The sequence below is a fragment of the Aotus nancymaae genome, unplaced genomic scaffold (assembly GCF_030222135.1).
Source record: "Aotus nancymaae isolate 86718 unplaced genomic scaffold, 86718_ANA_hifiasm-v0.15.2.pri h1tg000012l, whole genome shotgun sequence".
In the NCBI taxonomy this organism is placed as follows: Eukaryota; Metazoa; Chordata; class Mammalia; order Primates; family Aotidae; genus Aotus; species Aotus nancymaae.
Window position 1 is genome coordinate 50376671 of NW_026988423.1, and position 67113 is coordinate 50443783.

The 67113-nt window shown below is 53.9% G+C and overlaps 5 protein-coding genes across 7 annotated transcripts; 4 read left to right on the top strand and 1 right to left on the bottom strand.

The window, feature by feature from the left end:
- Positions 1–5756: 5756 nt before the first annotated feature.
- FIS1 (fission, mitochondrial 1) lies at positions 5757–11278 on the top strand. The gene is made up of 5 exons (XM_012448998.3): positions 5757–5891; positions 6726–6858; positions 9992–10068; positions 10634–10739; positions 10980–11278. The coding sequence occupies exons 1-5, from the start codon at positions 5847–5849 to the stop codon at positions 11075–11077; spliced, it is 459 nt and encodes a 152-aa protein (XP_012304421.1). The 5' UTR covers positions 5757–5846; the 3' UTR covers positions 11078–11278.
- Positions 11279–11369: 91 nt separating this feature from the next.
- Positions 11370–19002, top strand: CLDN15 (claudin 15). Its single transcript, XM_012448996.2, has 4 exons — positions 11370–13479; positions 16790–16954; positions 18446–18527; positions 18632–19002. The coding sequence occupies exons 1-4, from the start codon at positions 13263–13265 to the stop codon at positions 18900–18902; spliced, it is 735 nt and encodes a 244-aa protein (XP_012304419.1). The 5' UTR covers positions 11370–13262; the 3' UTR covers positions 18903–19002.
- A 5881-nt stretch (positions 19003–24883) lies between these two features.
- On the bottom strand, positions 24884–32284 carry ZNHIT1 (zinc finger HIT-type containing 1). Its single transcript, XM_012448995.2, has 5 exons — positions 31781–32284; positions 26260–26430; positions 25479–25558; positions 25192–25361; positions 24884–25101 (listed from the first exon to the last, which is right to left on the bottom strand). The coding sequence occupies exons 1-5, from the start codon at positions 31800–31802 to the stop codon at positions 25080–25082; spliced, it is 465 nt and encodes a 154-aa protein (XP_012304418.1). The 5' UTR covers positions 31803–32284; the 3' UTR covers positions 24884–25079.
- A 128-nt stretch (positions 32285–32412) lies between these two features.
- Positions 32413–44511, top strand: PLOD3 (procollagen-lysine,2-oxoglutarate 5-dioxygenase 3). Of its 3 annotated transcripts, XM_064375708.1 has the most exons (19): positions 32413–32828; positions 33211–33302; positions 33474–33610; positions 33694–33857; positions 34000–34112; positions 34842–34905; positions 36154–36251; positions 36408–36509; positions 36695–36820; positions 36961–37082; positions 37388–37492; positions 37621–37746; positions 39593–39734; positions 39834–39947; positions 40108–40176; positions 41429–41533; positions 42674–42820; positions 43502–43627; positions 44059–44511. In XM_064375708.1, exons 1-19 carry the CDS (start codon positions 32720–32722, stop codon positions 44212–44214), a joined length of 2217 nt encoding a protein of 738 aa, XP_064231778.1. In that variant the 5' UTR covers positions 32413–32719; the 3' UTR covers positions 44215–44511. The 3 variants fall into 3 exon arrangements, with proteins under 3 accessions (XP_064231778.1, XP_064231780.1, XP_064231779.1); XM_064375710.1 differs by lacking the exon at positions 42674–42820 and having other exon boundaries at positions 32689–32828; XM_064375709.1 differs by lacking the exon at positions 39834–39947 and having other exon boundaries at positions 32689–32828.
- A 6524-nt stretch (positions 44512–51035) lies between these two features.
- MOGAT3 (monoacylglycerol O-acyltransferase 3) lies at positions 51036–58169 on the top strand. The gene is made up of 7 exons (XM_064375344.1): positions 51036–51323; positions 51849–51956; positions 52059–52129; positions 52966–53170; positions 53417–53591; positions 56790–56992; positions 57080–58169. Exons 1-7 carry the CDS (start codon positions 51215–51217, stop codon positions 57232–57234), a joined length of 1026 nt encoding a protein of 341 aa, XP_064231414.1. The 5' UTR covers positions 51036–51214; the 3' UTR covers positions 57235–58169.
- The last annotated feature ends 8944 nt before the right edge of the window (positions 58170–67113 follow it).

Consider the following 67113-nt stretch of genomic DNA (forward strand, 5'->3'; position numbering starts at 1 on the left):
TTTTATTTAATTAATTAATTTATTTTTTGAGATGGAGTCTCGCTCTGTCTCCCAGGCTGGAGTGCAGTAGTGCGATCTCGGCTCACTGCAACCTCTGCCTCCCAGGTTCAAATGATTCTCCTTCCTCAGCCTCCTGAGTAGCTGGGATTACAGGCGCGTGCCACTACGCCTGGCTAATTTTTCACCATATTGGTCAGGCTGGTTTCGAACTCCTGACTTTATGATCCGCCCACCTCGGCCGAACAAAGTGTTGGGATTACAGGCGTGAGCCACCGTGCCGGGCCAATCAGTTCTTTTTTAAAACTTTCAGGTTCGGGGGTACATGAACATGTTTGTTATATAGGTACACTCGTGCCAAGGGACTTTGTCATACAGATGGTTTCGTCATCCAGGTCCTAAACCTAGTACTCAGATAACTTCTGGAAAAAAAAAAATAATCTGATGAAAAATATGGACATTCTCTTTAACCTCCAGGTGGCGCGGCGCCGCGCCACGCCCCCTTCCGCGGAACCGAGTCATTTATTGGCCAGTGGGGTCCCCGCGCCCCGCCCCTGACTTCGCTCGGCCCTGCCTCCCCGCCTAGGGCGGCTACTGCGCAGACGCTTCGCGCGTTTCTCAGAGTCCTCCTGCCCACCGAGCCATCTTCCTAGAGCGGCCCCAGAAGAAGCGCTTCCCCTTCCCTCTCGCTCTCTCTCTCCGGAGCCGACGAAACTGCCACCCGGAAGTTCAGACGCCCGGAGGTTCTGAGCAACCTGTCCAGAGCTGCTACCATTACTCTTGCATTCACCCAAGAAATGATTCCTCAGTTCCTGTCCTTTGTCAGAGAGATGAAGGAGGGACAGCTTGTGTCCACCTAAAGGACGGTAGGACCGGATGATAAGCACTGTTTTCCAAGGTACAGGATACGGTGCCTCCAAGGAGCCGCAGGGGCTGGAGGCCGCATAGAGGGGGAACCGTCCCCGGGCCTCGCCGAGGCTAAAAGTAGACACACCCAGTGTCTAGTGGTTGAGGATCTTCTGATGGCCGAGCCTGGCAGGTAGAAGGAGCGCTCCGAGCAGGAGATAAGTCGCTGTCGTGAAGACATCTGCGTGTGCAGGGTGCGTGGGTGTCTGGAGATGAAGCTGGAAAGGTGAGCAGGGGCGAGCCTGGAGGGCTTCGTGTGCGTGATAAGAAATTTAAACAGGATCCTGAGTAGCTTAGGCGGCATTTTAGGGGTTTTGTTTTTGTTTTTGTTTTTTGTAAGATGGAGCTCTGTCTCCCAGGCTGGAGTGCAGAGGCGCGATCTAGGCTCACTGCAGCCTCCACCTTCCGGGTTCAAGCGATTCTCCTGTCTCAGCCTTCTTAGTAGGTGGGATTATAGGTGCTCGCCACCACGCCTGGCAAATTTTTGTATTTTTGGTTGAGACGGGGTTTCGCCATGTTGGCTAGGCTAGTCTTGAACTCCTGACCTCCAGTGATCCTCCCGCCTCGGCTTCCCAAAGTGTTGGGATTACAGGCGTGAGCCACCGCGCCCGGCCTAGGCGTTTTTTTCATCTGGACATATTAGCTTGGATTTACCCTTCGAAATACACCAGGGAACCAGGTTGGGTTGAGGAGGAAGTCTGCAGCCCATTTGGCGATGGTGACAGAATCGAGGCGGGGATAGCCTGACGTGTTTTTAGGTGAGCAGTCTTTTGTGTCTTCCATTGACGTGTAACTCTCATGAGAGCAAGGACTACCTCTTTAGCTCATTTCTCTTACTCAGCACCTAGAAAAGCGACTGGCCTGGCCCATGGTAGGTTTCTTTTTATAAGATTTTTATGTATTTATGTTTTAAGTTAGAGTCGGGGTCTCGCCATGTTGCCTAGGCTGGTCTCACACTTACGGGCTCAAGCGATCCTCCCACCTCTGCCTCCCAAATGTAGTAGGTTCTTAATAAATGTTTTGATGGGTGAATGAATGGATAGTTGATAGGACTTTCTAACTGGATAGCAGATGGAACTGGGAAGTAGAGGAGACATTACTGAAAATTGGAAGAACGCAAATACGGAATCCCGTTCAGTTGTGTTTGCTGAACCCTTCTCCTGCAAAAGGCTGAAGAGGGGAAGTCCAAAATAGGCCCCAGCTGCTGGTGTACTCAGGGGAGGGGTCTAGAGCCCAGAATCTTTTCCATAAACTTCAGTTCTAGGTCTTAGTCTCACCAACGTAAAATGTCCGCTTCCTTTCTGCCCACCCACCTGTCTGAATTTGAGAAGTAGATACTTCTTTGTTTTGCTTTGAATATTACCATCCACAGGGAAAGAATCCATATGACTGTAACTTTAAGGCTGTATATTATTTCATTATATTAATGTATTACCATTTAATAAAACCATTCCGTGGCATTTTTGTTGTTTGTTTACCTTCACAGATAATGCAGGAATGAATGAATATCTTCATGTCTTCCTTTTCTTTCATTTTTTTCCCCTTTCATTGAGTATTTTCCTAGAGGAGTAATTTTTTTTTTTTTTTTTTTAGCTCTGTCACCCAGGCTGGAGTGTGCAGTGATGCGATCTCAGCTTACTCCAGCCTCTGCCTCCCGGGTTCAAGTGATTCTCCTGCCTCAGCCTTCTGAGTAGCTGGGACTACAGACATGTTCCACCTCGCCTGGCTGATTTTTGTATTTTTAGTAGAGACAGGGTTTCACCATGTTGGCTAGGCTGGTCTTGAACTCCTGACCTCATATGATCCACCCACTTCAGCCTCCCAAAGTGCTGGGATTATAGGCGTGAGCTACTGAGTTAAAGGATTTTTATGGACGCTTGATCACATAGACATGATCAGTTATTAATTTAATCTCCAGCTCCTCTCTCTTCCCCAAAGAATGAGGGAGCAGGCTAAAAGTTCAAGCTTAGAGTCTAAGCTTCAAATCCTGGCTTGGTCTTTCTGGTGACCAGCCCTGATCCTGATGCTGTCCAGGAGTCCACTGAGAGTCACCTCATTAGAACAAAAGGTGCTCCTGTCACTCAGGAAGTTACAAGGGATTTCGGACTTTTGCGAAAGATGCTTTTATTGGCTGAACGCAGTGGCTCATGCCTGAAATCCCAGCACTTTGGGAGGCCGAGGCAGGCAGATCACTTGAGCTCAGGAGTTCCAGACCAGCCTGGGCAATATGGCAAAACCCCGTCTCTACAAAAAAAAAATGCAAAAATTGGCCCCGCTCGGTGGCTCAGGCCTGTCACAGCACTTTGAGAGGCCGAGACACGTGGATCACCTGAGGTCAGGAGTTCCAGACCACCTAATATAGAGAAACCCTGTCTACTAAAAATACAAAATTACTCCAGCATGGTGGTGCATGCCTGTAATCCCAGCTACTCGGGAGGCTAAGGCAAGAGAATCAATTGAACTCAGGAAGCGGAGGTTGCAGTGAGCTGAGATCACGCCATTGCACTCCAGCCTGGGCAACAAGAGCGAAACTCCATCTCAGGAAAAAAAAAAAAAATCAGCCAGGTGTGGTGGTACGTGCCTGTGGTCCCAGCTACTTTGGAGGCCAAAGTGGGAGGTCGAGGCGCAGTGAGCCAAGATCATGCCACTGCACTCAAACCTGGGGTCAGAGTGAGCCTCTGTCTCAAAAAAAAAAGAAAAAAAAGATGCTCTTATTACTCCCATCACTCAGGAAATTAAGGATTTTAGGGCCTTTGTATTGGGAATCAGGACAGAGATCAAGTATATATTTCTTATTATGTCACAGTGCTTTTATTTGTTTAGTTTTTTCCATTTTCCGCATGAAAATGTAAACTCCATAACAGCTTACATTGTGCCAGGCTACTATTTGTAGGCAACTAATTGGGTACCTACTATGTGCTGGGCCATAGTAGGTACCTTAAAGTTAGTTGCCTACAAATAGTAGCCTGGCACATACTAGGAGCTCAATTAGTATTTCTCGAATGAATTAAATTATGAGTAAATGAATGAGCCAGATAAGCAATGACAGAAGGGTCAGATGTTCCAAACAGAGAGGACTGCCTGTGCAGCAGAGCTGTGGCCACTGGAGGTTTGAGAGCTGACGGAAGGCCTGTAGGACTGGTGTACATACCCAGAGAGGTAGTGAAAGATGAGGAAGAGAATTAACCATGACTAGACCCTAACAGACCTTGAAGGCTTATTTGCTCTCAGGGCAGTAAGAAGGCATGAAAGGGTTTAATGTAAATTGAGAATTGCATCTTTTTTTTTTTTTTTGAGATGAAGTTTCTCTTTGTCACCCGGGATGGAGTGCAGTGGCATGATCTTGGCTCACTGTAACCTCCGCCTCCCAGGTTCAAGCCATTCTTCTGCCTCAGCCTCCCGAGTAGCTGGGATCACAGGCACCCGCCACCATGCCCAGCTAATTTTTTGTATTTTTAGTAGAGATGGGGTTTCATCATGTTGGCCAGGCTAGTCTCGAACTCCTGACCTCAGGTGATCCACCTGCCTCGGCCTCCCAAAGTGCTGAGATTACAGGTGTGAGCCACCGCACCCGGCCCTAGTATCCATCTTTTTATCCTCTGTGCCCACCCCAAGGCCCAGCCACAATTAGGTGCTCTATACATCTCTGAATGGACGTGAGGTTTTCTCCTTCAGGTTTATGCTAATGGGCATCAAGGAGCCAGTTCCCCAACCTGGGGATCCTCTCAAGGCTTACAGAGCTCACTGTATCAGTCATTGCAACCATCCAGGCCAAATAGGGAAGAATAACTTTTGCCTTTCTAACTCACGATACTATCATGAGAAGAAAAATATTAGAGGCTTGGCCGGGCACAGTGACTCACGCCTGTAATCCCAGCACTTTGGGAGGTCGAGGAAGGCGGATCATCTGAGGTAAAGTTTGAGACCAGCCTAGCTGACATGGTGAAACCCCATCTCTATTAAAAATACAAAAAATAGCCAGGTGTGGTGACGGGTGCCTGTAATCCCAGTTACTCTGGAGCCTGAGGCAAAAGAACTTCTTGAACCCAGAAGGTGGAGGTTGCAATGAGCCAAGATCGTGCCACTGCACTCCAGCCTGGGTGGCAGAGTGAGACTACATCTCAAAAAAAAAAAGGATTTGAAAGTTTCTACCGACCCAGTCCCCTCTCTGCACAGAAACAAGCCAGAGGTGTCCGAACCTTTCTCCTCCGACAAGGTCTCTGTCGCCCAAGCTGGAGTGAGTGCAGTGACGTGATAACTCACTGCAGCCTTGAACTCCTGGGCTCAAGCGATCCACCTGCCTCCGCCGCCTCAGTAGCTGGGAGTACAGGTGCAGGCCACCACGCCGGTTAAATTTTTAAAAAAATTTGTAGAGATGGGGTCTCTCTATGTTTCCCAGGCTGGTCTTGAACTCCTGGCCTCTAGCGATCTTCCCTCCGCGGCCTCTCAAGGTGTTGAGGTTACAGGCGAGAGCCACGTGCCTGGCCCCAGGTTCTAGTTAAGATTTTGTTGCAGGCAGTAAAAAGTCACATGGCTTCCCAGGTCCTATATTTCTGCTGGGTGTCAGCTTGGCACCTAATGTGATGTGATCTCCGGCCAGCTTTCCACCCTCCTCTGTTTGCTGTTTTCACCCTGGGGGCTAACCGCTAAGACATAGCATCCAGCTTCCCAAGGGAAGCCTCCATTGGGGAAGGCACCGGCTGGGGTACCGGGGAACACCCACTTGGGAAAGGTCTCCCTGAGCGCATTTTGCGGGCCGGAGATACCGGCTGAGCCTGCGCACTAGCGCCCCACCCGCGCCGCTGAGCCGGAGGAAGGGGCGGGGCGTCGCCAAGTCGGGCCCGCATCCGCCGGACGCCGGAAGTGGCTCTCCGCCCCTGCCACTGGACCATGGAGACTCTGGCACAGTAGATTGTGGTGTGAGGCTCGAGGGGGCAGTGGCCATGGAGGCCGTACTGAACGAGCTGGTGTCTGTGGAGGACCTGCTGGTGAGGCCTGGCCCGGACAGAGGGAAAGGGAGGGTCGGAGGTCGGGTCCTGAGGAGAGTCAGGTAGCTGGCCGAACCCTCCTCCCGGCATCAGCTTGGCCGAGGGAACCCGAACTACTACTCCCGGCAGCCTCCGCAGCGCCTGTCTCCTGCCCGAAGGGCCCGCTATGCTGCAGAGGCTCCTGGGGGTTGTAGTGTCCTGAGCTCCCACACCACAGACTGCGGGCCTGGAGCTCCAAGTGGTTAGACTGCCGGGCTGTGGGATCCTGCTGTGAAGTCAGGGCGCTCCTCCAGCGGTGGTAGAATACAGTGACCATCATAAGGTGTCACGTATTATTGCGTCCCGCACGGTGCTAAGGCATCGCATTCCAGATCTCAGTCTTTCTTTGTAGCTCTAGGAGGTAGGCACCACTTCTATTCCTGGACATTAAAAGGTCCAGGCCCGGCAGAGTGGGGCAAGATGGGGCCAGCAGCCTCAGAAGAGGACCGCGTGGGCTGTTGTTGAGCAGTTCTGACAGGGTGTTTACTGTTCGACCGTCGAGTCAGCTGCTCCGGGAGCGGTGCCTGGAGCTGCCACCAGGTGGCATCTCCGCTCGGTACCGCCGCGGGGGAGGGGAGACCAGGGGGCCTGTGTCCCAAGAGCTGGCCCGCAGGCCTGGAGGAGCCGAAAGCCTGGGTCCAGGGCCCGGAGATAGCAGAAGCTGGGGTGCCAGATACCGAGACCGGCGAGGGAAAGGGGGCAGGGCCAGGGAGATGGGGTGTGACCGACACCATGTCCAGATAGAGAATGGTTGACGCCCTTCGTTTCTAAATGATTCCTTTCCTCCTCTGGCAGAAGTTTGAAAGGAAATTTCAGTCTGAGAAGGCAGCAGGCTCGGTGTCCAAGAGCACGCAGTTTGAGTACGCCTGGTGCCTGGTGCGGAGCAAGTACAATGATGACATTCTTAAAGGCATCGCGCTGCTCGAGGGTGAGGCACTGGGCGACCTAACTCCCCTTCCCGCTGCCTTCGGGGCTGCTGTACGACGTGGGCCCCTCTAGTCCAGGAACCTCGCAGTTGTCTCCGGTAGATTTACTGCAGCAAGGGCTATACTTAGCCTGACTTCTCCCACTAAACTTTTGGCTACTTACCACCCACCATTGTTTTGCCAGACAGTCATAGCCTGCTAGTTCCCCTAAGACTATGTTGATCTGGGAAAGTGCCTTGAGGTCATGCAGCTAATCAATTAATGGCTGAATTGGGACTAGAAGCTCCAGTTTTGAGACACCCAAGCCTATGCCGCCCGTCCCCCCAACACCACCACCTTGTTGCTTAGTTAGCAGCTATGAGAATCTTTTGTAGCATGGAAGAGGTACAGAGGACTGTCCTACAAATTTTTGAGCAGACAGTGTTTTTTGTCTTTTGTTTTTGTTTCAGACAGAGTCTTGCTTTGTCTCCCAGGCTGGAGTGCAGTGGTGCCATCCCAGCTCATTGCAACCTCCGCCTCCCGGTTCAAGCAGGCCCGCCACCACACCCGGCTAATTTTTGTATTTTTAGTAGACAAGAGTTTCACCATGTTGGCCAGGCTGGTCTCAGACTCCTGACCTCAGGTGATCCGCCCACCCCAGTCTCCCAAAGTGCTGGGATCACGGCCTGAGCCACTGCATGCGGCCAGATTGTGCTTTTTGGATTGGAACCCTATTTCCCATTGGTTTTGGGTGGGTCACCATTTGTCAGAGGCCACAATACTTAACCACTTAATTTCTCTGTAACCCCTTTCTTTTGTTCAAGTAACAATTTATAAGCACACAGTATACAACCATCCCTCTGTATCCATGGGGGATTGGTTCTAGGAACTCCACTCCCACAGATACCAATAGCCACCCAAGTTTGTGGTGTTACATGTAACTTATACATCTTCTCCCATATACTTTAAATTATCTGTAGATTACTTATAATACCAAATACAATGTAAATGCTGTGTAAATAGTATACTGTATTGTTTAGGGAATAATGGCAAGAAAAAAGGTCTGTTCATGTTCAGTACAGATGCAACTATCTTTTTTTTCTGAGTATTTTTGATCCATGGTTCGTTGAATCCATGAATACAGAATGCTGATGTGCTAGCAAAGGATGCCTATTGAAAATCTATGAAGATAAGACTATTTCTTAAAAGATACAAATAATTTCACTGTGTGTTTGTCTACTTTCACAATTCAGATTTTCAGGTTTATTCTGCAGCAGGGTGTAGCTGTAGAAGAAACGGCCCCTCCAAGTGTTGCCACTCTAGTTGAGGAGACAATACAGACACTTAGGAAGATTTATAAACGCCTGCAAAACTATTTGGCAACAAATTCTAGTGCATAGAGTACAGTTATCCTCTGGGAAGTCTCTGAATTAAGAAGGTCAGGTGGGGCCAGGTGGCTCAAGCCTGTAATCCCAGCAGTTTGGGAGGCCAAGGTGGCGGATCATGAGGTCAGGGGTTTGAGACCAGTCTGGCCAACATGGTGAAACCCTGTCTCTATTAAAAATACAAAAATTAACTGGGTGTGGTGGCTTGCGCCTGTAATCCCAGCTACTCAGGAGGCTGAGGCAGGAGAATCGCTTGAACCCAGGAGGGGGAGGTTGCAGTAAGCAGAGATCATGCCACTGCACTCTGCTCTGGGCAACAGAGCAAGACTCCGTCTAAAAAAAAAAAGGAAAAAGAAAAAAAGAAAGTCAAGTGGGGCCAGGCTCTGTGGCTCATGCCTGTAATCTTAGCACTTTGGGAGGCCAAGACCAGAGGATGGCTTGAGGCCAGGAATTAGAGACCAGCCTGGGCAACACAGGGAAATCTTGTCTGATTTTTTTTTTTTTTTTTTTGAGATGGAGTCTTGCTCTGTAGCCAGGCTGGAGTGCAGTGGCGCAATCTTGGCTCAGTGCAACATCCGCCTCCTGGTTCAAGCGATTCTCCTGTCTCAGCCTCCCAAGTAACTGGGACTACAGGTGCCTGCCACCATGTCCAGTTAATGTCTGATTATTTTTCATTTCATTAAAAATTTTTTTGCTACAAATAAAGACAAGGCCTCACTATGTTACCCAGCCTGGTCTCAAACTCCTGAGCTCAAGTGATCCACCTGCCTTGGGCTCCCAAAGTACTGGGATTACAGGCGTGAGCCACCACAACTGGCCTGTCTCTATAACAAAAAGTTTTTAATTAGCCAGGTGTGGTGGTGTGCGCTTATAGTCCCAGCTACTCAGGAGGCAGAGGCAAGAGGACCACTGAGCCCAGGAGTTGAGGCTGCAGTGAGGCATGGATGTGCTACTGTGCTCCAGCCTGAGTGACAGGGCGAGACCCTATCTCGAAAGAGGGGAAGGAAAGAAAGAAGAAGGAAAGAGAGGAAGAGAGGAAAGGAAGGAAGGAAGGAAGGAAAAGTCAGGTGGGGTCTTCAGGGAAGGCTAATTGAAGGTGAGTTTTGAGCTGATTTTTTTAAGGGGGGGGTCCTAACATTTTTTAAAACAATAATTGGACAGCAGGCATTATAGTTAAAACCACAGTAGCAGCACTTTAGGAAGGCGAGGCAGGCAGATCACCTGAGGTCAGGAGATTGAGACCAGCCTGGCCAAGATGGTGAAACCCCATCTCTATTGAAAATACAGAAATTAGCTGAGTGTGGTGGTAGGTGCCTGTAATTCCAGCTACTCGGGAGGCTCAGGCAGGAAAATTGCTTGAATCCGGGAGGCAGAGGTTGCAGTGAGCCGAGATCACACCACTGCACTCCAGCCTGGGCAACAAGAGCGAAACTCCTTCTCAAAAAAACAAAAAACAAAAAAAAAGGCACTGCAGATGCCAAAACTTGAGTTGTGCTGCCTTTGGCTTCTCCAAGGCCCCGACTTCCTCAGTTCAGTTGGATGGACCGGTCAGCTGTAATACTGATAAAGGGATGGTGTTGGGGCAGCAGGGGTTCACCCTGCCCCAGAGCTCCGGCTAGAGGTGCCGGGAGTGACTGGAGCTGAAAGGGAGGCTCAGGACAGTGACCCTCCCAAGACCGCAGAGGCATTCAGAGAGTGGAAGGGGCCTGTGGGACGCAGCATTAGGAAATGGGAGAAGCGGTTCTCACCGTCTTCCCTGCCCCTTTCCCAGAGCTGCTGCCCAAAGGAAGCAAAGAAGAACAGCGGGATTACGTCTTCTACCTGGCGGTGGGAAACTACCGGCTCAAGGTGAGGCGGGGCCCTCCTTCCCTTCACCCTCCTCTGGGGGCTGCAGTACCTCCTTACTGCTATCCTCCAGGGCCAGGGAGGCTGAAGGGATGCAGAGGTGTGGAGCGGTGTCAGATCAGGACTCCGAGGGAAGATCAGAGTGCTGAGGGTGTGGGAGAAAGGTGACGTCAAGAGGTTGGGTGCAGGCCCAAGCCTTGCAGTGTTATCTCCCTCAGAGTTGGGGTGGTTTAGTTTGTGGACTCTACTCCGTGGGGTGAGGCTGGAGGGAGGGGAGGGGTGGAGGTTGAGGGAGGAGCCCCCAGGGCTGAAGAAGGGAAGGTCCTTCAGGTGGGCAGGAGTTGTGGGATACTGAGCTGTAGCTGGCCCAGTGGCTCACACCTGTAATCCCGGCTACTTGGGAGGCTGAGGCAGGAGGATTGCCTGAGCCTGGGAGTTTGAGGCTGCAGTGAGCTGTGATTGCGATGCTGCACTCCAGCTTGGCCAACAGAGTGAGACCTCATCTCTTATTTAAAAAAAAAAAAAAAACTTGGGGGTGTGTCTAATGAGTGCGTTTCCCCGAGCATAGGAGTATGAGAAGGCTTTAAAGTACGTCCGAGGGCTGCTGCAGACAGAGCCCGAGAACAACCAGGCCAAGGAACTGGAGCGGCTCATTGACAAGGCCATGAAGAAAGGTGACAGCCTCGGCTCCTTCATTCGGCCCTCTCCTCTCCACGTGTGGTCGCTTTGGTTTCTCTGTAAATGAACCCCTCCAGGCAGCCCCTCCTCAGCCCCACCCCTTTCCGTTCTGAGAGTCCCTTGCCCTGCGACTCCAGGTAGGGGTGCACAACTGTTGAGGAGCAGGGCTGGCGGAAGGGGACAGTCAGGGTCCCTGCACGGGCGGGGCTCCTGACAGTGTCCCTTTCCTTCCCCAGATGGACTGGTGGGCATGGCCATCGTGGGTGGCATGGCCCTGGGCGTGGCGGGCCTGGCTGGACTCATCGGACTAGCTGTGTCCAAGTCCAAATCCTGAAGGACGCGTGGGAGCCCGTGGAGAACGCTCCAGGAGGGCCTGTCTGTCCTTGCTGTCCCTTGCCTGTTCTCCCCCTGCACCCCTGTGTCTGTCCTCTGTGGCCTTCAGCTAACTTCTGCTCCCCTGAGACCCCTCGTCTTTCAGCCCCAAATCATGCGCTTTGGGATGAGTGTAAATAAAACGGGGCTGTGGCTTGGGAAACTGTGTCTGTGTTGAGAGAAGGGGTGGGTTCCGAACGCTGGACGCAGGGGACAGAGGCGCCACTCGTGGTCCTTTCCTGCCCCTGCCCTCCAGGTTGGCACGGGCTTTGTCCACTGAGCAGCCCAGAGCCCACACCCTTCCTCCCTTCCCTGAAGCCATGTCCTTGAGAGTGCCGGGCAGCTTGAAGACACAGGGCTTTTCCATGGTCCCAGAGTCCTGGGAGAAGGCAGTGACCTGAGCAGGAGTGGGCAGAGCTGTGGGGCCGGGCCGGGCTTCAAGCTGGCCTTCTCCTCTGACCCACTCAGCTGCCCCTCTGGGGTTTTCCACAGCAGGCCCCCCTTGGCATCCTCCTCTACCCCGCCCTTCCCTTCCTTTGTCTTCCTGTGGCCTCCTCTTCCTCCTACCACCTCCTCCTCCAGGGAGGGGGGCCCTGTGGGGGAAGGAAACCTGCCTCTGGCACAGAGTAGGCATGGGTCCCAGGAGAGGTCAGAGCCCAGGGCACTCCAGCTCTTGCCTGTGGGCTGGAAGGTCAGGACCCAGCCCCACCTGGCCAGCCTCCCCACCTGGTGCCAGGCTCCGCATGGGCCTGTTTTGCTTCACTGCATACCTCTCGTTCCACAAGCCAGGCCAGCCTGGCCAGGGGTAGGGAGGAGACAAGCTTAAGGGAGGCTGGGAGAGGCTGGATGAGCCCAGTGGGGCCAGGTAGGTGCTCTGCACTGGCTCCAGATGGGGACCCAGAGGCTGCTAATCCATCATCATTTGCGGATCGAGCCGGTGACAGTTGCTGATAACTGAGAACAGGTTGCAGAGCTCAGCCACAGGGTCACGCTCCAGGCCACTGGCAGCAGGACCAGGCTCGATGCTGAGTCAAAGATCAACTTAGGAGGAAATTGGAGTTTTGGGCGAGAGCAACTCCCTGGTGGCCTCACTCAGGCCTACAGTGCTCACACCCAGGACAGTCCCCACTGCCGAGCAGGCAGCACTGTGGCGGGGGGGTGGGGGTTGGGGGGGCTTGAATCCCTGGTCCCAGTGAGGTCTTTGTGTTTCCTCGGCTGGTCTTGAACTCCTGAGTTCAAGCAGTCCTCTCAGCCCAGCCTCCCAAAGTGCTGGGATTACAGGCGAGAGCCACTGCACCCGGCCCCTGGACCCACTTTGCCCCACTTCTCCCCACTGCCCATGCAGTGAGCAGTTGGGCCTGTCACTGACGGAGCAGAGGCAAGCTCAGGGGACTGAGACCCCTGGCTGAGTAGCCTTGGTGAATGAATTGGGGGCTAAGTTCCAGTCCAGGCTGGATGGAGCCCAGGGCTGTGTGTCTCCCAGCCTCCTGTCCCCTTATCCACATTCGTCTTCCTTAGAGACTCGAATGCCCCAACGCCTAGGTCTGCGAGTGTCAGATTGTTCTCACGGTCCCTCCATCCTTCTCCGCTGAAGGCTGCTCTTCATTCTGTCTCTGTCCCTTGTTGCTCTCACGTCTGTCTCTGTCATCTTTTCACTCCTTGTCCCTCTTACTCCGTTCTCTGGCCCCCAATGAAAGCTGAGTCAGAGACACTTCCCCTCAGTTCCCAACGCCTCCCTTGGGGGGCCCCTCCTTGGCCGTGTCTGTCTGTGGCTCCAGGGTAAGTCTGCCCCCCCACCCTCATGGGGCGGGGAGACGGGGCAGCCCAGAGGCTGGGGGGAGGGAGTGGACTTTTGGCCCGTTTCGGTTATTCCCTCTATCTAGTCAACAGCTGCCTCGCGCAGGCTTAGCTCATTCCTCTGACCTGCCAGGAAGCGGAGAGACCCAGAGAGCAGGAGGGAGGCAGAAACCTGGAGGCAGAAAGTGGAGACGGACTTGAGCCAGAGGAAGAGGGAGGCAGAGGCCGAGGCCAATTCCACCCCAGCCTGCCCGGACACCTCTTCTTAGCCGCAGCCCCTGCCAGTTCCCTAGGGGTTCCGCCCCTCCCCCTCTCTGGGGCACCAGCCCCCCGGGGCCCTGCATCCCACCATGTCGATGGCTGTGGAAACCTTTGGCTTCTTCATGGCCGCTGTGGGGCTGCTGATGCTGGGGGTGACTCTGCCAAACAGCTACTGGCGAGTGTCCACCGTGCACGGGAGCGTCATCACCACCAACACCATCTTCGAGAACCTCTGGTTTAGCTGTGCCACGGATTCCATGGGCGTCTACAACTGCTGGGAGTTCCCGTCCTTGCTGGCCCTCTCTGGTATGGGGTGGGGAGCGCTCCGGGGAGAGAGGGCAGTGGGGAAGCAGCAGAGACCCCAGGGGAGGGTGGGTGCTGCCATGAGGATGCAAGGAGCCCTGGATTCAACTCTGGGGGTCTGGGTTCCTGCAGTCAGGAGTGCTGGGGGCAGCCCCTGCCTGGAACTGGAGTGAAGACCTTGTCACACGTGGCCCCCTATGCTAGTGTGGCGCTTTTAGCCGTTACAGGTTCGGGCACCAGAATCAGACCGCTTTCCCAGCTCTATGCCGTGGGCAAGTGATGAAATGAGCTCCATCTCACACACCTGTGAGGTTAGGGTGAGAGTCCCAGTTCACAGGTGCCCAAGAAAGTGCAAATGTTAACGTGAGGTTAACACACATAGGCACTCATACAGTCGAGCATGTTTTGGGGGTGGGATTGCTGGGGTGGGCAGGATGGGGGGGCCCATTTTGGACTCTGGGAGGTTGATGAACTTTCAGGCTCCACAGCCTCCTCAGCCTCACTGTCGGGGACACTGGCCTCCTTGTCCAGCTGACATCTAAAGGGCCCTGGTGAAGGGAGGCGTCTTGCAAGTTGCAGGTTGGGCGTCTGCTGTGAGGGGTGGTGTGCATGCAGGTGTGTGGGGCTTCCAGGACAGGGTCTTTCTGGGGTCTTAGAGGGCTGGAGCCACAGCTCTTTGGGGCCAGGGCAGTTCTTTCTGTGGCTGCAGCACCTCCTGCTCCCTGCTCACCCCCTAGGATGAGGACGCCCCACTGTTCCCCAGGGCAGTCTCCCCTCAGTCTGATTCTATGCCAGAAACAGCCCTGGCGTCTGTGAACTGCTCGAGGTGCCGCTCCACGCCCTCCTGGGTCCTTCGGGGCCAGCCCGCTCTCCAGGCACCGCGTGGCAGGGAAGGCACTGAGGGCAACGCTGCACATGAAGCGGGGCTTAGAGAAACCGCCCCCAGTGATGTCGGAGCTGCTCTGGCAGTCAGGGGGTCTGAGTGGGTCTCCTGTGCCCCACTACACCCAGCCCCTCCTGGGAAGCACCGGCAAAGGCTTTGTGTTTTCCTCCTCCTCTCCAGGACTGACTGTGCAGGGCAGGAGCCCCCTCCCCGCCCAAGAAAAACCCTCTAAAAGCGGAGTACAAACCTGGGCCAGAAGCCCAGAGTGCTGAGTGGCCAGAAGGGACATTGGAGGTAGCCCCGACATCCACTCCTCAGATACCCCATGCTATGGGGCAGGGGCTCTGCTGTGAGCCTGCATACCCAAGAGGGTCCCCCTTGGGAACCACATGAAAGACGGTGCCTTAGTCCCCAGGGCATGGGGCAGAGGGTGGTGGGGTTCCAGGCCTTGGGGTAGGTGGTTCTATGTTATCTCCACCATGGGGAGGTGGGGGGAACCGTTACAGAAGCTGAAAGGCCTTGGCAAGGTGGAGCACCCCACCCCAAATCTCACAGGCAGGAGAGGGGAGCCGGGACTCAGACTCCACAGCGGGTGTGGTCCTGGGAGACGGACCTGACTGCATCTCCCAAAGGTGCACCCCAATCCCTGCCACACCATCCATGTGCCCTCAGGCCCTTCCAGAGTCTCTCCTTTGACTCCAGAGCTACCTGGGGACTCACAACCGGTGTCAGCCCCAGAGGGAGTGGCTGGAGGAAGAAAGTACTCCCAGAGAACTTTGCCCCTCCTGCCTACCCCCCGACTCTGCACCCTTCATCTCCTGCCAGGGGCCAGCCTTTCCCCTTCAGCACCAACGGTTATGCCCCACCCGGAAAAGGGGTGCAAGGTCCTTGGCAGTGCTTGGCAACTATCAAAGACAGAGAAGGGAGGAGAAGGGAGAAGCCAGAGAGGGAGCCAGCAGCCTCTGGCTCTGAGAAAAGGGAAACTGAGGCACTGAAAGACTGAGCTAGACTGCCAGGATCAGTCCTGGGCCCAGGTATCCCACCTTCCAGGTCAGAAACTCAGCCGGGTGTGGTGGTCCACGCCTGTAACCTGAGCTCCTCTGGAGGCTGAGGCAGGAGGATCACCTGCACCCAGGAGTTCAATCAAGGCTGCAGGGATGAGCTGTGGTGGCGCCACTACACTCCAGCCTGGGCGACAAAGCAAGACCCTGTCTCTAAAACTGCCCTAGGCTGGGTGTGGTGGCTCACGCCTGTAATCCCAACACTTTGGGAGGCCAAGGCGGGTGGATCACAAGGTCAGGAGTTTGAGACCAGCCTGGCCAACATGTTAAAACCCCATCTCTACTAAAGATACAAAAAATTAGCTGGGTGTGGTGGCATGTGCCCATAATCCCAGCTACTTGGGAGGCTGAAGTAGGAGTATCACTGGAACCCGGGAGGCAGAGGTTGCAGTGAACCGAGATCGCGCCATTGCACTCCAGCCTGGGCGACAGAGACTCTGTTTAAACAAAACAAACAAAAAAACTGCCCTAGACCCTCTGCTGTACAGCACTGCTGCCCCCTACCTGTTATTCCAGGAAGAAACCAGTGTCAAAATATCCAGCGCTGTGCTAGGCACTTGAGAATACTTGGAGTGGAATCATGCGGAAGGCAGCAGCGGTGCTTAGCTGTGGGTTCTGTAATACCCAGCAACACGAGAGCAACTCGATAGAGCCGTGGTTCTCAGTGGGGTGACTGCACAGTGATTGTCACAGCTTGTGGGGAGGGGATTGCTACTGGCACCCGGTGGATAGAGGCCAGGGAGGCTTCTGAACATCCCACAGCGCCCAGGACGGCCCCCAGAACAGAGTTACCCAGCCTAGGTGTTGGGAGTGCCCAGGAGAAAGCCTGCAACCCAGGCACAAGCAAAGTGCGCCAGGTGCATGGGAGGAGTAGAGAGCAGGGCAGGAGGGGCCCAGATGCCTAAGGAGGGAGGGGTGACTGCAGCTGGGTAGGATGCAGGAGCCCAGGGGAATGAGAGGACTTGAGGACTGTTAGGTACAAGAGCAAGCAGGTGAGGGGGGCCGAGCGCAGTGGCTCATGCCTGTAACTTTGGGAGGCCAAGATGTGCAGATCACTTGAGGTCAGGAGTTTGAGACCAGTCTGGATAACATGGTGAAACCCTGTCTCTACTAAAAATACAAAAATTAGCCAGGCATAGTGGTGCATGTCTGTATTCCCAGCTACTGGGGAGGCTGAGGCAGGAGAATCACTTGAACCCAGAAGGTGGAGGTTTCGGTGAGGTCAGAATGTGTCACTGCACTCCGTCATGAGTGACAGACTGAGACTCCACCTCAAAAAGAAAAAAAGATGTCGAGGGGCTGTTGGGCTGGCTCCATCACAGAGGGGTGAAAAGATGGGAAAGGCTGATGACTGTGCCCCCACCCCCAGGGTATATTCAGGCCTGCCGGGCGCTCATGATCACCGCCATCTTCCTGGGCTTCCTCGGCCTCTTGCTGGGCATAGTGGGCCTGCGCTGCACCAACATTGGAAGCCTGGAGCTCTCCAGGAAAGCCAAGCTGGCGGCCACCGCAGGGGCCCTCCACATCCTGGCTGGTAACTGGGGAAAGATGAAGGGGCGGGGGTCCCCCTGGGCCACAGACTCCAGGCTGCTTGTCCTCATCTCATCTCCAATTCCCACTCCTCACGCTCGCCTCCCCTAGCCTGGTGTGCGGACACCTGCTCAGCTCTCCCTCATCCATACTCCCCAAATCCCTTGGCTGCAAATCAGCCCAACCTCAGTGTTTCTTGAGCTCCCAGTAGGGGCCAGCCTCTGCCAGGTGTGGGAGGGACTTCAAAGATGAGAGTGAGTGGCTGCCTCTGGGAGCTTGCATTCTGGCTGAGGAGCAGAGTTAGGGCGCACACTACTGCACACACACACAGTGCACAACCACAGTGCCATACCACTGGGCGTGTGGCTTGTGCCTGTAATCCCAGCATTTTGGGAGACCAAGGCAGGCAGATCACAAGGTCAGGAGATCAAGACCATCCTGGCCAACATGGTGAAACCCCATCTCTACTACAATACAAAAAAAAAAAAAAAACAATTAGCCAGGTGTGGTGGCGGGCACCTGTAGTCTTAGCTACTTGGGAGGCTAAGGCAGGAGAATCGCTTGAACCTGGGAGGTGGAGGTTGCAGTGAGCTGAGATCGCACCACTGCACTCCAGCCTGGTGACAAAGCGAGACTCTGTTTCAAAAAAAAAGTTAGCCAGGCGTGGTGGTGGGCACCTATAGTCCCACCAACTCAGAGGCAGGAGAGTAACTTGAACCTGGGAGACAGAGGTTGCAGTGAGCGGAGATCATGCCACTGCACTCTAGCCTGGGCAACAGAGCAAGACTGTCAAAAAATAAAAACCCACAAACACACACACACACAAACAAAAAAAGCCAAGGCGGGAGAACTGGCTTGAGCCCAGGAGTTCCAGACCAGTCTGGGCAGCATAGTGAGACCCTGTCTCAACAAAAAAAATAGTGCCATCTGGCCGTGGCTTTTCAGTTTGTAGAACATTCCTGCACCATCACCTCACAATAAGCCTTTGAGGTAGGGTGGGTATTGCCCTGTTTTCCAGAGATGAAACAGGCCCAGAAAAGTCAGGTGGCTTGCAAGAGGACAAGCACCCAGTGAGTGGGGTGGTGCTAGCCTGGGGGTCTGCCTGGCTTCAGGAAAGGACAACCCTGGGCTCCCAGGGCACCAGCTGGGCTTTCAAGGGTGGTCGGGATTTGGATGGGGCTCTGGGTGAGGAGATGATGGAATGAAGGCCCTAGAGATGGGCATGAACTAGGCAGGTCTGGGACCGAGGACAGGCAGGAAGAGGTCGAGGTAGTGGAGATGAGCAGGGTGGGCTGGAGCCTGAAGGCTACCCTCAGAATTTGACCGCAGAAAGGAGGAAGGCTTATAAGCTGGGCGGGGAGAAATGACTGAGTTAAATTGCTGCTCTTGGACTTGGTGCCCCAACCTACTCCAGACAGCCCCTGCCTGCCTCTCCCGCAAAGCCTTCTCGCCCACTATCCCTCCCCCTGGACTGGGGTCGTCCTCCTGCCCCCAGGTATCTGCGGGATGGTGGCCATCTCCTGGTACGCCTTCAACATCACCCGGGACTTCTTCGATCCCCTGTACCCCGGAACCAAGTGAGTGAGGGAACCCACCCTCGGGGCAGTGGGTGGGACTCAGCCCTGCCCACCGCGCTGGCGCCTCACGGTGCCCCCCACCCCCGCGCTGCCCTTGTGCGCAGGTACGAGCTGGGCCCCGCCCTCTACCTGGGCTGGAGCGCCTCCCTGATCTCCATGCTGGGCGGCCTCTGCCTCTGCTCCACCTGCTGCTGCGGCTCTGATGAGGACGCCGAGCGGGGTTGGGGAGAGGGCGGCACCCCAGCTCTGACCGGGGCCCCGCCCCGCAGCGCCCGGCTGCCTTACGGGGCTCCAGTGTCCGTGAAGCCTGTCGCCACCTCGGACCAAGAAGACGACAGCAGCTTTGACAAATACGGCAAAAACGCCTACGTGTAGCAGCTCTGTCCCGTGGGCCCCAGTGTGCTTCTCCCTGCCCCGCGGAGAGGGGTCCTGGCCGGGGCCCATTCCCCTGTAGCAACTTCAGGGGCCGGCCACGCCCCGCGCCCGGAGCCACGCCCCGCCAGGCCACGCCTCCCCGGTCGGAGCCTCGCCCCGACCACGCCCCCGCCAGGCCAAGAACCGCTCTTGGGAAGTCGCATGCCCACCTGAGGCTGGATCCCTCATCTTCTGAGCCTGGGCTCTGGGCTGTGAAGGGGACGGAGGTGTCCTCGCACGTTTGTATTCTGTATAAATACTAATAAATGTATATTGTGACTGTTCACGCTTGAGGGTGTCAGAAGCGGCCGGCCCCAGACTGTCACCCTGTCCACCACTTTGGGGCTGTGTCATACAGCAAAATAGAAGAGGGGTTGCAAATGATTTCGCGAGTGGCACATAATTGCTGATAAGAGTCACCAAGGAGCAGACCTCGGAAGCCCCCGCTCCAGGAAACTGGAAATGGCAGAGGTGGCCCCTAGCCAGCCTGAGATCCCGAGCCGCTCCTTTCACTCACCTTGGCCAGTCTAGAGCAGAGCTGCGCGCCCTGGGCCTGAGCGTGGATGGATACCATGAGTTATAAGCCTTTTGAAATTCTGTTCCACATTAACTGGGACTGGCACAGGGACATTTCTCCGGGGAAGATGTAGCACTTTCCAGAAGAGTCTCTGGAGGTCCGTGGGGCGGGGGGCGGGGGGGGTCTGTGCACCTCGGTGGTGTCCAGCTCAGATACGGTGCTGGGTTGTGGGTGGGTTTGGTGTAGGCCCAGTGGGTACTGAGCTCAGAGCTGCACCCACTTAAGATGACACAGGCCGGGCTCAGTACCTCACCCCGCTAATCCCAGCACTCTGGAAGGCTGAGGGCTGGGGGGAGTTCGAGACCAGCCTGGCCAATATGGTGAAACCCCTTCCCTACTAAGAAAATACAAAAATTAGCTGACCATGGTGGTGTGCACCTGTAGTCCCAGCTACTCAGGAGGCTGAGGTGGGATGGTCACTTGAACCCAGAAGTTGGAGGCTGCAGTGAGCTGTGATTGAACCACTACACTCCAGCCTGGGTGACAGAGTGATCCCGACTCAAAAAAAAAAAAAAAAAAAAAGATAATGAGGCCACTAGGAAGAAGCGGTGTCCCGTGAAGAAGGGAATGGAGCCCTATCCCAGCACTATCCTCTGCAGCACTGACAAGTGGCCAGTCCCTCGGGGAGCCCTGGATTCTGAGTGCAGCCCCTCCCTTTCTCCTTCATCTCATTCTTTCACCCTCACCAACCCTCTCCTGGGATGAAGAGAACTGCATCCGCATTCTATCTGTGCCTCTTCCGCACCTCGGAAGTACATGTATGCTCCCACCAGGTGGGCTTCAGACACATCGAATTCATCACTTCCCCCAGAGCTCCAGTTCCCATCATCCCTGTCATCAGCATGGCCGACCTCTCTGTCTGTAGATGGACAACCTTCCCCTCCTCTCTACTCCGCCACTTCCTCTCTTCTGTTCATTGCCAAATCCTTCCAATTCTCCCTCTACGGTGTTTTTCACACCCAACCACTTCTCTCCCTTCTCCACTGCCTGGTTCTGGGGCAGGCCCTCATCCTCTCCTGCCCTCCCACTGGGAAGCGTGGCCTTCCCAATGCACTCCTGGAGGACCTCTGACCACCCTTCCTTGGCAGCTCCTGGCATTGTCAGAAGAAAGCCCCAGACAGTTATGAACTTGACACGCCGCCTGGCCCTAGCCCACCTTTCCATCTCCATTGCTCCCGTTCCTCTAGATAACTTGTGCTCCACCATTACACTGGGCTGCTTCCTAGGCCCTGGACTGGGCTCCAGCTAGAAACACTGGTGCCTTTTTGTTTTTTTATATAGGAAGTCTCACTCTGTCTCCCAGGTGGCTGGTGTGTAGCGGAGTGATCTTGGCTTACTGCAACCTCTGCCTCTTGGGTTCCAGTGATTCTCCTGCCTCACCCTCCCGAATAACTAGGATTACAGGTGTGCACCACCATACCCGGCTAATTTTTGTAGTTTTAGTAGAGACTGGGTTTCACCATGTTGGCCAGGCTGGTCTCAAACTCCTGGCCTCAAGTGATCCACCCACCTCAGCCTCCAAAGTGCCAAGATTACAGGCGTGAGCCACAGTGCCACCAAATTATGGTTTTCAATGGGGGTCTAGAGACCCTGGACTCAGCTTAATAGAGGATGTAAATGGATGGAATCAGAGAGCAACCAGAGGCCCTTGGGGTCCAGCTCTGTCCTCTCAAGGTCGTTTTGGAAGGCAGAGTGCATTACTGGGGAGAGAAATCTTACACTGAGCAGAACCAATGTGCCTCTTTTTATAACCACAAAATATGAAACAGTCAGCTAAGTTAGGAAAGAATCCAAAGAGATTGTGCTGACAGTGCAAGTTGACGGGAATCCCAGCCTAGGACATCAGGGAGAAGCACAGATGGTGTCATTCAGCCCCAAAATAGTTTTTTTTTTTTTGGAGACGGAGTCTCTATCTGTTGCCCAGGCTGGAGTGCAATGGCGCAATCTTGGTTCACTGTAACCTCCGCCTCTGGGTTCAAGCGATTCTTCTGCTTCAGCCTCCTGAGTAGCTGGGGTTACAGGTGCCTGCCACCACGCCAGGCTAAATTTTATATTTTTAGTATAGATGGGGTTTCAAGTTGGCCAGGCTGTTCTCGCACTCCTGACCTCAGGTGATCCACCCACCTCGGCCTCCCAAAGTGCTGGGATTACAGGTGTGAGCCACCACACCGGTCTCTGAAATAGTCTTTTCTATTTTCTCACTGGAGTGTACTTGTTGGCAGAGAGGATAAAAGCAAGCTTGTCCCACCTGTAGCCCATATGCGCCCTACGATGGCTTTGTATGAGGCCCAATACAAATTCATAAACTCTCTTAAAACATTATGAGATATTTTTGCAATTTCTTTTTCTTTTTTGAGCCAGGGTATCACTCTGTCACCAGGACTGGAGTGCAGTGGCGCAATCTTGGCTTACTGCAACCTCCTCCTCCCAGGCTCAAGTGATTCTGCCTCAGCCTCCAGAGTAGCTGGGATTACACACACGTGCCACCATGCCCAGCTAGTTTTTTTTAGTAGAGACGGGTTTTCACCATGTTGGCCAGGCCAGTCTTGGACTCCTGACCTGAAGTGATCTGCTCACCTTGGCCTCCTAAAGTGCTGGGATTACAGGTGTGAGCCACCATGCCCGGCCACTTTTCAATGGGAGGACAAAGAATTTCGAGCCATTATGAAAAACCACGTCACCTGGATTCCCTCTGAATCCTGACATACGCCCCTCCAAAATGAAGCTGACACCAAATCCAGTACCATGTTCCCAGCTGCAAATCTTCAGAGAAACGGAAAGCAGTTCCTCAAAAAAACACCGGGAATACTTGAGCCAGTCCCCAGGAAAGTGCCCAAAAATGAAGGCCTAAGACAGTGACCGGCCAGGTACGGTGGCTCTCACCTGTAATCCCAGCACTTTGGGAAGCTGAGGTAGATGAATCATCTGAGGTCGAAAGTTCGTAACCAGCCTGGTCAACGTAGTGAAATCCCGTCTCTACAAAAATTAGCCAGGCATGGTAGTGTGCACCTGTAATCCCAGATACTCAGAAGGCTGAGGCAGGAGAATCCCTTGAACCTGGGAGGTGGAGGCTGCAGTGAGCTGAGATGGCGCCACTGCACCCTAGCCTGGGCAACAGAGTGAGACTCCATCTCAGAAAAAAATAAATAAATAAATAAATAAATGTGCCTAATTGCTGGATCCCACTAATATCTTAATGAAGCCATCTGTTCAACAGATACTTACAAAGCACTTGCTTTGCTATGAGGTTAACAGGGTTCTGGGCATTAATATAGCAACCAAAAGGAGCTTACGAGATTACAGCTTGCAATCCATTTAGAAAAGGTGTGGGTATAAGTTCAATGAGGCTGGGCATGGGGGCTCACCCCTGTAATCCCTGCACTTTGCGAGGCTGAGGTGGGCAGATCACGAGGCCGGGAGAGAAACCTTGTCTCTACTAAAAATACAAAATCAGCCAGGCGTGGTGGCACATGCCTGTAATCCCAGCTACTCGGGAAGCTGAGGCAGGAGAATCTCTTGAACCCGGGAGGCAGAGGTTTCAGTGAGCTGAGACCTAGCCATTGCACTCCAGCCTAGGCAACAGAGCAAGACTCCGTCTCAAAAAAGAAAAAAAAGAGAAAGTTCACATGAGTCACAGCACCCAGGGCCACCCACACCAGGGCCCTCTAATCCAGGCATGTCCACCTTTTGGCTTCCCTGGGCCACACTGGAAGAACTGTCTTGGGAAACACATAAAATTCACTAACATTAACGATACCTGATCAGCTTTTAAAAAATCGCAAAAGAATCTCATAATGGCCAGGCACGGTGGCACATGACTGTAGTCCCAGCTACTCAGGAGGATGACGTGGGAGGATCACTTGAGCCCAGGAGTTCTGGGCTGTAGTGGGCTATGCCGATCGGGTGTCCGCACTAAGTTTGGCATCAATATGGTGACCTCTCGGGAGCAGGGGACCACCAGGTTGCCTAAGGAGGGGTGAACTGGCCCTGGTTGGACACGGAGCAGGTCAAAACTCCCGTGCTGATCAGTAGTGGGATCGTGCCTGCACTCCAGCCTGGGCAACATAGCAAGACCCAGTCTCTAAATAAATAAATAAATAAATAAATAATCTCATAATGGTCGGGTGCAGTGGCTCATGCCTATAATCCCAGACTTTGAGAGGCCAAGGTGGGTGGATCACCTGAGGTTGGGAGTTCAAGACCAGCCTGACCAACATGGAGAAACCCCATCTCTTCTAAAAAAATACAAAAAAAATTAGCCAGGTGTGGTGGTGGGCGCTTGTAATCAGAGCTACTCAGGAGGTTGAGGCAGGAAAATCACTTGAACCTGGGAGGCGGAGGCTGCAGTGAGCCAAAATCGCGCCACTACACTCCAGTGTGGGTGACCGAGTGGGACTCTATCTCAAAATAAATAAATAAAATTGCAAAAGAATCTCATAATGTTCTAAGAAAGTTTACAAATTTGTGTTGGGCTGCATTCAAAGTCACCTTGGGCCACGTGCGGGCCGTGAGCTGTATAAGTTTGAGCTAAACCATGAATTCCCCCATGTTTCCCAGAAACTTCTGGGCTTTCTGTATTGCTAATAACCACACACTGCAGCCCCTGGTAACAGGGGCTTCCTAAGGACAACTGCTCCCTCAGACCCGCGGCACCAAGGTCAAGGACCTGACCACTCCCCTTTGCTTAAGTATCTTAAAACGAAGACAGACCCAACTCCCTCCACAGTACCATTCTGCACCCGTTCCACAGCCCTCCTGCCATCTCTCTGTCACCCAGCCCTGGAACCTAGCTGTACTTTGAAAATATAGCAACTGGAGAAATAAAAAGGAGAAACATGGCCGGGCACAGTGGCCCATGCCTATAATCCCAGCACTTTGGGAGGCTGAGGTGGGCGGATCACCTGAGATCGGGAGTTCAAGACCAGCCTGGCAAACAAGTCAAAACTCCAACTCTACTAAAAATACAAAAAAGTGAGTTGGGCGTGGTGTCGGGCACCTGTAATCCCAGATACTCGGGATTCAAAGGAAAATCCTTTGAACCCAGGAGGGGGAGGTTACAGTGAGCTGAGACCCCACCACTGCACTCCATCCTGGGCCATAGCGTGAGACCCTGTCTGTAATAAATAAATAAAATAGTTTAAACAACTAAATCAATAAACAAAAAGACTTACAGAAGCAGCCAAGGAGGGCAGGGGCTCGGGGATGGGAGGAGAATGGGACAGAATGTCTCATGATCAGGGACACAGAGGGGTGGACAGTGGCGGGGTGAGTGGCAGACAGGAGGAAGAGAGACAGAGCCGCAAGCAGGAGAGACAGGTGACCTATCACCATCACCTCCAAACGTGCCACGACCAAACAGGCAGGCTCTGGGTAAGAGGCTTTTTATTCTAACAGCACTGGGTGGGCCCCGCCCACCTGCCAGACAGTTCCTGGAGTGAGGCTGGTCTTTCCTAGCAGGTAAGACACAGTTTTGTTGGATGAGTGGCTCCTCTCTTGGTCCAGGGAGAGCCCCCTCCATTGGGCAACGCACAGCGGCCCTTCCTCTCTGGGAATGCCCAGGCTCACACGGTCCACTTCAGACACCTGCAGAGAGGGAGCCAGGATGAGGGGAGAGAGGTCTGGGGAGGCTGTGGGGAGGAGGGAGTGGGGATGAACAGCAGGTGCCGAGCTCACCTGGTCTCCTGGTGGGTCCCCAGACAGCGCACAGTACAGTACCGGGCACCGCAGCTGACACAGGTGTAGGGGGAGGGGAAGCCGCAGACGGCACAGAAGGGGCGCTGGGGCCGCGAGGGGGGCCCCGCACAGGCTGTCAGGTAGTTGGGGCCCTCGGCCACACTCAAGTTCTGCAGAGACAAGGGGCTGGTTCTAGGACTCCTCCTCCCACCCACGCAGCAAACACCTGCAGGGGCCAGGCTCGCCCCTGCCCTTGGGGGGTCCTCCCAGGCCGACCCTCATCTCACCTGCTCCTCCAGCAGGGCCTGAAAGTTTTTTCGGAAGCGAAGTTTAAAATGATCACCTCGAGTTTTCTTCTTTTTCTTTCCTAGGGGTCAAGGGCGATCAGCTGCATAGGACTTGCCCAGAAAGACAGCAGCTTTCTCTGATTATCACTCCCTGTGCCCACGTGCCCTCCTGGTTCTTTTTTTGAGACAGAGTCTCACTCTGTCACTCAGGCTGCAGTGCAGTGGTGCAATCTCAGCTCACTGCAACCTCCACTTCCTGGGTTCAAGTGATTCTCTTGCCTTGGCCTCCCGAGTAGCTGGGATTACAGGCGTCCGCCACCACGCCCGGCTAATTTTTTTTTGTATTTTTAGTAGAAATGGGGTTTCGCCATGTTGGCCGGGCTGGTCTTGAACTCCTGACCTCAAGTGATCTGCCCACCTCAGCCTCCCAAAGTGCTGGGACTACCGTGTGAGCCACTGCACCCAGCCCTGCCTTCCTGGCTGTAAGTTGGCCCCTTGCTACCAGCCACTGATCTCCACCCCAATTCTCTAATCCCACCGACCGTCACCTCCATGCCCCTAAACCTAAGGCTTCATGTCAGAGCTCATCCAGTCTCTTTTGTTTATTTCACATACACGAGAGGAAACTGAGGCACAGAAAGAGGGTGTGGTTGCTCACAGCCACAGGAGCCAGTCACCAGCAGAGGCATCAGGAGCTCCTGGGTCCTCCCACAGCCAGAGTTGGGTGGACTCTCCCCCTTCCCCGCAGTCCTGCCCCCAGTTCCTCCTCCACCCGCCTCACCAGTGTCCGCATCATCATCGAACTGAGGCAGCCTCTTGCCGAGCTGAGGGAGTCCCGCGTGGGGGTCGTCCTGGAAGTTGTCATTCTCCAGAGCCTCCAGCTGCCGGTTGATGCGACGCTGCCGGGCGGCCCGGTCCAGCACCCGCCGCTGCCCGGGGTCCTGGGAGCGGACTGGATGGGGCAGGGCACACAAAGTTACAGGGGTTCCTGGAAAGAGGAGCGGCGCAGCCATGGCTCTGGGCAGGGCGAGGAAGGCACCCAGGGTGGGAGCCACAGCGCTCTGATCTCATCCCCATCACCAAGCCCTCGAACCCCTTGTCTCCTCCCGGGCCAGCCCCCAGCCCATGCTTCCTGTCCCACCGGCTGAGACCCTTTCAGTCTCTCCCGCCTGTTTTCTCCGCCTTCCTCCCAATCCCAGTCCCGGCCAGTGAGACTCCTCCTGGAGACGGCTCACTGCCGACAGGGGAGGCCACGGTACCCGCCCTTGGGGCTTCCAGGATATCCTGGGCCCTCAATGCACACGGCCCTCATGCTCAGCAGCTCATCTCCTACCTCAGAGGAACCAGGGGCCACCCACACTTGGACCCGCTCATCTTTCAGGCCACCCACCCGCAAATGTGGTGCCAAGCGGGCACACCCCTGCCCCGGGGCCCCCCAAGTCCCACCACTGCACCTGAGCCTTCCCCTGCAGCCCATTCCCTTCCTCTCCCATCTTCAACCCCTCCTCCTCAACTGGCACTTTCCTTTCCATAAAAACCTGGCGACACTCATGGGTCTACCACTTCACGGCTCCTCCTTCAGAGTAATCCACAAGACGTGTCGCTTCTTCACCTCCCACCCTCTCCTCGACACCCCAAATCTGACTATCCAAGGGGACCACCCGCACTCCAGGCATAGGTGCCTCCTCGGAGCCACTCCAGGGTGCCTTCCTGGCCTCCTCCTCGGACCTGAGCCCTGTCCACGCTGTGGCGGTGCTGACTACTTTCATTGAGCAGAAAGAGACCCTTTGCTTGCTTCCTTGAAAAGATTGCAGGGATTCTCCATGTCCAGTAATGCTGCTCAGGCTCCAGCTCGGCTGCTGCCCTGCCTCTACGGAGGTGGCTGGCCCTCTTCTCTGCTCAGTCTATGAACTCTTCCTGGGATTTCGAATCTAAACAAAGGGCTCTGATGATCACCTACAAGCAAATGACTCCCAGAACGATTCCCTCAACCCAGAACCCGCTTCCAGGCTCCACAACGGGCCGTGCAGCGGCACCTGTTGAGTCGGGCATGGTGGCACACACCTGTAACCTCAGCACTTTGGGAGGCCAAAGTGGGAGGATTGCTTGATGCCCGGAGTTAGAAACCAGCCTGGGCAGCATAGCCAAACCCCATTGCTACAAAAAATTTAAAAATGAGCCAGGCCTTGTTGCACATGCCTATAGTCCCAGCTACTCGGGAGGCTGCGGTGGGAGGATTACTTGAGCTGGGGAGGTTGAGGCTGCCGTGTGCAGTGAGCTGTGATCAAGCCACTGCCCTCCAGCCTGAGTGACAGAGCAAGACTCCAAAACAAACAGACAAACAACAACAACAAAAATCAAAAACAAAAAAGAAATCATCCGCTGGCCCTACTGAAACTCAAGAAGTTTTCCCATCCAAGTCTGCTTCTGCCTTCTCTCAAGGCGAATGGAACCGTCTATGCAGACATCCAAACCAGAAACCTAGAAGCTATTTTAAACCTCTTTCCGCGGCCGGGCACGGTGACTCACGCCTGTAATCCCAGCACTTTGGGAGGCTGAGGCGGGCAGATCACTTGAAGTCAGGAGTTTGAGACCAGCCTGGCCAACATGGCGAAACCCGTCTCTACTAAAAATACAAAAATTGGCAGGGTATGGTGGCGGGCACCTGTAATCCCAGCTACTTGGGAGGCTGAGGCACAAGAATCGCTTGAACCTGGGAGGCAGAGGTTGCAGCAAGCCGAGATAGTGCCACTGCACTCCAGCCTGAGAGACAGAGTGAGACCCTATCTCAAAAAACAAAAAAACACTTTCCTCATCGCCTTAGCAGCTGTTCACCAGGTTCTGGTAATTTTACATAATATATCTCTTCATTCATTAAACAAATATTAAGTACCCGTTAACCGTAATAATAACAGCAGCAGCTCTAGTAGCTATCACTTGTTGGGCACTTACTATGAGCCAGGCACCATGCTCAGCTCTTTGCATAACTTGAACCGTTTAACCCTTACAACAGCCGTATGGGACAGTATCGTTATCATCCAGTTTACCAACATTCAGAGATTAAGAAATGTGTCCAAAGTTCACACAGCTAGCAAGTGGCCAGGTCAGAATTCAAAGCACTGCACAGCATCAAAGAGCATGACCTGGCCGGGTGTGGTGGCTCACGCCTGTAATCCCAGCACTTTGGGAGGTTGAGGAGGGCAGATCAAGAGGTCAAGAGATCGAGACCATCCTGGCCACCATGGTGAAACCCTGTCTCTACTAAACAATACAAAAATTAGCTGGGCATGGTGATGCGAGCCTGTAGTCCCAGCTACTTGGGAGGCTGAGGTAGGAGAACTGCTTGAACCCAGGAGGCGGAGACTGCAGTGAGCCGAGATTGCACCACTGCACTCCAGCCTGGTGCCTGGCAACAAAACAAGACACTGTCTCAAAAGAAAAAAAAAAAAAAAAAGAGCATGACCTTCCTGGGCACGGTGGCTCACGCCTGTAATATCAGGACTTTGGGAGGCCGAGGTGGGTGGATCCCTTGAGCCCAGGAGTTCGAGGCCAGTCTGGGCAACATGGCAAAACCCTGTCTCTACAAACAAATACAAAAATTAGCCAGGCATGGTGGCACACACCTGTAGTCCCAGCTATTCGGGAGGCTGAGGCAGGAGGATGGCTTGAGCCCAGGAGCTCAAGGCTGCAGTGAGCCATGTTTGTGCCACTGCACGCCAGCCTGGGTGACACAGCAAGACCCTGTTCCAAAAAAAAAAACAAAAAAAAAAACAACCAAGGCCAGGTGCCTTGGCTCACACCTGTAATCCCAGCACTTTGGGAGGCTGAGATGGGTGGATCACCTGAGGTCAGGAGTTCAAGACCAGCCTGGCCAACATGGTGAAACCCCGTCTCTACTAAGAACACAAAAAATTAGCCAGGCGTGGTGGCGTGTGCCTGCAATCCCAGCTACTCAGGAGGCTGAGGCAGGAGAATCACTTGAATCCGGGAGGCGGAGGTTGCAGTGAGCTGAGATCGTGTCACTGCACTCCAGCCTGGGTGACTCCATCTCAAAAAAACAAGGAAAAAAAAAAAAAACCATGATCTTAATCACTGTACTACTCTGTCTCCATTCCAAATGCCAGACAGTGCTCTAGGTTCTGGGGATGCAAAAGCTGCCAGTCTAGTGGTAAACACAAATAATTAATCAAACAAACACAGTAAGTAGAACATAGGGTAGGCTGGGATACAGAGTATAAAGTGCTGCAGAGCCCAGGCCAGAAACACCCAATCTGGCTTTGGAGTAGTCAGGGCAGACTTCCCAGAAGAAGGTAAGTCTAGGTTAAGGCCTCACTGGTGAATGACCCGGCTAGGGGAGACAGCAGGGAGTTTCAGGCCTCGAGGTCAACATGAGAAAAGTCATGGCTGGGAGACTGCGATGCCTTTGAAAAACTTAAAGGGCCAAGCGCAGTGGCCCATGCCTGTAATCCTAGCATTTTGGGAGGCCGAGGCAGGAGGATCACCTGAGCTCAGGAGTTCAAGACCAGCCTGGGCAACACAGTGAGACACCTATCTCAACAAAAAATATAAAAACTAGCCCAGCATGGTGGCCCGCACTCACCTGAGGTCCCAGCTACTCAGGAGGCTGAGGTGGGAGGATCACTTGATTATGGGGAGGTTGAGGCTGCAGTGAGCTATATAGAACCACTTCATTCCAGCCTGGGTGACAGAGTAAGACTCTGTATTCAAAAAAAAAAAAAGCCTTTGCTGCTGGGTGTGGTGGCTCACAACTGTAATCCCAGCATTTTGGGAGGCCAACGTGGGTGGATCACAAGGTCAGGAGTTCAAGACCAGCCTGGCCAACATAATGAAACCCCGTCTCTACTAAAAATACAAAAATTAGCCAGGCATTAGTGGTGTGTGCCTGTAGTCCCAGCTACTCAGGAGGCTGAGGTAGGAGAATCTCTTGAACTTGGGAAATGGAGGTTGCAGTGAGCCAAGATCGCACCATTGCACTCCAGCCTCGGCTACAGAGTAAAACTTCGTCTCAAAAAAAAGGCCCAGCAGAGTGGCTCATGAGAGGTCAGGAGACCAAGACCATCCTGGCTAACATGATGAAACCCCATCTCTACTTAAAAAAATAATAATACAAAAAAATTAGCTGGGCATGGTAGTGGCATGCGCCTGTAATCCCAGCTACTCGGGAGGCTGAGGCAGGAGAATCGCTTGAACCTGGGAGGTGGAGGTTGCAGTGAGCCAAGATCACACCACTACACTGCAGCCTGGGTCATAGAGCAGACTCCATCAAAACAAAGAAAGAAAAAAAGAAAGAAAGAAGAAAAGAAAAGAAAAAGATAGGAAGGAAAGGAAAGAAAAAGAAAGAGAGAGAGAAAGAAAGAAAAAGAGAAAAAGAAAGAAATAAAGCAAGCCTTTGCTGGCTCTCCACTGCCTCCCCACAGAGTTCAAACTCCTGGGCAGTGTGTATAATGCCTTTAAAAATGTAACTTTTCCCCAGCCTTCCATCCTTTCTTATTACTCTGTAAGATCCAGACTGTGGACTTGGCATCCTAAGCGACTTGCTTTTTCTTGCTTTACTGCCTTTGCACTTGAGGTTCCCACTGAGAGAAACCCTAACTAGACTTTCAAGACTCAATTCAAGCTTTTTTGCTTTTCCTTCCAAGCTTTCACAGTCCCCTCCCTCCCAGAAGCTGGGCTAGATGCCACTCCTCCCTGTTCCGAGGCGCTGTGCTTCCCTCTGCCATAGCACATATTAGAGTGAAATGCAGTGGCAGGTCTGCGTGTCTGTCCCCATTCTAGAAAGCCAATGCTTGGACAACAGGAGTCTTTCTCCTCTTCATCCCCAGCGCCTGGCTTGGAGCAAGCATCAATAAAACGTGAATGAAGGGTGAACGCCAGGATTCGAGGGCTGGGGAAGGGATTTAAGAGGAATAGCTGGGGCCGGGAGCGGCATCCCAGCACTTTGCAAGGCCGACGCGGGAGGATCGCCTGAGGCGAGTTGGAGACCAACGTGAGCAACATAGCAAGAACCCGTTAATACAAAAAATATTAAAAATTAAAAATTAGCCAGGCGTGGTGCTTCATGCCTGCAGTTCCAGACACTAGGGAGGCTGAGGTGGGAGGATAGTTTGATCCCAGGAGTTCGAGGCTGCAATGAGCTATGACTGCACCACTGCACTCCAGCCTAGGTGACAGAGCGAGACCTTGTCTCAGAAAAAAAGGGGGGGAATGACTAAGTAAGAAAATTCTAGGGCTCGTTCGGACTTGGGAAGGAGAAGGGGGCGAACCGCCGGGGGCTCACATACCCGAAGTTTTCTTCTCCACCATTTGCACAATACGACTGCCGGAAGAAACTGCTGCGCACGCGTACTAAACCCAAGGCTTGGGTAGGGGCGTAATCACTTCCGTTGACTGGTACTTCTGCGCGTGCGCTACCGCTTTGACTCATTACGTGGCGTTCCCTTGGAGACCAGAAAGCTTTTCGCCATGTTTTATAGGGGCAAAGCCACTTCCGTCCTCAGTCTGGCCATATAAATCTTGCGTGAACCACCAAATGGGTTATTTTAAAGAGGTGGTGACGGTGGTCTTACGTGAAACCTTATTTTCCTTTGGTCCTTGTGAAGATGCTGTAATCACGAAGGCAGCCCCTGGAGCTTCTCCCCGGGGCAGAAGAGGAGGTGGGCCGGACTGTCAAAGAAAGTGGCCGGCTTCCGTGGGCAATCCGGGGTTCCTAGTGACCCTCTGCAGAAATCTCAATCCCCAGTTTCCCGGGGCCTCCGTCCCGCCGGCTCGGGCTTCCTCCCTCCCTGTCGCCGCCACCCGCTGGCTCTCCCCGTCTTCCGCCCGCACTCTCCGGGCAGGGCTGCGCCCAGAATCCGCCCCCGCGTCCCGCCGGACCCTCCGCCAGGGGTCACTGCCCCGTCCGGGTTTCAGTTCCACAAGTGTCAAGCGGCTGGCTCGGCCCAGAGTCCCGGTCTCAGGCCCGCCGGCCGGAGCCACCGCCCCTCCCCCGCCTCCGGTGCACCCGGGACAATCCTTGCCTTGTCTGCGGCGCCGGCATCTGGAGCTTTCTGTAGCCTCCGGATACGCCTTTTTTCCAGGGCGTGGCCCCACCCCGGCTGCTCCCCGCGGCGGCCGCACAGCAGCCCGGGCGCCCCCTTCCCGCCGCCCCCGTCCGGAGCTGGGATCAAGGCGCGCCGCTCAGATCCCGGGATCCTGGGTGCTGTCTGGGCCCGCTTCCCACCATGGCCTCCTCGGGCCCGGGACCCCGGCTTCTCCTGCTCCTGCTGCTGCTGCTGCCCCCAGCGGCTTCAGCCTCCGACCGGCCCCGGGGCCGCGACCCGGTCAACCCAGGTGAGATCCCGGGGAGGCCGGGCACGGCGGAGGCGACAGAGGCTGACGTGCCTGCCAGCCTGGCCCGGAGTGGGTCGGGAGCTCGAGGAGGTGTCCGGCCCGTCCCCCGCCCAGCGTGCTCTTGAGGCCGAGTAGGACCAAGCCCCTTACCCATCCCAACCCTGAACTCTGGGTTCTGACCTCCCGAGCAAAGGGACTCGGAATTCCTGGGCGCCACTCCCACCCTGCCCTTCCTGGGGTCAGAGTGGTCCTGGGTGAGGAGAGTTTAAGAGGGAGAGGGAAGAAAAAAAGGGAGGGAAGTAGAGCGAGAAGGAGGACAGCAAACACGTGGGACCTGGCGCTGGGCGGATGGGTCCCAAGCGCCAGCTCCCCCTGGTAACAGAGAAGCTGCTGGTGATCACTGTGGCCACCGCTGAGACAGAGGGGTACCTGCGTTTCCTGCGCTCTGCGGAGTTCTTCAACTACACTGTGCGGGTGAGGAGAGGGAAAGCCCCCAGCGCCCCTGGGAGGGGGTCCCAGCAGGAGGGGTAGGCTGAAGTCTGGATGCCCAGGTCCCCATGGTGAGCCTGGTCAGAAGCTGTTTCTCCTCCCCGCCACACACACAACTCCCCAACCCTCGCCTGGCATTGGGCATCTCCCCCGCAGACCCTGGGCCTGGGAGAGGAGTGGCGAGGGGGTGATGTGGCCCGAACAGTTGGTGGAGGACAGAAGGTCCGGTGGCTAAAGAAGGAAATGGAGAAATATGCTGACCGGGAGGATATGATCATCATGTTTGTGGACAGGTAACAGGGCTGGGAATAGGGAGCAAGATAAGGATGCTGAGGTTCCTAGTGGACCCCTGCTCATCCTCCCCTTCCTCGCCCAGCTATGACGTGATTCTGGCCGGCGGCCCTTCGGAGCTGCTGAAGAAGTTTGTCCAGAGTGGCAGCCGCCTGCTCTTCTCTGCGGAGAGCTTCTGCTGGCCCGAGTGGGGGCTGGCAGAGCAGTACCCTGAGGTGGGCACGGGGAAGCGCTTCCTCAACTCTGGTGGTGAGTGGCAGATTGCCCAAGACAGAGGGGCCAAGAGCGGTGGGGCACAGAGTGTTCCTGGTGCCTGAGGGCTGGAGAGAGCCTGGGGGACAGGCCATGGGACGCTGCGAGTCTCAGAGTCAACGCTTCACCTCCCCACCAGGATTCATCGGCTTTGCCACCACCATCCACCACATCGTCCGCCAGTGGAAGTACAAGGATGACGACGATGACCAGCTGTTCTACACACGGCTTTACCTGGACCCAGGACTGAGGGTGAGGAGGGCAGGAGCGTGGGCGCACCCCACAGCGCTGTGGGAGTGGAGGGGTGAAGGGGGTCGTAAAGAGAAAAATGTGTGCCTGGGCATGGTGGCTCATGCCTGCAATCCCAGCGCTTTCAGAGGCTTAGGCAGGAGGATTGCTTGAGCCCAGGAATTTAATACCAGCCTGGACAACATAGTGAAACCTCATCTCTACAAAATAAAAAAAAAAAAAATTAGCCAGGCTTCATGGTGCACATCTGTAATCCCAGCTACTTGGGAGGCTGAGGTGGAAGGATCTCTTAAGCGCAGGAGTTTGAGGTTATTTTGAGTTATGACTGCACCACTGCACTCCAGCCGGGGTGACAGAATGAGACCCTGTCTCTTAGAAAAAAATAAAAGAGAAGCCATGCATGGTGGCTCACGCCTGTAATCCTAGCACTTTGGGAGGCTAAGGCAGGTGGATCACCTGAGATTGGGAATTTGAGTCCAGCCTGACCAACATGGCGACACCACCATCTCTACTAAAAATACAAAAATTAGCTGGGCGTGGTGGCACTCGCCTGTAGTCCCAGCTACTCAGAATAATCCCTTGAACCAGGAGGCGGAGATGGCAGTAAGCCGAGATCACACCACCGCACTCCAGCCTGGGCAACAAGAGCGAGAGAAAAAAAGTGAGAAATGATGAAATGATCCTTCCCGCTTCTTCCATTGTAACCACTCCATTGCATCTCATTCCATCCAGGAGAAACTCGGCCTTAATCTCGATCATAAGTCTCGGATCTTTCAGAACCTCAACGGGGCTTTAGGTGAGGAGGAAGACAGCAGCAGGTGGGCGATGCTCAGCCTCCGCACTAGGGGTCTTGAGCTGGGCGAGGCTTCTGGAGGAGCTGAGCTGGCCTAAGCCCACCTCTCTGTGGCTTTGTCGGGTGTCTGAGTAGCTGATGGTGTGAGTTGCACTGTGCTGATGGTACTAGAAGCAGGGGAAGCCAAAGCGTGCTGGCATCTGGTGCACACATGCTGTGCCTGGGCGCTGGGCCAGGGGTTTTACTTTTGTGATTTCATTTAACAAGGGGAAGGTACCTGGTTATCCACCTCCTACAGATGAGAAAAGCAACTTGTGGAGGGGTTAGTGACTTGCCTCAGGGGATGGGGAGAAAAGAGATAGAGAGGCCGGGCGCAGTGGCTCACACCTGTAATCCCAGCACTTTGGGAAGCCAAGATTGGAGGATCATTTGAGGTCAGGAATTCGAGACCAGCGTGGCCAACATGACAAAACCCTGTCTTTACTTAAAAAAAGTACAAAAATTTGCCAGGCGTGTTGGCAGCCACCTGTGGTCCCAGCTACTCGGGAGGCTGAGGCAGGAGAATCACTGGAATCCGGGAGGCAGAAGTTGCAGTGAGCTGAGGTCGTGCCACTGTACTCCAGCCTGGTGACAGAGCAAGACTCTGTCTCAGAAAAAAAAAAAAAAGGAGGCTGGACATGGTGGCTCATGCCTGTAATCCCAGCACTTTGGGAGCCAAGGCAAGTGGATCATCACCTGAGGTCAGGAGTTCAAGACCAGTCTGGCCAACATGGCGAAACCTCTTCTCTACTAAAAATACAAAAATTAGCAGGGCATGGTGGCGCACACACCTGTAATCCCAACTATTCAGGAAGCTGAGGACGGAGAATCTCTTGAACCCAGGAGGTGGAGGTTGCAGTGAGCTGAGATGGTGCCATTGCACTCCAGCCTGGGTGACTGAGCAAGACTCCGACTCAAAAAGAAAAAAAAGAGAGAGAGAACGTGAGGAGGGACAGGGATGCTGAGGTTCCCGGTGGCCCCAGCTCAGCTCATCCTGCCCTGCCTCGCCCAGCGGCTTCGATGTGATCACACAGGTAGTAGTCAGTGGAGCTCTCTGGGCCAGCAGCCTGGTCAGAACCCGAAGGTTCCTGCCCCCACAAGCCACGGTGTCCCTTTATCCCTGAAGAATTTGGGACCCCATATTTAGAAGAAAATGTTGCTTGGTAGCTCCCAGAGAAAGGGGGTCTGAAGCCTGGCCTTTTTCTTCCCCAGATGAAGTGGTTTTAAAGTTTGATCGGAACCGTGTGCGTATCCGGAACGTGGCCTACGACACACTCCCCGTTGTGGTCCATGGAAATGGTCCTACTAAGGTGCCACCAGTGGCTTCGACCCCTGCCCTGCCCTGCCCCAACCCCCGGGCATCTCCAACCCTTCTGAGAAGCCGGCCCTCCCCAGCTCCCATAGCAGAGATGCCCACCTCCACCCCTGGAGGCCTCAGCCGCTCAGCCTCGGTCTCTCCCCAACAGCTGCAGCTCAACTACCTGGGAAACTATGTCCCCAATGGCTGGACTCCCGAGGGAGGCTGTGGCTTCTGCAACCGGGACTGGAGGACACTCCCGGGGGGGCAGGTGAGGCAGGGGTGCCGGGAGGGGAGCGAGAAGGCAGCCTGCTAAGCAGGAGGTGCAGGGACAGTGGGTTGGGTGTTGGTGGGGGCAATGTCCCTGGGTCCCCAAAGCTGGCAGGGTGGAGGGTGGGTGGGGGCGGCGGGGAAGTCCGGGCTTCCCTCTGAGCGCCTTCGTGTCGCATCTTTCAGCCTCCCCCCCGGGTGTTTCTGGCCGTGTTTGTGGAACAGCCTACCCCGTTTCTGCCCCGCTTCCTGCAGCGGCTGCTGCTCTTAGACTATCCCCACGACAGGATCACCCTTTTCCTGCACAACAACGTGAGACCCCCCGCCCCCCAGAGCCTCTCCCGAAGGACCCTTCCCCTGCCATGATCAGAACTCCCGTGCCGCCACCCCCATCCCTCAAGTGCTGCCTCCTTGACCTCTGAGACCGTCCCCCCATGTCACCCCCTCCCCAGGAGGTCTTCCATGAGGCTCACATCGCTGACTCCTGGCCGCAGCTCCAGGACCACTTTGCAACCACGAAGCTGGTGGGGCCAGAGGAGGCTCTGAGCCCAGGCGAGGCCAGGGACATGGCCATGTGAGCAGGCGCTGGGCGGGGAGGAGGGCTGGATGAGGGTGCAGGGTGTGGGTGGCTGCCGCCCGCTGCCTGGCCCTCACCTCACCTGTCACCCGTCCAGCCACTCCTGGGCTTCCCCACTTGCATCCTTGCAGCCCCCACGCTGTCAGCCCCCCTTGACCCTTGCTAGCTCACCCAGATAGCAGAGAGCCTGGGGAAAGAAGGCCAGATGCTGCCTCCCTCCTCTTCTCCTGGGGTGGGGCCAATTCCCCCATCCCCACCTGCCTCCCCACCTGCCGCTGTTTGAGCTCAGCTCTCACCTCCAGGGACATGTGTCGGCAGGACCCTGAGTGCGAGTTCTACTTCAGCCTGGACGCTGACGCTGTCCTCACCAACCCGCAGACCCTGCGCATCCTCATTGAGGAGAACAGGTGGCTTGCCCCCCTCCCTGCAGCCGGGGGGCACCCCAACAGGCCCCGGGAACCCCACTCCTGCCCTGGGCACCGGGCTCCCCAGGCCTGCTCCCTTCCGCCCAGCCCTCACCCTCGCCTGTCCGCAGGAAGGTGATCGCCCCCATGCTGTCCCGCCACGGAAAGCTGTGGTCCAACTTCTGGGGTGCCCTGAGCCCTGACGAGTACTACGCCCGCTCCGAGGACTACGTGGAGCTGGTGCAGAGAAAGCGAGTGTGAGTCCCGCCGGCCTGCAGCCCCCTCCTCTGACCCAGGGCCTGGGTAGACCCAAGCCTCCTGGTCACCAGTCAGAGGTGCCACGAGGCCAGGTGCAGTGGCTCACACCTGTGATCCCACTACTTTGGGAAGCCAAGGTATGAGGATTGCTTGAGCCTGGTGAGATCAGCCTGGTCAACATAGCAAAATCTTATCTCTACAAAAAATGTAAAGTATTAGCTGGGCATAGTGGTTCGAGCCTCTAGTCCCAGCTACTACTACAGAGGCTGAGATGGGAGGATCACTTGAGCTTAGGAGGTTGAGGCTGCAGTGACCCATGTTTGCACCACTGCACTCCAGCCTGGAAACAGAGGGAGACCCTGTCTGAAGAAAAGAAAAAACAAAGGCCAGGCGTGGTGGCTTAATCCTGTAATCCTAGCACTTTGGGAGGCTGAGGCAGGCAAAGCACTTGAGGTCAGGAATTTGAGACCAGCCTGGCCAACATGATGAAACCCCATCTGTTTTTTTTTTTTTTTTTTTTTTTTTTTTTTTGAGACGGAGTCTTGCTCTGTCACCAGGCTGGAGTGCAGTGGCATGATCTCGGCTCACTGCAACCTCCGCCTCCCAGGTTCAAGAGATTCTCCTGCCTCAGCCTTCCGAGTAGCTGGGATTACAGGCATGCACTACCATGCCCAGCTAATCTTTGTATTTTTAATAGAGATGGGGTTTCACCATGTGGGCCAGGATGGTCTCAATGCCTTGACCTCATGATCCACCCGCCTGGGCCTCCCAAAGTGCTGGGATTACAGGCGTGAGCCACTGTGCCTGGCCTTTTTTTTTGTTTTTGAGATGAAGTCTTGCTTTGTCACCCAGGCTGGAGTGTAGTGGCGTGATCTCAGCTCATTGCAACCTCCACCTCCTGGGTTCAAGCGATTCTCCTGCCTCAGCCTCCTGAGTAGCTGGGATTACAGGCGCACGCCACCACGGCCGGCTGATTTTTGTATTTTTAGTAGAGATGGGGTTTCACCATGTTGTCCAGGCTGATCTGGAACTCCTGACGTTATGATCCGCCCACCTCAGCCTCCGAAAGTGCTAAGATTACAGGCGTGAGCCACTGCTCCTAGCAGTGAAACCCCATCTCTACCAAAAATACAAAAATTAGCTGGGCTTGGTGGCGGGCGCCTGTTTACCCAGCTACTGGGGAGGCTGAGGTGGGAGAATTGTTTGAACCCGGGAGGCAGAAGTTGCAGTGAGCTAAGATCACACCACTGCACTCCAGCCTGGGTGACAAAGCGAGACTGTGTCTCAAAAAACAAAAACAAAAAACAAGAAACAAAAAAGAAGTGTTGGCCGGGCGCGGTGGCTCACGCCTGTAATCCCAACACTTTGGGAGGCCGAGGCGGGTGGATCACGAGGTCAAGAGATTGAGACCATCCTGGTCAACATGGTGAAACCCCGTCTCTACTAAAAATACAAAAATTAGCTGGGCATGGTGGCACGTGCCTGTAATCCCAGCTACTCAGGAGGCTGAGGCAGGAGAATTGCCTGAACCCAGGAGGCGGAGGTTGCGGTGAGCCAAGATCGCGCCATTGCACTCCAGCCTGGGTAACAAGAGCAAAACTCCGTCTCAAAAAAAGAAAAAGGAAAAAAAAAGAAGAAAAAAAAAAGAAGTGTCGCAGCTTGGGGCAGGGACTCACTCCTTTTTTGGAGAGGGGGTGGTTGTGACCAGCAGTGCTTGACAAGGGACATGCAGGAGTCTTATGCTCAGGGACTTCAATGCTCTGAGAGAAGAAGGGCTTCCTGGGATGAGCTGGGTAGAATTTGGGGCCTGCCCCCACCAGCTGACCGCGGTGTCGGTGCCTCCAGGGGCGTGTGGAATGTGCCGTACATCTCCCAGGCCTATGTGATCCAGGGGGAGACCCTGCGGATGGAGCTGCCCCAGAGAGAGGTGTTCTCGGGCAGCGACACGGACCCGGACATGGCCTTCTGTAAAAGCTTTCGAGACAAGGTGAGTGCGCACCCGGTCTGGCCTGGGGACCTGATGCTAGGGTGCTGGGGGCAGACCCCGGACATCGCTGGCATCACGGACACCCCCACCCCACTACAGGGCATCTTCCTCCATTTAAGCAATCAGCATGAATTTGGCCGGCTCCTGGCCACTTCCCGATATGACACAGAGCACCTGCACCCCGACCTCTGGCAGATCTTCGACAACCCCGTTGTGAGTGAGAACCCTGAGCTCAGGTTCCCCGCCCTGCGCTGAGGAAGACATCAAGCACGATGGCTGCCGCCAGCACAGGACACTGAGTGGGAAGGGGAGGCCCCCTGGGGGCTGGGAGACAGGAAGGCACAGATCTGATGTGGCCCCCATCCTCCCACAGGACTGGCAGGAGCAGTACATCCACGGGAACTACAGCCGGGCCCTGGAAGGGGAGGGAATCGTGGAGCAGGTGGGTCCGCACGGCCCCCGCCGCCCTCGTGGCCATTGCCTCTTGAGGGCCTGCACCTGGATTCAGTTGTCAGACCGAGTTCCCCAGGGGCCTGAGGGTTTTCTCTTCAGGCAAGACGAAGTCAGAGGCGGAATGCAGCATTGATCAGAGGGCCTCTCCTCTCCTGTTGTGTTGGGTATATTGGTGCTATGTATGAAATCACATCTTTAAAGAGGAATGGGGCTAGGCACAGTGGCTCACGCCTGTAATCCTATCACTTTGGGAGGCCGAGGTGGGCAGATCATGAGGTCAAGAGATCAAGACCATCCTGGCCAACATGGTGAAGCCCTGTCTCTACTAAAATTACAAAAATTAGCTGTGCGTAGTGGCACACACCTGTAGTCCCAGCTACTTGGGAGGCTGAGGCAAGAGAATCGCTTGAACCCAGGAGGCAGAGGTAGCAGTGAGCCAAGATCGTGCCACTGCACTCAAGCCTGGTGACAGAGCGAGACTCCATCTCAAAAAAAAAAAAAAAAATTAGGCCAGGAGCGGTGCTCAAGCCTATAATCCCAGCACTTCGGGAGGTTGAGGCAGGCAGATCAGTTGAGGTCAGGAGTTCCAGACTAGCCTGGCCAACATTGCAAAACCCTGTCTCTACTAAAAAAAAAAAGTAACAAAAATTAGCTAGACACAATGCTGGGCACCTGTAATCTCAGCTACTCGGGAGGCTGAGGTGGGAGAATCACTTGAATCTGGGAGGCAGAGTTTGCAGTGAGCCAAGATGGTGCCACTGCACTCCAGCATGGGTGACAGAGTGAGACCTTATCTCAAACAAGAAAAAGAAAAAAAAAGAAAAAATTAGCTTGGCATGGTGGCATGTGCCTATAGTTCCAGCTACCTGGGATGCTGAGGTGGGAGGATTGCTTGAGCCGAGAAGGTTGAGGCTATAATGAGCTACGATTATGCCACAGCACTCCAGCCGGGTAACAGAGCAACACCCTATCTTAAAAAAAAAAAAGAGGGATGCACTGTTATGGAAGTTTGGAAACCACTGTCCCAGCATGAGGGGCTCCAGGACGCTTTGCCACCTCTGCCATGCCTGATCCCAGCTCTCAGCCTTGCTGTTCCCCCCAGCCCCTACCTGGCGGGTCCTCCAGCTGTTCTCACAGAGCCTTCCCTGCTCCCTGCTGTCCCTTCCCATTCTGCCCGCTGCCTGTCCCCTTCCCCATTCTGCACCATCACTTAGGCCTGTTCTCCCCCACCCTGCCCTCAGCCATGCCCGGACGTGTACTGGTTCCCACTGCTGTCAGAACAAATGTGCGATGAGCTGGTGGAGGAGATGGAGCACTACGGCCAGTGGTCAGGTGGCCGGCATGAGGTGAGGGCCTGGGCGATGAGGCCGGAGGGCTCCCCGGAGGAGGGGGTACAGGGTCTAGTCAAGGAGCAATGAAATCAGGAAAGTGGGAGCAAAGAGGGATTCCCAGGGGGGAGGCAGACCCTTGGGTCACCACTGCATTCATTCATGTATTCAAGAAATATTTCCTGCTGGGCACAGTGGCTCATGCCTGTAATCCTAGCACTTTGGGAGGCCGAGGCAGGAGGATTGCTTGAGCCAGGGAGTTTGAGGCCAGCCTGGGGAACATAGCAAGACCCTGTCTCTACAAAGTTTTTTTGTTTTTGTTTTTTGTTTTTTTTTTGAGACAGAGTTTCGCTCTTGTTACCCAGGCTGGAGTGCAATGGCGCGATCTTGGCTCACCGCAACCTCCGCCTCCTGGGTTCAGGCAATTCTCCTGCCTCAGCCTCCTGAGTAGCTGGGATTACAGGCACGTGCCACCATGCCCAGCTAATTTTTTGTATTTTTAAGTAGAAACGGAGTTTCACCATGTTGACCAGGATGGTCTCGATCTCTTGACCTTGTGATCCACCCGCCTCAGCCTCCCAAAGTGCTGAGATTACAGGCGTGAGCCACCGCGCCCAGCCAAAAAGTTTAAAAATTAGCTGGGTGTGGTGGCGTGAGCCTGTGGTCCCAGCTATTTGGGAGGCTGAGGCTGAAGGATCACTTGAGCCCCAGAGTTAGAGGCTGCAGTGAGCTATGATCACACCACAGCACTCCTGCCTGGGTGACAGAGCAAGACTCTGTCTCTAAAAAATGAAAAAAGGAAATATTTCCTGGGCCGCTGTCCTAGACTGCACTGGAAGAATGCCTCAGGCCGGCCAGGTGTGAGCAGCAGCAGCCACCCAGCTTCTAAGGCTGTGATGAGCAGCCTGGGCGCATGGAAGCCATGGGGAAGCTTTGACCCAGACTTGGGGGGACTAGGGGGCTTTGCAGGACAGGTGACATCTTAGCTGAGACTTGAAAGGCCGGGAGCAGTGAGTCAGGCTGAGAAGTAGCAGAGAAGACTGTTCCACACAGAGGTATACAGGTGCAAAGGCTGGGGAACAGGAAGAAGGAGGCTGGACTGCCCTGGGGGGCACCATGGCTAGAGGGTGTGGGTGGCTCAGTGCCTTCCACCGCCAGGATTCCAGGCTGGCTGGAGGCTACGAGAATGTGCCCACCGTGGACATCCACATGAAGCAGGTGGGGTATGAGGACCAGTGGCTGCAGCTGCTGCGGACGTATGTGGGCCCCATGACCGAGAGCCTGTTTCCCGGCTACCACACCAAGGTGCGCCACCTACCTGCCCGCTACCCCGTACCTGCCCGCTACCCCCAACCTTCCCCACCCCAGTACCGGGCTGGAAGTCTCCGCGCAGACCCCTTTCGGCCCCCACAGCATTTGGGCACCATGCACTTTGGTTCCCAGGGGAATGAGATGCTGCAGGAGGCAGCCTCTGGGAGGGGAGGGAGCCAGGCTGAGACCCCGAGTCAGGCTTGGCCCTAACCTAATGCCAGTGAGCTGGGAGACCCTCCCATGCAGGGGCCCCACCAGCCATCCCCTCTTCTCCCTGGACAAAGACTGTCATCTCCCTGAAGATCCCCTGCGATGGCCGGGTGTGATTGCTCACTCCTGTAATCCCAGCACTTTGGAAGGCCAAGGCAGGCAGATGATCACCTGAGGTCAGGAGTTCAAGACCAGCCTGGCCAAGATGGTGAAACCTCATCTCTACTAAAAATATAAAAATTTGCCAGGCGTGGTGGTGCGTGCCTGTAATCCCAGCTACTTAGGAGGCTGAGGCAGGAGAATCCCTTGAGCCCAGGAGGCAAAAGTTGCAGTGAGCCGAGATTGAGCCACCTGCACTCCGGCCTGAGTGACAGAGCGAGACTGTCTCAGAAAAATATAATAATTAAATAAAAGACCCCCTATGCTCACAGCTGTCCCTGCAGCCTCTTCCCTCCTGTCTCCCAGGCGCGGGCGGTGATGAACTTTGTAGTCCGCTACCGGCCAGACGAGCAGCCCTCTCTGCGGCCACACCATGACTCATCCACCTTCACCCTCAACGTTGCCCTCAACCACAAGGGCCTGGACTACGAGGTGCGCCCCCACCACTCCACCCACCCACGCTTCACCTCAGGACCCTCGGGTCCCCTCCTAGAGTCCCCGCGTGCACCCCCAGCTCCCCTCCCTGCCTATTTCCCCGTGATTTTATAGGTGTCAGCTCCTAGATGGCTTCTGGGCAGGCGGCCTCCGCTTGCTGCCTGCGGGCACCACAGCCCTCCCCCATATCTGCCATCTCCCTTGTCACCCTGGTCTTCCACACCGTCCTCCCTGGCCTGGCTGCCCCGCCCCCTGTGTCTACCTGCCCCGCCCCCTATATCTGCCTGTCCCACCGCCTGTATCCATCTGCCCCGCCCCCTGACCTGGCTGCCCCGCCCCTTGGATCTGCCTGCCCCGCCCTCTGCGTCAGCCTCCGCAGGCCCCACGTCCGCTCACTCCAGGATTCCTTTCCCTTCTTCTCTTTCCAGGGAGGCGGCTGCCGCTTCCTGCGCTACAACTGTGTGATCTCGTCCCCGAGAAAGGGCTGGGCGCTCCTGCACCCCGGCCGCCTCACTCACTACCACGAGGGGCTGCCCACGACCCGGGGCACGCGCTACATCATGGTGTCCTTTGTCGACCCCTGACACTCAACCACTCTGCCAAACCTGCCCTGCCGTTGTGCCTTTTTAGGGGGCCTGGCCCCCATCCTGGGAGTGGAGGGATGAGTCTCACCCTCTCCCCTCTTCCTGAGTGCATGCTCCGTGTGCCTGGACTGAATGTGTCACGTTGCTGCCAACACACAGCCCTCTCAGGAAGCTGCCGGAGTCCTCGCCTCTCCCCTCCGCCCCCAGGGGTTCATGGGGACTGGGCTTCTGGAGGCTCCCTGCGTGATAAATTATGAACGTTCCTCAGCCTCAGTCCCAATAAAGGACAGTTTGTAAGTCTCGAGTCCATTCATCTGCCCATTGACCCCATTCCCCCTCCTGCCACCAGCGTGGAGGGGAGAGACCCTGAAAAGCGAAGATGAGAAAAAAAGGGAGAGGCAGAATGCTAGACCCTCATGGGAACCTGGAGGCTTCCCTGGCCCCCACGTTCCCCTTCCCCTGTATTGACTGAGCTGGAGAGAGTGTGTGAGAGGGCACAGGCCAAAAGAAGGACATCTCAGGCTGGGCACAGTGGCTCACACTGTAATTCCAGTACTTTGGGAAGCCAAGGTGGGCGGAGGATCACGAGGCCAGGAGTTCAAGACCAGCCTGGACAACATAGCAATACCCCATCTCTACAAAAAATAAATTAGCTGGACATAGTGCTCACACCTGTAATCCCAACACTTTAGGAGGCTGAGGTGGGTGGATCACCTGAAGTTGGGATTCAAGACCACTCTGGCCAACATGGTGAAACCCTGTCTCTACTAAAAGAATACAAAATTAGGCTGGGCACTGTAATCCCGGCACTTTGGGAGGCTGCGGAAACTCCTGTAATCCCAGCACTTTGGGAGGCTGCAGAGGGCGGATCACGAGGTCAGGAGTTCAAGACCAGCCTGGCCAGATGGTGAAACCACGTATCTACTAAAAAATACAAACATGGGCCGGGCGCGGTGGGTCACGCCTGTAATCCCAGCACTTTGGGAGACCGAGGCAGGTGGATCATGAGGTCAAGAGATCGAGACCATCCTCGTCAACATGGTGAAACCCTGTCTCTACTAAAAATACAAAAAATTAGCTGGGCATGGTGTCACGTGCCTGTAATCCCAGCTACTCAGGAGGCTGAGGCAGGAGAATTGCCTGAACCCAGGAGGTGGAGGTTGCAGTGAGCCGAGATCGCACCATTGCACTCCAGCCTGGGTAACAAAAGTGAAACTCTATCTCAAAAAAAAAAAAAAAAAAAAATACAAACATGAGCTGGGCATGGTGGCAGGTGCCTTTAATCCCAGCTACTCAGGAGGCTGAAGCAGGAGAATCATCTTCACCTGGGAGGCAGAGGTTGCAGTGAACCGAGATGCACTCTACTCTGGGTGACAGGGTGAGACTCCATCTCAAAAAAAAAAAAAAAATTAACTGGGCATGGTGGCACAAGCCTGCAATCCCAGCTTACTTAGGAAGCTGAGGCAGGAGAATTGCTTGAACCTGGGAGGGAGAGGTTGCAGTAAGCCAGATTGCAATATTGCACTCCAGCCTGGTCAACAAGAGCAAAACTCTATCTCAAAAAAAAAAAAAGGCTGGGCATGGGGGCTCCTGCCTGTAGTCCCAGCACTGCCAAGGTAGGCAGATCATGAGGTCAGGAGTTTGAGACCAGCCTGGCCAACATGGTGAAACCCTGTCTCTACTAAAAATACAAAAATTAGCTGGGTGTGCTGGTAGTCACCTGTAATCCTAACTACTAGGGAGGTTAAGGCAGAATTGCTTGAACTCAGAAGGCAGAGGTTTCAGTGAGCTGAGATCACACCACTGCGCTCCAGTCTGCAACAGAACAAGACTCCATCTCAAAAAAAAAAAGAAAAGAAAAGAAAAAGCTTTCCGACCAGGCGCAGTGGCTCACGCCTGTACTCTCAGCACTTTGGGAGGTCGAGGTGGGTGGATCACGAGGTCAGGAGATCAAGACCATCCTGGCCAACATGATAAAACCCTGTCTCTACAAAAAATACAAAAGTTAGCTAGGCATGGTGGTGGTGGGCGCCTATAGTCCCAGCTACTCAGGAAGCTGAGGCAGGAGAATCGCTTGAACCCGGGAGGCAGAGGTTGCAATGAGCTGAGATCATGCCACTGCACTCCAGCCTTGGCGACAGAGCAAGAATCCTTCTCAAAACAAACAAACAAAAAAAGCTTTCTGCGCTACTTACAGAGGGATCCATACAGCGTTCTTCTGGATTCCAGTTTTAACTTAAAGGGAAACTTTGACAATGTCCAGAGCCATTGATGTCCTGCAAATGAAGGAGGATGTCCTTAGTTCCTTGCAGAAGTAACCCACTTAGGTAGCAGCAATCTTGACATCCAGATGGAACAGTACATCTATAAAAGGAAAAGTGATGGCATCTTCATCAATCTGAAGAGGACCTGGGAGAAGTTCCTGCTGGCAGCTTGTGCCATTGTTTTCATTGAAAACCCTGCTAATGTCAGTGTTATATCCTCTAGGAATACTGGCCAGAGGGCTGTGCTGAAGTTTGCTGATCCACTGGAGTCACTCCCATTGCTGGCTGCTTCACTCCTGGAACCTTCACCAACCAGATCCAGGCAGCCTTCCAGGAGCCACGGCTTCTTGTGATTACTGACTGAGGCCAGGGCTGACCACCAGCCTCTCACAGAGGCATCTTATGTTAACCTACCTACCACTGCTCTGTGTAACACAGATTCTCCTCTGTGCTAGTAGACATTGCCATCCCATGTGACATCAGTGGGTTCAATGTGGTGGATCCTAGCTTGGGGAGTTCCGTGCATGCGTGGCACCATTTCCCGTGAACACCTGTGGGAGGTTGTGCCTGATCTCTACTTCTTTTTTTTTTTTTTTTTTCAGAGATGGGGTTTCACCATTTTGGCTAGGCTGGTCTCGAACTCCTGACCTCTGGTGATCTGCCCACAGCCTCCCAAAGTGCTGGGATTATAGGCATGAGCCACCTCGCCCAGCCTTCTTCTTCTTCTTCTTCTTCTTTTGAGATGGAATTTTGCTCTTGTCGCCCAGTCTGGAGTGCAATGGCATGATCTCAGCTCACCAAGACCTCCTTCTTCTGGGTTCAAGTGATTCTCCTGCCTCAGCCTCCCAAGTAGCTGGGATTACAGGCATGCGTCACCCATGCCCAGCTAATTTTTGTATTTTTAGTAGAGACAGGGTTTCATCATGTTGGCCAGGCTAGTCTTGAACTCCTGACCTCAGGTGATCCACCCGCCTTGGGCTCCCAAAGTGCTGGGATTACAGGCGTGAGCCACCACACCCAGCCTTGATCTCTACTTCTACAGAGATCCTGAAGAGATTGAAAAAGAAGAGCAGGCTACGTCTGAAAAGTCTGTGAGCAAGGAGGAATTTCAGGGTGAATGGATTGCTCCAGCTCCTGAGTTCTCTGCTCCTCAGCCTGAGATTACAGACTGGTCTGAAGGTGTGCAGGTGGCCTCTGTGCCGATCCAGCAGTTCCCTACACGGAAGACTGGTCTGCAGCTCCCAGTGCTCAGGCCACTGAATGGGTAGGAGCAACCACTGAATGGTGTTAAGCTGTCCTTGCACAAGCTCGTAAGCAACATGGAAATAAGGCTGATGGAAAATAAACATCAGTTTTGAAAATAAATAAATAAAATGAATTAACTGGGCATGGTGGTGCATGCCTGTAGTCCCAGTTACTCAGGAGGCTCAGGTGGGAGGATCATTTAAGCCTGGGAGTTGGAGGGTCCTGACTGGAGCTATGATTGAGCCACTGCACTTCAACCTGGGTGACAGAGTGAGACCTTAACTCCTTATATATATAGATACACACACACACACACACACACACACACACATCAAACAGGCTTGTTCACCCATCCTAAGACATTTCTTGCCTCCAACATCTCATCATCCACAGCTAGAATCCCCTTTTTAATTTTTTTCATTTTTTAACTTTTTTTCTTCCTTTTTCAGAGCTGAGCATCAAAGATCATTTTTTTAATCTTTATTTTTATTTATTTATTTTTGAGATGGAGTCTCACTCTGTCACCCAGGCTGGAGTGCAGTGGCGTGATCTTGGCTCACTGCAACCTCTACCTCCCAGGTTCAAGTGATTCTCTCCTCAGCTTCCTAAGTAGCTGAGACTATGGGCACCTGCTACCATGCCCAGCTAATTTTTGTATTTTAATAGAGACAGGGTTTCACCACATTAGTCAGGCTGGTCTTGAACTCTTGACCTCAAGTGACCCACCCACCTTGGCTTCCCAAAGTGCTGGGATTACCAGGGTAAGCCACCACACCAGGCCTTATTTTTATTTTTTGAGATGAGAGCTCACTATGTTGACCAGGCTGGTCTCGAACTTCTGTCCTCAAGCGATCCTCCCAGCTCAGCCTTCCAAAGTGCTGGAATTATAGGTGTGAGCCACTGTGCTTAGCCTTAAATCCCTTTTTCCTGTCCAGTCTTCAGGGAAAACCTCCTTTAAGGAGGCTTCCTTCCTGGTAGGTGGGGCCGATCACCTGATTGGTTACATTTCCATGGGATTGAGCATCTTTCTGGCCAGAATTTAAAATCCATCTCACCCTGGACCCCACCACCCTTGTCCTGTGTCCTGTGAATGAATGGTGGCGAGCTGAGTAGGGACAGGAGAAAACACCTCTTGGCAAGTGTTCTCCCATAGAGGCCTACGATGCTCTTCCAGGTCCTGGGCCTCAGGGACCAGCTCCCATGACTCGCAGGTTTTCAGGCTGTTTTGATTCATGGAGGAGCCTGCCCTTCGTAGGACACCCCATTCAGATCACCTCTCTCCTTCCCAGAGGGTCCTAGTTATTTTGTTTTTTTGGTTGTTGCTTTGTTTTTTGAGTTTTGTTTTGTTTCGTTTTTTTAAGACAGGATCTCCCTCTGTTTGCCCAGGCTGGAGTGCAGTGGTACAATCATGGCTCACTGCACCCTCAACCTCCTGGGCTGCTCAAGCAGTCCTCCTGCCTCAGCCTCCCAAATGGCTGAGACCACAGACATGTGCCACTACACTCAGCTATTATTTATTTATTTATTGGTAGAGATGGGGTCTTGCTATGTTGCCCTGGCTGGTTGAATTCCTGGGCTCCAGTTATCCTTGGCTTCCCAAAGTGTACAGGGATTATGGGCCTGAGCTACCGGGCGGGGGAAGAGGAGAGCGGTGCTCCCCGCGGAACCCAGGGCCAGGAGTCAGCTGCCCCCTGCTCCCTCAGGGCCTCCCTGATGCCTGTCTTCTCCAGGGGGACCGAGCTCAGCAGTTCTCGAACCCGCCCCGCCGGGCTGGTGGGTGCGGAGGGCGCAGGAGACGCTGCAGCCGCTGCTAATCGTGGCCCTGCCGCTGTTCGCCGCCACCGGGGCCTCCCGCGGCCCTTCCGCGCGCCCTTCCGTGCGCCCATCCGCACCGTCGGTGAGCCCCGGCCTCCGCCTCGCGATGTAGGCCCAGTGCCCGGTCCCCGGAGCTCGGGGTGCGCTCCTTCCCCGTCCCGGGTTGAGGCCTCGCCACCCAGGCTGGCCTTTGGCCACTGCGCCAGCCCTGAACTCTGTCCCAGACGATCTCCGAGGGCAGAGGAGAGGGAAGGGGGGTGGCGGGCGGAGGATTCCAGATTCCAGCTCTGGTCGCCTCCCTTCCCGCCCACAGTGAGGGCGGCGATTCCTGTCGAGCGGAGCTGCGAGCCCAGCCCGGCCCAGGTGGACACGCTGCAAGTGCGCTCCGCGGAGCGACTCACGCAGCTCTTCCAGGACCTCAAGGCGCGCTATTGTGTTTCCGCCCACAGGCACCCAGTCCTCACCTAGGCGCGCCCCACCGCCTGGTCTCGCCTGGCCCCTGGGTGACTGCGGGTGGGGGAGTGAAATTAAAGGCGGGTGGCGGGGGGGCGGGCGCAGTGGCTCAAGCCTGTAATCCCAGCACTCTGGGAGGCCGAGGCGGGTGGATTACTTGAGGTCAGGAGTTTGAGACCAGCCTGGCCAACATGGTGAAACCCCGTCTCCATTAAAAATAAAAACAAACAAAAAATTAGCCGGACGTTGCGGTGCGCCTGTAATCCCAGCTACTCAGGAGGGTAGGGCAGAGAAACGTTTGAACTGGGGAGGTGGAGGTTGCAGTGAGCTGAGATCGCACCACTGCACTCCAGCCTGGGGGACAGAGGTGAGATTTCAAAAGAGAGAAAGAAAGAGGGCTGGCACGGTGGCTCACCTGTAATCCCAGCACTTTGGGAGGCCAAGGCGGGTGGATCACAAGGTCAAGACCAGCCTGGCCAACATAGTGAAACCCCGTCTCTACTGAAAATGCAAAAATTAGCTGGACGTGGTGACAGGCGCCTGTAATCCCAGCTGCTTGGGAGGCTGAGGCAGAGAAATGCTTGAACTCGGGAGATGGAGGCTGCAGTGAGCCAAGATGGGGCCACTGCACTTCAGCTTGGGAGACAGAGCAAGACTCTGTCTCAAAAAATAAATCAGGGGAACAGACCTGCAGTCTCTGTGTGTGTGTGTGTTTGTGCATGGCAGGGGGAGGTCCAGGCAGGGGTGGTGAACTTGACGTTCCTGGAGATGCAAACTACTCAGGGCCCTGCTCCCCCACTGGGGGTCACATAGTCTCAGCAGGGCTCCTGGTCCCCTGCCAGCGCCCAGGACCCAATGGTTGGGTTAGCCAGATCACTCTGGTGCACCCAACATCAATGCCTCGAGGCACTCGGTGTCACCTCTCCTTTGCACGCCCCTTGCCCCTCCCAGCCCCACCCAGCAGACAGTACAGGCTGGTGACTAACTTAGAAAGTTCAAAGGTCAGGCTGAGAAAAAACCTGGAGACATCTGGGGCTCCCTGACCCAAAGATCTCCCCACTCACACACCTTGGGACACAGGCTATTCCGGGAGGTGATTTGCAATTTAGCCAGGCCCCCAGGGCTGGGCTCCTGTAGGGAGAAATTCTGCCCAGGTCCACACCCAAGCCTTCGTCGTTTGTCCTCCGGGTTCAGGCTCCTGCTGGAAGAGGGCAGCTTCTGCGATGGGAGTATCCACAGCCCCGCCGCCCCCTACCACCTCCAAAACCCCACAGAAGCAGCATCTAGAAGCAGTGGGCGCTTACCAATATGTGCTTACTTTCCTCTTGATGGGTGAGAGCGAGGGAGGCAAGGGTGCTTGGGGTCTGCCAGGGGAGTAGGGCTTGGAGGGAGTGGCTGGGCTCCTGGCTTGCATGCCTGAGGACAGTGACCAGGTGACAGGGGAGGGCCAGAGGAGATGGCTGGATGTTCTGCAGGGGAGGAACGGAAGGGAGCTCCTGGAAGGAATGACAGCATTTCAGAAGTGAACTTGTGGCTGGAGGCAGTGGCCCATGCCTGTATCCCAGCACTTTGGGAAGCCAAGGCAGGTGGATCACCTGAGGTCAGGAGTTCGAGACCAGCCTGGCCAACATGGTGAAACCCCGTCTCTACTAAAAACAAAAAAGTTAGCAGGGCATGGTGGCAGGTGCCTTTAATTCCAGCTAATGGGGAGGCTAAGGCAGGAGAATCGCTCGAACCCGAGGGGCGGAGGTTGGAGTGAGCTGAGATTGCGCCACTGCACTCCAGCCTGGGTGACAGAGCAGGACTCCGTCTCAAAAAAAAAGAGAAGTGAACTCTTCTTTCTCACCCTTCACCCAGGCCCTTTCTTCTCCCTTCTTGTCTTCATCCTCCTCTTCACATCACTCTGGCTCTTCTCCGTTTTATACTTGGTGTGGCTCTACGTGGACTGGGACACACCCAACCAAGGTGAGCTCCGGACGGGGGCCCAGGTAGGGAGAGATGGTGAGGACTTGGGGGGTGAGGGAGGTGGCCCCGGGGGTCCTTCCACCAGGATCTCATTGTCTGCAGGTGGAAGGCGTTCTGAGTGGATGAGGAACCACGCCATTTGGAGACAACTAAGAGACTATTATCCTGTTAAGGTGATGGGTCACCCTGCAGAGACATTGCTTCCTCCCTCTCCCCATCTCCCACTCCTAGGAGCGCTTCCCTGTGCTGGGGCCTGAGCTCCCTGCTGGCTAATCTCAGGCAGGGGGACAGGGAGTGTGTGGTGGGGTTTTTTGTTTGTTTGTTTGTTCTGTTTCGAGACCAAGTCTCCCTTTGCCGCCCAGGCTGGAGTGCAGTGGTACAATTTGCTCATTGCAACCTCCACCTCCCGCGTTCAAGCTATTCTCGTGCTTCAGCCTCCCAAGTAGCTGGGATTATAGGTCTCCCCGACCATGCCCTGCTAATTTTTGTAGTTTCAGTAGAGACAGGGTTTCAACATGTTGGCCAGGCTGGTTTTAAACTCGTGGCCTCAAGTGATCTGCCTACCTTGGTCTCCCAAAGTGCCAGGATTACAGCCATGAGCCACTGAGCCCAGGCTGGGAGTGGAAGGTGTTTAAGAGTGGGCCCTTGGGGCCAGGCATGGTGGCTCACGCCTGTAATCCCAGCACTTTGGGAGGCCAAGGTGGGTGGATCATGAGGTCAGGAGTTCAAGACCAGTCTGGCCAAGATGGTGAAACCCCGTCTCTACTACAAATTACAAAAAAATTAGCCAGGCGCCATGGCAGGCACCTATAATCCAAGCTACTAGTGAGGTTGAGGCAGGAGAATCACTTGAACCCAAGAGGCAGAGGTTGCAGTGAGTTGAGAAAAGAGTGGGCCCTTGACCCTATCCTAAGGACCTTGAACTCGGAAGTCTTTTGGGGTGGAGGGCCCCTCTTTTCAGCAGTACCTTGACTGCCATCCTCCCTTCATTCTGCCCAATACCCCGAAGCTGGTGAAAACGGCAGAGCTGCCCCCGGACCGGAACTACGTGCTGGGCGCCCACCCGCATGGGGTCATGTGCACAGGATTCCTCTGTAATTTCTCCACCGAGAGCAATGGTTTCTCCCAGCTCTTCCCAGGGCTCCGGCCCTGGTTAGCCGTGCTGGCTGGCCTCTTCTACGTCCCGGTCTACCGCGACTACATCATGTCATTTGGTGAGCCGAATGGGAGGAGGCGACTCTTGGCCAGCTGTTCCCCAGCCCTTCAGGGACCCTCCCGCCCCACAATAAGTCCCCAGAACAGGGGCCAGCCTGAGCACTGGCCAGACTTGCAGTGAGCATTTGGCTGTAGCTTCCCTGCCTTGGAGATGCGGGTAGGGGTTTTGGAACTAAAGTCTGGGTGAGGGGCTGGGGTGCCGTGGATGCAGATGGTGACTACTTTCCACCTCCTCCTGCCCACAGGACTCTGTCCTGTGAGTCGCCAGAGCCTGGACTTCATCCTATCCCAGCCCCAGCCTGGGCAGGCCGTGGTCATCATGGTCGGGGGTGCCCATGAGGCGCTGTATTCAGTCCCAGGGGAGCACTGCCTCACTCTCCAGAAGCGCAAAGGCTTTGTGCGCCTGGCGCTGAGACACGGGTGAGTGCGCCTGCAGGTCCCACCTGTCAGTTCTCTGCTGGTTTACGCCCTGTCTCAGTCCCCAAACATCCAGGTCCCTGCAGGGTGGATCTGGGTACCCAGAGACCAGTGCCAGGCTCTCCAGGGCATGACTTGGTGCCAAACTCGGGCCTGGCTTACCCCAGGCTCCTTCTTACCCCCAAGGAGACAGACCATAATGCAAATAGCAGGGCCCTCGGGCTCAGAAGCCTTGGATTCTCTCCCGACCCCATCTCAAAGTCAAGATCGGCAGTCTCGGTGGCTCACACCTGTAATTCCAGCACTTTGGGAGGCTGAGGCAGACGGATCATGAGGTCAGGAGTTCGAGACCATCCTGGCCAGCACAGTGAAACCCTGTCTCTACTAAAAATACAAATAATTAGTCGGTCATGCCGGTGTGCACCTGTAATCCCAGCTACTTGGGAGGCAGAGGCAAGAGTATCGCTTGAATCCGGGAGGCAGAGGTTGCAGTGAGCTGAGATCACACCATTGCACTCTGGCCCGGGTAACAGTGTGAGACTCCATGTCAAAAAAAAAAGGCAATACTTTGGACTTGTTTTGTTGTTGCTGTTGAGACAGTCTCGCTCTGTCGCCCAGGCTGGAGTGCAATGGCGTGATCCTGGCTCACTGCAACCTTCGCCTCCCCGGTTCAAGTGATTCCCCTGCCTCAGCCTCCCCAGTAGTTGAGACTATAAGAGCATGCCACCACACCCGGCTAAGTTTTGTATTTTTAGTAGAGACGGGGTTTCACTATTTTGGCCATGCTGATCTCGAACTTCTGGCCTCAAGTGATCCGCCCACCTCAGCCTCCCAAAGTGCTGGGATTACAGGTGTGAGCCACCGCATCCAGCCAGACTTGTTTCTTTACCTGTGAAGAGGGCTGATACCTACCTTGCCACAATGTTGTTGTTGCAAAGACCGAATGAGAAAATGGCTATGAGAAGGCCCACTACACAATTGTGTCTCAAGAAATGTGAGTCCTGGCTGGATGTGGTGGTTCGCACCTGCCATCCCTGCTCTTTGGGAGGCCAAGGCAGGAAGATCACTTGAAGATCACTTGAAGCCAGGAGTTCAAGACCAGTCTGGGCAACATAGGAAGACCTAATCTCTACAAAAATTAAAAAAAAAAAATTAGCCAGGTGTGGTGGTGCACTCCCGTAGTTTCAGCTACTCAGGAGGCCAAGGTGGGAGGATGACTTGAGCCCTGGAGGTTGAAGCTGCAGTGAGCTATGATTGCACCACTGCCCTCCAGCCTGGCCAGGAGAGCAAGGCCTCGTCTCTTTAAAAATTTTTTAAAAGGCCGGGCGTGGTGGCTCACGCCTGTAATCCCAGCACTTTGGGAGGCCGAGGCGGGTGGATCACGAGGTCAAGAGATTGAGACCATCCTGGTCAACATGGTGAAATCCCATCTCTACTAAAAATACAAAAAATTAGCTGGGCACGGTGGCGCGTGCCTGTAATCCCAGCTACTCAGGAGGCTGAGGCAGGAGAATTGCCTGAACCCAGGAGGCAGAGGTTGCGGTGAGTGGAGATCGTGCCATTGCACTCCAGCCTGGGTAACAAGAGCGAAACTCCGTCTCAAAAAAAAAAAAAAAAAAAATTTTTTTGTTATTTATTTTAAATTTTTATTTATTTACTTATTTGCAGATAGAATCTTGCTCTGTCACCCAGGCTGAAGTGCAGTGGCACCGAGCTCAGCTCACTGCAACCTCCACTTCCGGAATTCAAGCGATTCTTCTGTCTCAACCTCCCAAATAGCTGGCACCACTGGTGCACATCACCACACCCAGCTAATTTTTTTGTATTTTTAGTAGAGCTAGGATTTCGCCATATTGGTCAGGCTGGTCTCAAAGTCCTGACCTCAGGTGATCCACCCACCTCGGCCTCCCAAAGTGTTGCGATTACAGGCGTGAGTCACTGCGCCCAGCCTATTTATGTTTTGAGATAGAATCTTACTTTGTCACCCAGGCTGAAGTGCAGTGGTATGATATTGGCTCACAGCAACCTCTGCCTCCTGGGTTCAAACAATTCTTGTGCCTCAGCCTCTGCAGTAGCTGGGATTACAAGTGTGTGCCACCGTGCTTGGCTAAATTTTTTTTTTCGGGGGGATGGAGTCTTGCTCTTGTCACCCAGGCTGGAGTGGAAAATGGCACGATCTCAGCTCACTGCAACCTCTGCCTCCTGGATTTAAGCAATTCTGCCTCAACCTCCCGAGTAGCTGTGATTACAGGCACCCGCCACCACACCTGGCTGATTTTTGTATTTTTTGTAGAGATGGGGTTTTGCCATGTTGGCCAGGCTGGTCTTGAACTTCTGACCTCGTGATCCCCCTGCCTCAGCCTCATAAAGTGTTGGGATTACAAGCATAAGCCACCACGCACAGCCTAATTTTTGTATTTTTGAAGAGACAGGGGTTTCATCATGTTGGCCAGGCTGGTCTCCAACTCCTGACCTCAAATGATCCTCCTGCCTCAGCCTCCCAAAGTTCTGGGATTACAGGGTGAGCCACCATGCCTAGCAACAAGACTCAGTCTCTTAAAAAAAAAAAAAGAAGAAGAAAAAGAAAGAAGGCCAGGTGCAGCAGCTCATGCCTGTAATCCCAGCACTTTGGGCGGTTGAGGCAGGCAGATCACAGGGTAAGGAGATTGAGATCACCCTGCCTAACACGGTGAAACCTCGTCTCTACTAAAAATACAAAAAATTAGTCGAGTGTGATGGCAAGCACCTGTAATCCCAGCTACTCGGGAGGCTGAGGCAGGAGAATTGCTTGAAACTGGGAGGCGGAGGTTGCAGCGAACGGAGATCCTGCCACTGCACTCCGGCCTGGGTACAGAGACTCCACCTCAAAAAAAAAAAATAGAAAAGAAACAGAGAGAGAGAGAGAGAGAGAGAGAGGAGGAAAGAAGGGAGGGAGGGAGGGAGAAAGAGAGAGAAAGAAAGGAAGGAAGGAAAAAAGAAAGAAAGAGGGAGGGAGGAAAGAGAAAGAAAAGGAAGGAAGGAGAAAGAGAAAAGAAAGGTGAGTCCTGTTTTCTGGATCTTTCTTTGAGGCCATAGTCATGTGCTTTGAATGGCCCTGGGAGGTAGCATCTGGATATAGGGGAGGGGCTTATAGCCTCTGAGGTGCCCGTCTTGGGGCAGTCCAGCAGCCTGAGCCCCCTCTTCTCTCTTGCTCCTTTCCAGGGCGTCCCTGGTGCCTGTGTACTCCTTTGGGGAGAATGACATCTTTAGACTTAAGGCTTTTGCCACGGGCTCCTGGCAGCACTGGTGCCAGCTCACCTTCAAGAAGCTCATGGGCTTCTCTCCTTGCATCTTCTGGGGTCGCAGTCTCTTCTCAGCCACCTCCTGGGGCCTGCTGCCCTTTGCTGTGCCCATTACTACTGTGGGTGAGTGCCCACCTCCAGGGGGACAGCTGCCAGCAGCCGCGTGGGCATCAGGGACCTCTTGCCACCTATGTCTCCCTCTCCCTGCAGTGGGCCGCCCCATCCCTGTCCCCCAGCGCCTCCACCCCACTGAGGAAGAAGTCAATCACTATCACGCACTCTACATGATGGCCCTGGAGAAGCTCTTCGAGGAGCACAAGGAAAGCTGTGGGGTCCCTGCTTCCACCTGCCTCACCCTCATCTAGCCTGGCCACGGCCTCTCGCTGAGCCCCTGAGCCCAGGGCACTGAGACCTCCACCCACTGTGGACTCCGTGTCTCCAATAAAAGGTAGTTCTAGGCCTAGCATGGTAATCCCTAGCTCACGCCTGTAATCCCAGCACTTTGGGAGGCCAAGGCGGGAGGATTGCTTGAGCCTGGGAGTTGAAGACTGGCCTGGGCAACATAGTAAGACTTCCTTCTTACAAAAATTAAACATAATGTTGTTAATTAGCTGGGCATGGTGGAGTGTGCCTGTAATCCCAGCTACTCGGGAGGCTGAGGCAGGAGAATTGCTTGAACCTGGGAGACGGAGGTTGCAGTGAGCTGAGATGGCGCCACTACACTCCAGCCTGGGCGACACAGCGAGGATCCATCTAAAAATATAAAAAATGTTGTTAAAGCTGTAATAGGCTGGGTGCAGTGGTTCACACCTGTAATCCCAGCACTTTGGGAAGCCAAGGCAGGCGGATCACCTGAGGTCAGGAGTTCAAGACCAGCCTGGCTAGCATGGTGAAACCCCCTCTCTACTAAAAACACAAACATTAGCTGGACATGGTGGCTCATGTCTGTAATCACAGCTACTCAGGAGGCTGAGGCAGGAGAATCTGTTGAACCCAGGAGGCGGAGGTTGCAGTGAGTTGAGATTGTGTCACTGCACTCCAGCCTGGGTAACAGAGTGAGATTCCATCTCAAAAATAAAAATAAAAGTACTGTTAAAGCTATAATCATTCTGGAAGTGAGCATGGCCAGGCATAACCCGCCCGCATCCCGTTGTGCTACAAAGCTGCTGCCTTAGACGGGGTATCAGGACCCGGAACTGTCCTCCCAGTGAGACTTCAGTCTGTGGCATGACTTTGGACAAGTATCTTTCTTTTGCCTGTTTATTTCTTTGTTTATAAATAAAGGCATCTGCTTAGCAAAGAGCTGTCGGGCGTTGGATGGAGTTAGGTGGGAGGATGCATGGATCGGCAGTCTTTGAAGAGTGAGTAGGACTGGCTGGGCGTGGTGACTCACACGTATAATCCCAGCACTTTGGGAGGCCAAGGCGGGCGGATCAGTAGGTCAGGAGTTCGAGACCAGCCTGGCCAACAAGGTGAAACCCCATCTCTACTAAAGATACAAAAAAAAAATTAGTTGGGGGTTGTGGTGGGCGCCTGTAATCCCAGCTACTTGGGAGGCTGAGGCAGGAGAATCCCTTAAATCTGGGAGATAGAGGTTGCAGTGAGCCAAGATCTCGCCATTGCACTCTAGCATGGGCAACAGGGTAAGACTCCGTCTCAAAACAAAAACAAACAAACAAACAAAAAGACTGAGGAGGAGTTAGGTGGAGATGAAGTAGTTAGGGTAGACGGCAGAATTCCAAGCGCTAAAGGTGAGCTGGGTCAAGGGCACTTAACAGGATGGGGAAATGGCACCATCCCCAGTGGATGAAAGGTAGAGTCATGGACACAGCTGGCTTCGGCACACACTCACCAACCATTATGTTTCCTTGGGGCTGGAGAGATCTGATGAAGCAAGGTTAGACCCTAGCAACATTAACACCTACTGCAGATGGTTCACATCTGTGATCCCAGCAGTTTGGGAGGCTGAGGTGGAAGGATCGCTTGAGTCCAGGAGTTCAAGACCAGACTGGGCAACATAGCAAGACTCCGTCTCTACAAAAAATATATAAAAAAGTAGCCAGGCTTGGTGGCATGTGCCTGTAGTCCCAGGTACTCGTAGACTGAGGCAGGAGGATTGCTTGGGCCCAGGAGTGGGAGGCTGCAGTGAGCTATGATTGCGTCAGCCTGGGAGGCAGAGCAAGACCCCATCTTAAACAAACAAAAAAAGGCTGGGCCGGGCGTGGTAGCTCATGCCTGTAATCCCAGCACTTTGGGAGGCTGAGGCAGGCAGATCACAAGGTCAGGAGTTTTTGTTTTGTTTTGTTTTGAGAAAGAGTCTTGGTCTGTCGCCAGGCGCCAGGCTGGAGGGCAGTGGCGAAATCTCGGCTGACTGCAACCTCGGCCTCCCAGGTTCAAGCAATTCTGCCTCAGCCTCCCAAGTAGCTGGGACTACAGGTGTGCATCACCATGCCCAGCTAATTGTTGTATTTTAGTAGAGACGGGGTTTTACTGCATTGGCCAAAATGGTCTTGATCTCTTGATCTCGTGATCCGCTCGCCTCGGCCTCCCAAAGTTCTGGGATTACAGGCGTGAGCCGCCACGCCCGGCCCAAGGTCAGGAGATAGAGACCAGCCTGCCCAACATAGTGAAACCCCGTCTGCACTAAAAATACAAAAATTAGCCAGGCATGGTGGTAGGCACCTGTAATCCCAGCTACTTGGGAGGCTGAGGCAGGAGATTCACTTGAACCTGGGAGGCAGAGGTTGGAGTGAGCCAATATCACGCCATTGCATTCTAGCCTGGGTTGACAGCGCGAGACTCCTCACAAAAAAAATTAAAAATTAAAAAAAATAAAAATGCCATGTGCGGTGGCTCACGTCTGTAATCCCAGCACTTTGGGAGGCCAAGGCAGGCAGATTACTAGGTCAGGTGTTTGAAACCAGCCTGACCAACATGGTGAAACCCCTTCTCTACTAAAAATACAAAAATTAGCCAGGCATGGTGGCAGGCGCCTGAAATCCTAATTACTCAGGAGGCTGAGGCAGGAGAATTGCTTGAACACAGGAGGTGGAGGTTGCAGTGAGCTGAGATCATGCCATTGCACTCCGGCCTGGGCAACACAGCGAGACTCTGTCTCAAAAAAAAAAAAAAGAACAGTACTCATTTTTTTTTTCTTTTTCGCTCAGCATTTGAGCTTAGCATTTGGCTCAGAATTACAGATGGTTGTGAAGATTAAATGAAGGTTAAATCTTAATTAAGATTTAAGGTTTTAGAACAAAGACTGACACAAAAGAGGAGCCAGTGAGAGTTTGCTATCATCATCCTCACCACTATCATCGTTATAGGCATGGTATTGGTAAAATGAGGGGGTGAGACTAAACGGTCTAAAAGTGCTGGTATGGCTGGGTGCGGTGGCTCACGCCTGTAATCCCAGGACTTTGGTAGGCTAAGGTGGGAGGATCACTCGAGCTCCAGTATTTGAGATCAGCTTCAGCAACACAGCAAAACCCCATGTCTATGAAAAATACTAGAAATTAGGCCGGGTGTGGTGGCTCACTCCTGTAATCCCAGCACTTTGGGAGGCTGAGGCAGACAGATTACCTGAGGTCGGGAGCCCGAGACCAGCCTGGCGCCAACATGGAGAAACCCCATCTCTACTAAAAACACAAAATTAGCCAGGCGTGGTGGTGCATGCCTGTAATCCCAGCTACTCAGGAAACTGAGGCAGGAGAATTGCTTGAACCTGGGAGATGGAAGTTGCAGTGAGCCGAGATCATGCCACTGCACTCCAGCCTGGGCAGCAAGAGTGAAACTCCATCTCAAAAAAAAAAAAGAAAGAAAAGAAAAAGAAAAAAGAAATTAGCCAGGTGTGACAGCTCATGATTGTAGTCCCAGCTACTTGGGAGGTAGAGGTGGGAGAATCTCTTGAGCCCGGGAGGTCAAGGCTGCAGTAAGCCAAGATCGTGCCACTGCATTCCAGCCTGGGTGACAAAGCAAGTCCCCATCTCAAACAAACAAAAAGAGCCCTGGTGTGGTCACAGCCTCCTCTGACTTTCGTCAATCCTATTTGCTGATTGGCTTTGTGTATCCAGGACTTGATCAAGAATAAGTCATTGGAATGTAATTGGAATGCACTATACTTGACTCTACTGTTCTATAAAATTTATTTGTGAGAAGAATTTTCCCTGCCTTGGATGAAAATCTGGGCAGTCCCACAACTTCCCTGGGTCATTCTCAGATAAGAAGTTCTACATTCATTTTAAGTTGGAGCACAGAAATGTCTAGTTCAGGCCAGGTATGGTGGCTCAGGCCTGTAATCTCAGCACCTTGGGAGGCTGAGATGGGCAGATCACCTGAGACCAGGAGTTCAAGACCAGCCTTGCCAACATGGTGAAACCTGTCTCTACCAAGAATACAAAAATTAGCCAGATGTAGTGTCGGGTGCTACTCAGGAGGCTGAGGCAGGAGAATCCCAGCTACTCAGGAGGCTGAGACAGGAGAATCACTTGAACCCGGAGGTGGAGGTTGCAGTGAACTGAGATCTCACCACTGCACACCAGCCTGGGCAACAGAGTGAGATGCCGTCAAAGTAAATAAGTAAATAATCAGCTCCAGTCTTGAGCAACCTTGGCCTGGATTCCCTTGGAGTTCGGGCAGACCTCAATGTGAACACTTGTCCTTCTCTCTTTCCTGCCATGGGAGCATCCCGTCAGGCACAATCAATCCAGCCAGTAGATTTCTCCAGTGGGCACATTTTCCTGACGCTGGGGATGGGCAGGGTGTGGTGGTACACCTCTGTCATCCCAGCACTTTGGGAGGCCAAAGTGGGAGGATCCTTTGAGGCCGGGAGTTGCAGGCTGAGCCAAGATTGCACCACAGCACTCCAGCCTGGGCAACAGAGCAAAACCCTGTCTTTTTTTTTTTTTCAGACAGAGTCTCGCTCTGTAGCCCAGGCTGGAGTGCAGTGGTGGGATCTTGGCTCACTGCAACCTCTGACTCCCTGGTTCAAGCGATGCTCCCGCCTCAGCATCCTGAGTAGCTGGCATTACAGGCACCTGCCACCGAGCCCAGCAAATTTTTTTGTATTTTTAGTAGAAATGGGGTTTCACTACACTGGCCAGGATGATCTCGATCTCCTGACCTCATGATCCACCCACCTCGGCCTCCCAAAGTGCTGGGATTACAGGCTTGAGCCAGCGCACCTGGCCAAAACCCCGTCTTTTAAAAAAGAGAAAGAAGTAATAGCGTTTGCGTTAGGAGCTCAGCCTGTCGCTTTCTTTCGGGGCTATTCTTCCCTGCCATCCTCCATATGACCACCAGAGGGCTGTCTCTACAGAGAAGGCAAATCTGTCCCTCTTGCTTAAGGTCCTGGGGCTAGCCAGCCTCTGCCAACAGGCTGGGTCCAAGGTGCAGCCCCACCCAGTGCAGACAACCCAGAACTGCTTGTTCTTGCAAATCAGGCTGTGTCTCAGCCCTGGGCTTTACTCAGGCTGTCCCCTCCCACCTGAGGGACCCAGCCCTCTTTATCTGGAAGGGGATCTTCGAGACTCAGTGTAGGTTCTAGTTCCAAGACACCTTCCCTGACCTGCCAACCTGCCAGGCTGGTTCAGGGCCCTCCTTGCCATCCCCCTAAAGCTCTATCAAGACCTTCTCCAGCCTGGCCAACATGGCAAAAACATGTCTCTACTAAAAATACAAAAATTAGCTGGGCATGGTCGCAGGTATCCATAATCCCAGCTACTAGAGAGGCTGAGGACTGAGGCAGGAGAATCACTTGAACCCGGGAGGCGGAGGTTGCAGTGAGCTGAGAGCGCTGCTGCACTCCAGCCTGGACGACAGTGAGACTCCATCTCAAAGAAAAATAAAAAGATCTATTATGACCTTCTGTGGTTTTTTTGTTTGTTTCTTTGTTTGTTTTGACACAGGGTCTAGCTCTGTCACCCAGGCTGGAGTGCAGTGGCTCCACCACGTTGCCCAGGCTGGTCTTGAACTCCTGGGCTCTAGCAATCCTCCCACCCACCTCAGCCTCCCAAAGTGCCAGGATTACAGGTGTGAGCTACCGCACCTGCCCCTCTGTGTTGCTTTAAAACAGCAATTTATCCAAAAGTTAAATAACTTGAGCATCAGTAAGAAAGGCAACTGCATTGGACTACAACACGTTTCAATCCATGGGTTCTCTTTGTTTTTTGAGGCAGAATCTGGCTGTGTCGCCCAGGCTGGAATGCAGTGGCACAATCTCGGCTCATTGCAACCTCCGCCTCCCGGGTTCAAGCAATTCTCCTGCCTCAGCCTCCTGAGTAGCTGTGACTACATCATGCACCACCACACCCAGCTAATTTTGATATTTTTTGTAGAGCCAAGGTTTCACCCTGTTGGCCAGGCTGGTCTCAAAATCCCGGCCTCAAGCAATCCACTTGCTTTGGCCTCCCAAAGTGCTGGGATTACAAGCACGAGTCACCGTGCTCAGCCAACAAGAGTGAAGAGCCTGACCATCATGGAGAAACCCCATCTCTACTAAAAATACAAAATTAGCTGGCAGTGGTGGCACATGCCTGTAATCCCAGCTACTCGGGAGGCTGAGGCAGGAGAATTGCTTGAACCCGGGAGGCAGAAGTTGCAGTAAGCCGAGATTGCGCCACTGCACTCCAGCCTGGGCAACAAGAGCAAAACTCTGTCTCAAAAAAAAGAAAAGAAAAAAAAAATATATATATATATATATATCTCTCAAAGTTTTGGAATCTAGGACGCCCGAGATCAAAGCACCAGCCGAAATGGCGTCTGGAGAGGGTTCGCTTCATCATGGGTGTCACCTTCTCACTCTAACCTCACATGGAGAAGGGAGGAGGGTCTCTCTCAGGTGTCTTTTTTAAGGGCACTGTGCTATTATCTGTATATCCATTTATAGATCCTATATATGGGTCCGAGTTTCTTGGCTCATAACTCCCAAAGCCCTTGTTATTTCCTAGGTAACTAAAACAATCAGCCCTTCTCTTGTTAGAGTGTTTGGCCTATGTCCTCAATTCCCCAAGCAACTTCAGAACAGCTTCAGATCAGTAAAAGTGAAAGGCGGTCTTTTGTTAGAACATGGGGGCACTTTTGACCTCAGAAGCAGGCTTCAGAAAACACAATCTCTCTCTCTCTGACCTCCTCCTGGCCTCCTCTCTCCTGCTCCTTTTTCGCACCAAGGCAGGCCATAGAAACTAAAAATACACTGGAATCTTCCCCTGCCGTTCTGTCTGAAGCTGGTTATTAAGAGATGCTCTGACCTACCTCTCTGATTGTGGGTCATGAGACCCTCATTTCAGAAGGGGTCCTGCCCCATCCCCTGGAGAAAGGAGCACTACACAGAGTGGCCGAGGAGAATCTGAACAGGCAGGCCTGGCTGGGTTTCCCCAATCAGTCTTATTTTATTTTTTTCTTTTTTTGAGACGGACTCTTGCCCTGTACCCCAGGCTGGAGTGCAGTGGCACCATCTCGGCTCACTGCAACCTCCACCTCCCGGGTTCAAACAATTCTTCTGCCTCAGTCTCCTGAGTAGCTGGGACTACAGGCACCCGCCACCATGCCCGGCTAATTTTTGTATTTTTGGTAGAGAGACGGGGTTTCACCATATTGGCCAGGCTGGTCTCAAACTCCTGACCTTGTGATTGGCCCGCCTCAGCCTCCCAAAGTGCTGGGATTACAGGCATGAGCCACTGCGCCCGGCCTCCCCGATTGGTCTGTTAGTATTAGGCCGGTCGCACCCTTTTGTCCAATCACATTTCTACACAGGTGTCAATCATGCCTATCCAAGGAAACCCCTGTAAAAGGCCTGAGAGGACTGGGTTTGGAGGTGAAGATGTGGCGGTTCTGGCAGAGTGGTGCAGTCTGGGAGGACATAGAGTTCCAAACCCCACTCCCCATGCCTCACCCTAGGCATGTCTTCATCTGTATAGTTTTTTTTTTTTTTTTTCTGAGACAGGGTCTCATTCTGTCACCCAGTCTGGAATGCAGCCTCCGCTTCCCCGGTTCAAGCAATCCTCCCACCTCAGCCTCCCAAGTATGCTGGGATTACAGGTGTGCACCACCATGCCTGGTTAATTTTTGGTTTTTGTTTGTTTATTTGTTTGAGATGGAGTCTCACTGTGTGACCCAGGCTGGAGTGCAGTGGCACGATCTCAGCTCACTGCAACCTCCGCCTCCCTGGTTCAAGCAATTCTTTGCCTCAGCCCCCAACCCTCACAAGTAGCTGGGATTACAGGCGCCTGTCACCATGCCAGGCTAAGTTTTGTATTTTTAGTAGAGACAGGGTTTCTCTGTCTTGGCCAGGCTGGTTTTGAGCTCCTGATCTTGTGAACCACCTCGGCCACTGAAAGTGCTGGGATTACAGGTGTGCATTACCTCACCCGGCCAATTTAATAGAGGTAGGGCTTGGCCATGTTGGCTGGGCTGGCCTCGAACTCCTGGCCTCAAGTGATCTGCCTGCCTTGGCTTCTCAAAGAGTTGGGATTAGAGGCATGAGCCCAGCGCTGTTTGTTTGTTTGCTTTTGCTTTTGAGACAGGCTCTCACTCTGTTGCTCAGGCTGGAGTGCAGTGGCGCCATCACAGCTCACTGCAACCTCTGCCTCCCCCACCCAAGTGATCCTCCTGCTTCAGCCTCTCTTGTAGCTGGGACTACAGGCTTGCACCACCATGCCTGGATAATTTGTTTGTTTGTTTGTTTTTGAGATGGAGTCCTGCTCTGTCGACCAGGCTGGAGTGTAGTGGCGCAATTTTGGCTCACTGCAAACTCCAACTCCCGGGTTTAAGCAATTCTCTTGCCTCAGCCTCCTGAGTAACTGGGATTACAGGTGACTGCCACAACACCAGCTAATTTTTTTTTGTCTTAATTTTTTTGTATTTTTAATAGAGACAGGGTTTCTCCATGTTGTCCAGGCTGGTCTCGAACTCATGACCTCAGGTGATGCTCCTGCCTCAGCCTCTTAAAGTGCTGGGATTACAGGCGTGAGCCACCACGCCTGGCCAAGACAGGGTTTCACCATGTTGAACAAGCTGGGCTCGAACTCCTGAGCTCAAGTAATTGTTCCTCCTTGGCCTCCCAAAATGCTAGGGTTGCTGACTTGAGCCACTGCCTCTGGCCAATCTGTATCTTTTTATTATTATTATTATTTTAATTTGTTTCTTTCTAGAGATGGGGGTCTTGCTATCTTGCCCAGGCTGGTCTAGACCTCCTGGCCTCAAGCGGTCCTCCCACCTCAGCCTCCCAAAGTGCTGAGATTACAGGCACGAGTCACCACACCTGGCCCATCTGTACCCTTTGTAATATCCTTTATAATAAACGTGAATATAAGTGAGTTATTCCCTGAGTTCTGTGAGCTGCTCTAGCAAATTAATGGAACCCATCGGGAGGTCATGGGACACCCAGTACATAGCCAGTCAGTCAGAGTGCAGGTAGAATAACCTAAGGCTTGTGAGTGGCGCTGGTAGTGGGGGCAGTCTTGTGGGACTGAGCCTCCACCTGTGGTATCTGTCACTACCTCCAGGTAGTGTCCAGATGGAACTGGGTTGAAAGACACCCAGCTGCAGAATTGATTGCTTGCTTGGTGTGTGGGGGAAAACCCACACATTTGGCTACAGGAGTCTTTTTTTTTCTTTTCCTTTCCTTCCTTTTTCTTTCTTTTCTTATTCCTTTTCCTTCCTTCCTTCCTTCCTCCCTCTCTTCCTTCCCTCCCTTCCCCTCTCCTCTTCCCTCCTTTCCTTCCCTCCTTTCCCCTCCCCTCCTTTCCCTCCCTCCCTCCCCCTTCCCTCCATCCCTCCCTCCCTCCTTTCCTTCCCCTCCCATCCCTTCCTCACTCCTTTCCCCTCCCCTCCCATCCCTCCCTCCCTTCCTCCTTTTCTCCCTCCCTCCCTTCCTTCCTTCCTCCCTCCCTTCTCCTTCCCTCCCTTCCCTCCCTTCCTTCCCTCCCTTCCCCTCCCCTCCCATCCCTCCCTCCCTCCCTTCCTTCTTTCCTTCCTTTCTTTTTTATGTTTTCCTTTCTTTCTCTCTTTTCACTGAATCTTGCTCTGTCACCCAGGTTGGAGTGCAATGGTGCAATCTCGGCTCCCTGCAACCTCCATTTCCCAAGTTCAAGCAATTCTCCTGCCTCAGTCTCCTGAATACCTATGATTACAGGTGCGTGCCACCACGCCCAGCTAATTTTTGTAATTTTAGTAGAGATGGGTTTCACTATATTGGCCAGACTGATCTGGAACTCCTGATCTCAAGTGATCCGCCTGCCTCAGCC

What these genes read in the sequence shown, in the direction of transcription:
- FIS1 (XM_012448998.3), top strand. Translation starts at nt 5,847, where the DNA reads ATGGAGGCCGTACTGAACGAGCTGGTGTCTGTGGAGGACCTGCTG. An exon ending in AGGCATCGCGCTGCTCGAGG is followed by an intron (nt 6,859 to 9,991) that starts GTGAGGCACTGG and finishes CCCCTTTCCCAG; the next exon opens with AGCTGCTGCCCAAAGGAAGC. An exon ending in TGACAAGGCCATGAAGAAAG is followed by an intron (nt 10,740 to 10,979) that starts GTGACAGCCTCG and finishes TTCCTTCCCCAG; the next exon opens with ATGGACTGGTGGGCATGGCC.
- CLDN15 (XM_012448996.2), top strand. Translation starts at nt 13,263, where the DNA reads ATGTCGATGGCTGTGGAAACCTTTGGCTTCTTCATGGCCGCTGTGGGG. An exon ending in GGCCCTCCACATCCTGGCTG is followed by an intron (nt 16,955 to 18,445) that starts GTAACTGGGGAA and finishes TCCTGCCCCCAG; the next exon opens with GTATCTGCGGGATGGTGGCC. An exon ending in CCCCTGTACCCCGGAACCAA is followed by an intron (nt 18,528 to 18,631) that starts GTGAGTGAGGGA and finishes CCTTGTGCGCAG; the next exon opens with GTACGAGCTGGGCCCCGCCC.
- ZNHIT1 (XM_012448995.2), bottom strand. Translation starts at nt 31,802, where the DNA reads ATGGTGGAGAAGAAAACTTCGG. An exon ending in GGTGGAGAAGAAAACTTCGG is followed by an intron (nt 26,431 to 31,780) that starts GTATGTGAGCCC and finishes TGCCCCATCCAG; the next exon opens with TCCGCTCCCAGGACCCCGGG. An exon ending in AGGCCCTGCTGGAGGAGCAG is followed by an intron (nt 25,362 to 25,478) that starts GTGAGATGAGGG and finishes TTGTCTCTGCAG; the next exon opens with AACTTGAGTGTGGCCGAGGG.
- PLOD3 (XM_064375708.1), top strand. Translation starts at nt 32,720, where the DNA reads ATGGCCTCCTCGGGCCCGGGACCCCGGCTTCTCCTGCTCCTGCTGCTG. An exon ending in CCGCGACCCGGTCAACCCAG is followed by an intron (nt 32,829 to 33,210) that starts GTGAGATCCCGG and finishes CCCTGGTAACAG; the next exon opens with AGAAGCTGCTGGTGATCACT. An exon ending in ATGGAAATGGTCCTACTAAG is followed by an intron (nt 36,252 to 36,407) that starts GTGCCACCAGTG and finishes TCTCCCCAACAG; the next exon opens with CTGCAGCTCAACTACCTGGG.
- MOGAT3 (XM_064375344.1), top strand. Translation starts at nt 51,215, where the DNA reads ATGGGAGTATCCACAGCCCCGCCGCCCCCTACCACCTCCAAAACCCCA. An exon ending in GAGACTATTATCCTGTTAAG is followed by an intron (nt 52,130 to 52,965) that starts GTGATGGGTCAC and finishes AATACCCCGAAG; the next exon opens with CTGGTGAAAACGGCAGAGCT. An exon ending in TGTGCCCATTACTACTGTGG is followed by an intron (nt 56,993 to 57,079) that starts GTGAGTGCCCAC and finishes CTCTCCCTGCAG; the next exon opens with TGGGCCGCCCCATCCCTGTC.